General features: G+C 37.2%; 1 protein-coding gene, 1 non-coding gene and 4 pseudogenes across 3 annotated transcripts; 4 read left to right on the top strand and 2 right to left on the bottom strand.

The window, feature by feature from the left end:
- The first annotated feature begins 9,596 nt into the window (after positions 1-9,596).
- LOC111732604 lies at positions 9,597-9,715 on the top strand (annotated as a pseudogene).
- A 4,342-nt stretch (positions 9,716-14,057) lies between these two features.
- On the top strand, positions 14,058-14,632 carry LOC105307056 (annotated as a pseudogene).
- Positions 14,633-24,228: 9,596 nt separating this feature from the next.
- Positions 24,229-24,347, bottom strand: LOC111732598 (annotated as a pseudogene).
- Positions 24,348-47,811: 23,464 nt separating this feature from the next.
- RBMX (RNA binding motif protein, X-linked) lies at positions 47,812-56,261 on the top strand. 2 transcript variants are annotated; one of them, XM_023524553.1, is made up of 11 exons: positions 47,812-48,009; positions 49,108-49,238; positions 49,429-49,535; positions 50,057-50,228; positions 50,720-50,872; positions 51,128-51,242; positions 51,336-51,461; positions 51,542-51,624; positions 52,255-53,456; positions 54,344-54,428; positions 55,052-56,261. In XM_023524553.1, exons 2-9 carry the CDS (start codon positions 49,130-49,132, stop codon positions 52,563-52,565), a joined length of 1,176 nt encoding a protein of 391 aa, XP_023380321.1. In that variant the 5' UTR covers positions 47,812-48,009; positions 49,108-49,129; the 3' UTR covers positions 52,566-53,456; positions 54,344-54,428; positions 55,052-56,261. The 2 variants fall into 2 exon arrangements, with proteins under 2 accessions (XP_023380321.1, XP_023380320.1); XM_023524552.1 differs by having other exon boundaries at positions 47,827-48,009; positions 49,111-49,238.
- LOC111732609 lies at positions 49,287-49,355 on the top strand. Its single transcript, XR_002777630.1, has one exon. It is a non-coding gene; the product is annotated as a small nucleolar RNA SNORD61 (small nucleolar RNA).
- Positions 56,262-60,391: 4,130 nt separating the features above from the next.
- On the bottom strand, positions 60,392-60,509 carry LOC111732603 (annotated as a pseudogene).
- Between the last annotated feature and the right edge of the window lie 11,580 nt (positions 60,510-72,089).

Genomic DNA, 72,089 nt, shown 5'->3' with positions numbered 1-72,089 from the left:
TATATAACAGAAAACAAGAAAAACAAGAGGGAAAACCCCAAAACCCAACCAAAATAAAGTAAACAGAAACAAAAAGACAAGAAAGAAATGGAAACACCGAGCTACCAGAAAGCAAAAGATATAAAAATGGTTATAAGAAGACCTTATATTTCAATAATCTCCCTAAATGAAAATGGACTGAACTCATCAATAAAAAGGCACAGGGTTGTAGATTGGATCAAAAAACAAAACCCAACCATATGCTGCCTCCAAGAGATACATCTCAGTTCCAGAGACAAATATAGACTCAAATCAAAAGGGTGAAAAATGATATTTCAAGCAAATGGCATTCATAGAAAAGTGGAGTTGCAGTACTAATATCAGAGAAATAGACTTCAAAATCAAAAAGGTAAAGAAAGATACTGAGGGACACTTCATAATAACAAAGGGAATCGTGCACCAAGAAGACATAACACTTATTATTATCTATGCTCCCAATCAGGGAGCCCCAAAATATGTAAAGTAATTACTAACAGAACCAAATGGAGAAACAGACCAAAACGCTCTCATAGTAGGGAACCTAAATACTCTATTGTCAGATATGGCAGATAATCCAAACTGAAAATCAATAAGGAAATAACAGCCTTAAATGATACATTAGACCAACTGGACATAATTGACATTTACAGAGACTTTCATCCCAAAACAGTTGCTCATACATTCTTCTCTAGTATACATAGAACATCTCAAGGATTGACCACATACTGAGACACAGAGATAGCCTCAACAAATATAAGAGAGTTGAAATCATACCAACCATATTCTCTGATCATAATGCTTTGAAACTAAAGATCAACTGTGAAAAGAAAGAAGCAAGAACCACAAATAGATGGAGATTAAACAACATGCTACCAAAGAGTAACTGTGTCAGAGAAGAAATCAAAAGAGAGATCAAGAGATACATAGAAACGAATTATAATGATAGTACAATATATCAAACTTTTGGGATACGCCCAAAGTGGTCATAAGAGGAAAGTTCATATCATTACAAGGCCTACCTCCAAAAACAAGAATGAGCCCAAATAAACAACCTAACGCTTCATCTTAAAAAAGTAGAAAAGGAAGAACAAATGAAGCCTGTCAGCAGAAGGAAAAAAATAAACAAAATTAGAGCAGAAATAAATGAAAATGAAAACAAAAAAATAATAGAAAAAATAAATGCAATAAACAGCTGGTTCTTTGAGAAGGTTAATACAATTGACAAACCCTTGGCTAGACACACTAAAGAAAAGAGAAAGGACATCAATAAACAATACCAGGGATGAAAGAGGTGAAATTATGACAGACACTGCAAAATACAAAGGATCATACATAAATACTATGAAAAGTAAGTAACATCGAATTTAATAAACTAGAAGAAATGGACCAGTACTTAGAAAAATACAACTGTCCTAGACTGAATCAAGGAGAACTGGAAAATCTAAATAGACCGATCAGCAGTATGGAAATTGAAACAATTATTGAAAACCTACCGAAAAATAAAAGTCCGGGACCAGATGGCTTCACCAATGAATTCTACTAAACATTCAAAGAAGATTTAATACCTATTTTCCTCAAACTCTTCGGAAAAATCAAAGAGGAGGCAATACTCTCCCCATTTGATGAGGCAAATATCACCCTGATACCAAAACCTTGTAAAAATAACACAAAAAAAGAAAACTACTGACCAATATCTCGCATGAACACAGATGCAAAAATCCTAAATAAAATACTAGCGAACCGAATACAGCAACATATTATAAGGATTATACACCATGATCAAGTGGGCTTCATCCCAGAGGCACAGGGATGGTTCAACATATGCAAATTGATTAATTTGATACACCACATCAACAAATTAAAAAATAAGAATTATATGATCATATCAATAGATGCAGAAAAAGCCTTCAACAAGATACAGCACCATTTATGATCAAAACACTTAACGAAATTGGTATAGAAGGAAAGAACCTTAACATAATAAAGGCCATCTATGAAAAACCCTCAGCCAACATTATACTTAATGGTGAAAAACTAAAAACTTGCCCTCTAAGATCAGGAACAAGACATGGCTGTCCACTATCTCCACTGTTATTCAATGTAACATTGGAGGTCCTAGCGAGTGCAATCAAGCAAGAGGAAGAGATAAAAGGCATCCAAATAGGAAACAAAGAAGTCAAATTGTCATTATTTGTGGATGACGTGAATCTCTATATAGAAAACTCTAAAGACTCCACAAGAACACTACTAGAAACAATAAGCAAGTACAGTAAAGTTTCTGGATATAAAATCAGTGTTTAAAAATCCATAGCATTGCTATACTCTAATAATGAAATGTCAGAAAAAGAAGTGGAAAAATAGTTCTCTTTTTGCAATTACAACAAAAATAATAAAATACCTAGGGAAAAAAAAATTTAACAAAACATGTGAAGGACCTATATAATGAAAACTATAAGACCCTGTCAAAAGAAATTTAAGAAGATACAAAGTAATGGGAAGATATTCCGTGTTCTTGGATTGGAAGAATCAACATAATTTAAATGACCATATTACCTAAAGCATTATACAGATTTAATGCAATCCCCATCAAAACCCCATTGGAATTTTTTAAAGAAATAGAACAAAAAATCATAAGATTTGTATGGAAGCACAAAAGACCCTAAATTGTCAAGGCCATCCTGAGGAAAAAAAAAAAAAAACGAGGCTAGAGGCATCACTCTGTCCGACTTCAAATTATAACACAAAGCAGCAGTAATCAAAATGGCATGATATTGGCAGAAAAACAGACACACGGGCCAGTGTGGAACAGAATCAAGAGTTCAGAAGTAAACCCATATTTATATGGGCAAATAATTCTCAACAAAGAAGCCAAAAACATACAGTGAAGAAAGGAAAACCTCTTCAATAAATGGTGCTGGGAAAACAGGAAAGCCACCTGCAAAAGAAGGAAACTATTCTGTTGTATATCACCACACACCAAAATTAACTCAAAATGGATTAAGGACCTGAATATAAGACCTGAAACAATAAAATGCATAGAAGAAAACATAGGAAATAAACTAAAGGGCGTTGTACTTAAAGAGGATTTTATGAATTTGATTTCAAAGGCAAGGGAAGTAAAAGCAAAAATAAATGAATGGGACTACATCAAACTAAAAAGCTTATGCTCAGCAAAAGAAACTGTCAACAAGATACAGAGACAACCCTCTGAAAGGGATAATATATTTGCAAGATAAGGGCCTAATATCCAAAACATACGAAGAATTCATACAACTTAATAACAACAAAGAAACAAATGATCCAATCAAAAAATGGGCAGAGGACCTAAACAAACACTTCTCCCTAGAGGTCATACAAAGGCCAACAAACATATGAAAAGATACTCAACATCACTAGCTATTAGGGAAATGCACATGAAAACCACAATGAGATACCATCTCACACCTCTTAGAATAGTTATAATCAACAGGACAAGTGATAACAAATGTTGGAGAGGATGCAGAGAAATAGGAACCCTCATACACTGCTGGTGGGACTGCAACTTGGTACAGCCACTAAGGAAAACAGTATGGAGTCTCCTCAGAAAACTAAGAATTGATCTACCATTTGATCCAGCAGTCCCTCTGCTGGATATTTACCCCCAAAGACTTGAAAATCCATATCCAAAAAGATATTTGCACACTGATGTTCATAGCAGCATTATTCACAGTGGCCAGGACATGGAAACAACTGATGTGTCCTACAATAGATGATTGGCTAAAAAAGCTGTGGTACATATATATAATGGAATATTACTCAGCCATAAGAAGAGATGAAATACTGCCATTTGCAGCAACATGGATGGACCTCGAAATAATCATACTAAGCGAAATAAGCCAGACAGAAAAAGTTGAAAATCACATGATATCTCTTATATGTGGGATATAAACCTAAAAGCAAGGAATGAACAAGACAAACAAACAGAGACTTGTGGACGTGAGCAATGAACTAGTGGTTACCAAAGGATGGGGAGAGGGGGGAGTTTGACGGGGGGGGAATTTTAAATCATTTCTTCAATTAAAAAATAAATAAATAAATAAATAGGAAATAATAACTGTTAAGTCTATGGATCAAATCAACACTAAAGAGAAAAATTAAATTATTGCATGGTAATGGATATCAAGGTTTACTGTTTAAATATGGCCCTTGAATCCAGTACAGTAAATATCTGCATTTCCTATGAAAGAAATTATGCAGCAAAAATTGTGTTATGATCTCTAATCGATATGGAAGCCCTATTTTAAACCACTGTCCTTATATTTGAGTTTTATAAGATCTTATAAGCCATTGTCAGAACTTTGGCTTTTACTCCAAGTGAGATGGGAAATCACTGTAAGTTCTGAGAAGAGGATTGACATGAGATGACATTTTAAAAGGAATATTTTGAATGTTGCATTGAGAACAAACTGCTAGAAGACAAGGGTGGCAGCAGGGAGACAAGCTACATTTTTGCAATAATCCAAACGATAGTATAATGATACCTTGGACCAGGTGATAGTAGTAGTGGAGATTATGAGAATTAACGGATTCTGAATATATTGTGAAAATAAAGCCACATGATCTGCCAAAGGATTAGATTGAATATAGGCTATGAGTGAAGAATGATAAAGAGGCATCAAGAGTGATACCATGGTTCTGAGCCTGAGCGACTGGAAGGATGCAGTTGTCATTTGCTGAGATGGAGAAGACAATAGGAGAAGCAGATTTGGAAGGAAGAGTAGAAGACATGTTAAGTTTGAAATGCCTATTAAACATCCAAGTAGACATGTCAAGTAGATAACTAGATATACAAGTCTAGAGATCTAAGAGTCATTACGTATCTAACACCATGAGACAGAATAAGATCACCAAGGTGTCAGTATAAATAAGGATAAAAAGTTCAAAGACTGAGTCCTGGTACCCTCCAACATTAAGAGTTTAGAGAAATGAGAAGACCGATATGCAACCAGTGAGACAGGGGTAAACCAGGAAAGTACGATAACCCAAAAGCCAAATGAAGCAAGTGTTTTAAAGAAAAATAGATGATCACGACACCAGAAAAATAAATAACCTAATTAAAAAATGGACATAGGATCTGAAGTGACATTTCTCCAAAGAAGACATACAGATGGCCAACAGACATGGAAAGATGCTTAGCATCACTAATCATCAGATAAATGTAAGTGTAAATCAAAAGCACAGTGAGAGAGAGGGAGGGAGAGGGGGAAGTGTAGCAAAAAAAAAAAAACCAGTGAGATATCACGTCACACTTGTCAGTATGTTTATTATCAAAAAGACAACAAACAACAACTGTTAGAGAGAATGTAGAGAGACGGGAACCCTCGTGTGCTGTTGGTGAGATTGCAAATAGGTGCAGCTGCTATGGAAAACAGCATGAAGATTCGTCAAAAAATTAAAAATAGAACTACCATATGACCCAACAATATCACTTCTGGGTTTTTGTCCAAAGAAAAATGAAAACATTAACTTGAAAAGATATATCCCCTGCATGTTCATTGCAGCATTATATACAACAGCCAAGATATAGAAGCAACCTAAGTGCCCATCTATGGATGAATAGATAAAGAAGATGTGATAACAATTAAAGAAGAGAGTTAGGATACCCTCAATAAGTCTATTCTCTTTCAGATTGGCCAGTTCTTCCTCACATTACATGGTATTCAGATGCTTACTATAGATTAAAGAGAATAAAACTGCCTATTTGATTTTTTAAAATGTATATTAAGGTTATATCGCATGTGCATCCTAAAAATAAAAATTCCAGTCGAGAACTTCTACATTTTAATTTTTTTTTTTAATTTAATGAAGCTAATTAAAAAGATATTCTGTAATTACCTTTTGGGTTCAACTCCAGCAGTAACCAATCTTGCAAATACCCCAATCTGTTTCACTATCCCCGTGGTATGTAATAGTAATAGCAACATGACTGAAGAGGTAGAAAGTATTACTTTTGTTGAATTCAGACTGCAACAAGATAAAGAAATTTTAAAGAAGTTTGAACTTTTCCTGGAAACTAAATAATATAAAATTTAATCATGGAATAAAAATGAGATACACTAGTTCTTTAAAAATTGAGCTTTAAATTAAGCATAGTGAAGAGTAAATGTGTTTTTATAAGATTAAAACTACAGCCATGAGCATTTGGCCTAAAATTAAGATGTCAGTTAATTCTAGTCTTAAACAGTTGTTACCTCTATGGTTTTAAACAATTGTTACAAAAGAATAATCTTGCAAAACTGTAAAATTCATAAATGCATGTATCTCTTTGGATTTTTAATCACACAAAACTCTGAAGTATTACAAATAAACTAATAAAATGTTATCAATATATAAAGTTTAAGTATATCAAACATTTGGGCTTTATTTATGGTAAAAGTAATGAAGTAAGAAAAAAATAGCAGGATGTGTTTCAGAATGTTAAGAATGGTGCCTCTGGGTAGTGAGATTATAGGCAATAATTTTCCTACTGTTTCTTTATACTTTTCTGTACTTTCTAAGTTTTCTATAATGAGGGTATATTTACATTTATAATCAGAAGCATCAAACAAACAAAAAGTGAATTAAACTCTCTCTACTGGCCAAGTATTCATTAGTTCATTCATTAGTAGCAACTCTATATCTGAAGATAATTATATGAACTTCCTAGATGAATGCTTCATAAACCCGAAAGTTTATACAAATCACCCAGGGATCTTGTTAAAATTCGGATTATGATTCACTAGGTCTATGGTAAGACCTGAGATTCTGTATGTCTAACAAACACCCAGGGAACACTAATGCTCCTGGTCCTGGAACACATTTTGAGAACAACCACTCTAATACAGAAGAAAGAAAATGTTTGACTGTTCTTTTCTGGTAGAAGTGGCTGAGGAAGCCTGAACGACTATTTTTCCCTGGAGATTTGGGGCAATTTTTGTATAAGACTTGTTATGAGTTGGATTGTGTTCCCCAAGAAGATATGTTGAAGCCCTAACCCCTAGTACCTATAAATGGGACTTTATTTGGAAATGTAGTCTTTGCAGACAAAATCAAGTTAAGATGAGGCCATTAGGTTGGGCTCTAATCCAATATGACTTATGTCTTTATAAGATGAGAAAAAGGCCTTGTGAAGACAGAGACACACAGGGAGAATGCCATATAATGACAGAAGCAGAGATTGGAGTGATATAGCTGCAAGCCACAGAATGCCAAGAATTGGTGCCCATTACCAGAAGCTAGGAGAGAGGTATGGAACAGAGTCTCCCCCACTCAGCCATCAGAAGAAACCAACATTTTCCACACCATGATCTCCGACTTCTAGCCTCCAGACTGAGACAATAAATTTCTGTTGTAAGCTACCCATTCTGTGGCACTTTGTTAAGGCAGCCCTAACAAAGACAAGGATTAACAATACGAGCTTTGCAATCAGCCATTTACTAGCTATATTACCATAAACAAGTCATCTCACCTCTTTGAACCTTACTATTGCCTCCCAAGTGAGAAGATTAATATGACATCCTTTCCACATTAAGGTGAGATCACCCATCCCTCACAAAAGCAACACCCTACAAGTAAAGGTAAGCAAGAATTAAACCTGCTCCACACTCCCAATGGACTATAGAAAAGATGTTAAACAGATGCTTGATGCTAAACAGAACAAAGAGTGGCAGGAGATGAAAATTGTCCCTGAAAAGTTGTGGCTACTTGCCAGCCCTAACATAGATTTGTATCACCTAGGTAACCCCAGGAAGTTCAAGATGTGAATTTGTTTTAAGGTGGTCCCAGACTGATATTTCCCAAAAACACCTTGCAGAAGTAAATGAAAATCCTTCCTGAAGGAAAGTACTTTGACCCTAGGACTCAAAGAAATTCCACAAATGATTTTTGAGAACAATGAGTATGTAGCCAAAATAACAAAGCACACAAGGAAAAATGGGCATCAGAAACAAAACTGCAAAGATTTCAGATACAGGAATGATCAGAGGCACATTTAAAATGAATTAAATTTAATATATTTAAAAGAAATAATATACAAGCATGAAAGCACATGCATGAAATAGAAAAGTACAAAATATAAAATAATGACATAGCAGATTTGAAAAGAACAAAATAAAACTTATATAAATTAGAAAGATGATTGTTAAAATTAAAAATGCAATGCCTATGTTTAAGAGAAGAAACAACTGAAGAAATCAAAGACAAAATGTAGGCCAGAAGAACAGAACACAGAAACAAAGTGGAGGGAGGTTAAGAAACATGGAGGAGAAAACGGGAATATTAAATGTAGCTTTAACTTATGTCTGAAAAAGAAAGAAGAAAATATCTGACGATGGCTGAGAATTCTAGAGCTGAAAAAGGCATCAGTCCAGGAAACTCACAGAATTACAAACAGGATTAAAAACAAAGCAAAACAAAAATCCATAACGACACATAATCATGAAAATGCATGACACCTTCTAAAGAAAGATATGACTAATAAGTAGGTATAAATGGAGGAACTATAACAAAAATACAAACCTTTATTTTTATTCTTTGGTTATTTATTTTACTCAACCAATATATTAGTGAGATTCATTTATGTTGGCATGTGTAAACTTACTGTGTTCTCTTCCATTGCTAAATTGTATTTCATTGTATAAAGATAGGACAAATGATTTATTCATTCTACTCTTGAAGGACATTTGCATTTTCCCAGTTTAAGGCTATTATAAACAATGTAGTAATGAACATACAAGATACCCTAGGGTACACACTTTGTACTTCAACTGTTGAGTCAACTGTATGCAAATCTTCTATCACATAGTGACAAACTATTTCCAAAGTATTTGTACCAATTTACATTCTTCCTGGCAGTGTATGAGATTTGCCATTGCAACTCCTTGCCAACATTTGCTATTCATTTTCACCTTTAAAAACTTTTAACAATCTTATTGAAGTATAATTTACATAGCACAACATTCATTTTTTGTAAGTGTATGAATTCACAATTTTAGTAAATGTATAGTTTTGCAATTATCAGCATAATCCAGTTTTAGAACATTTCCATCACTATGAAAAGTTCCCTCATTTTCCTTTACAGTTAATCCTTACTCCCAGCTTTAGCAATACTCTTCTGCTTTCTTTTTTTAGTATTTATTTATTTGTTTATTTATTTATTTATATTTTTTATTATGGTGACATATATATATATATTACATTGTGTGTTCACTGTTCAAAGTTAATTTCTTTCTGTCACTACATATTTGAAAGAAACCTTCTTAAATGTTAGAAAAATTACAATAAAAATGCAGACTACTAACTATATTTTAATAAATAATTTTTAATCAAATTTACCATCTCAAAAAAATGCAGACCACATAAGGTCTTTTCAAATTATTTTTTATTAAATCTAAAATGCCATCAATTGTAAAACATCGTTATTTTATGTCCTGCTAAGAAAAAAACATCTCCAATTAAACTTTGACATGCCTGGAATACATGTCTTGATTTCATAAGTGAGAAAAAGTGAGTTAGACTCAATAAAATGTGGAATATGAAAATAGTAAACAAAACATAAAATCGTCTATGACCATGACACCCTGAACATGCCCAATCTCATCTGATCTTGGAAGCTAAGCAGGGTCGGGCCTGGTTAGTACTTGGGTGGGAGACCACCTAGGAAGACCAGGTGCTGTAGGCATTAAAAAAAAACATAAAATAATATAACAGAACTGAGACCAAATGTGATATCAATAAATGTAAATGGGCTTACCTCACCTATTAAGAGGAAAAGATTTTTCGGAAGATATTACAAAACAAAAGTCAACAATATATTGCATTATAAGTGACACAACTAAAACAAAGAGATTCTGAAAAATGAAAAATGAAAGTATAGGCAAAGTTACACACCAAGTAAATATATGCAACAAGAAATCAAGGGAGTTGGACTTCCTCCTCCAGACATGATGGAATGACATGAGACCAGATTTATCCTTTCACCTTCAACAACTTTAAAAAAATGGGTAAAATATATGAAACAGCAGTTTTCAGACTGAACAGCAAAGAACGTTTAGAAAATGGTCACTAAGAGAAGGGGAACAAATAAGGTGAGTCCTACTATTGCCTTAACCTTACTTCCCAGAGAGAATTTCCAGGCTGTCAAGAAGGGAAAGAGTACCCAAGCAGAGCCCTGCAGTCTTCCAGAGTTGAGAAGACAAAGTTCAATGTCCAGAGAGACCAAGGGGGCTAGATTTTGTGGGACAACAGTACCAGAGGGAAGTGAGCTGCACAGAGATTTTTGGAGATATGCAGAGGGCTCTCTTTCATCAGAGTATTGATCAGTACATGTGTGTGTCAGTTATTGATTTATTGCCTCGCATTTTCAAATTCATGCTTTTTGACCTCTACGAAAATTCTCTGGGCCTTTTAAATAGTTTAAATATTTTTCCTTTGTAAGCTGGCATAGAATGGAACTTTGTCAGTAGAGGGTGCTGGACGGCCATTGCAAGGGTAAAGGGTTGTTTGCTCTTTGATGGGAGCTCACTCCACATGCTGTTTCTCCAGTGTGCGCAGTCTCAATAAATTAATGGATCCACATAACGAAACAAAAAAGGAGACAAAAGATATCAGGTGAAGAGGAGGGATCAATAGGCAGAACATAGAAAATTTTTAGGGCAGTGAAACTATCCTATAAGATACTACCCTGTAAGATACCTTGTAAGATACAGTGGATACATGTCATTACACATTTATCCAAATCCATTAGATGTACAACACCAAGAGTGAACCCTAATGTAAACAATAAACTTTAGGTGATAATGATGTATCAGTGTAGGTTAATCAATTGTAACAAATGTCCCATTCTGGTGTGGGATGTTGATAATGGGAGAGGCTGTGCATGTGTGGGAGTAGGGGGTACATGGGAAATCTCTGTACCTGCCACACAACTTTTTCTTTTACTTGCTCTAAATAATAAATCTATTTTTTTTAAAAGAGATATCACGTGCCTCATGATGAAACTGCACACCATTACCTTGCATATCACTACTGATGAAGAGATCAAGCCTGAATCTAATCAAGCCGCTGGATTCATCTGCCAATTTTCAGGAAATAAAAGCCAGAGAAACATGCACCATTGTTTAGATGAATGACATATGGATGGGCAAATGGATAGATATGTGGTAAATCAAACATAGAAAAATGCTAACTGTAAAATCTATGTTTTGGGTATATGAGTGTCCACTATATAATTCATTCAACTTTTCTGTGTGTTTGAAAATACTCATAATAAAATAATGAAAAAAAAGATACATAAAATGGTCATACCTAAACTATAGTATCTAGGGATGTGGACTTGGGTGATAAAACTATAAAAGAAACTCAAGGAAGCGATTAGAATAAAAATTAGAATAGTGGTTACTTTAGGGGAAGGAAAGGTGTTGAAAATGGGTAGGGATACATGGATATCTTCTGAGGCGGCTGGCCAAATTCTATTTCTTGAACTAGTTGGGATATACAAAGATGCTTCCCTTATAACAATTCATTCAACTCTATGTACATTCTGTGTGGTTTTCTGTATCTGTATTTTACACCCAATTTATCCTAAGGTAATAATTAGACGAGTACACAGATGCTTGTACAATAATAAATATCATTTATTGAGCGCCTACTATATATTAGACACTGCTTCAACCACTTTACAAGTATCTTATTTATCCTCACATCAACCCTATGTAGTAATACTATTCTTATACCCATTTTACAGATGAGACTCAGAGAAATAAAAGAATGTTCACTACAGCATTCTTAATAATACAAACTGAAAACACCTAATCCTGATGAAATGGACAAAAAATTATGATCCATTCATACAATGGAATATTATGAAACTATTAAAGAAATATAAATGCTTTCTCACTCTTGTATTCTCTATCTATCTATCTATCTATCTATCTATCTATCTATCTATCTACCTATCTATCTAGGTGAGCATGCTAAGAAGTCCATTATAAACTTCTAAGTAAAGACAATCGAAGAAGCAGATTACAGAAATATATAATATATATGTATTATAATCTCATTTAGATTAAAAAATTATATATACATAAAAAGAATCTATTAAAATTGAGGAGGATTCTCAGCTATAAGATGAAATACTGCCATTTGTGACAACACGGATGGATCTTGATATTATCATGCTGAGGGAAATAAGTCGAACAGAAAAAAGTTGAGAACCGTATGCTATCACTTATATGTGGGATATAAAACTGAAAGCAACAAACAAACAAGACAGAGACTTATGGACATGGACAGCAGTTTAGTGGTTACCAGACGGAAAGGGAGAGGGGAAGGTACATAAGGATAAAATGGGTCAAATAATAATGACAAAAGGAAATCTAACTTTGGGTGGTGAACACACAATGCAATATACATATGGCGTATTATTGAATTGTACACTTGAAACCTACATAATTGTATACTTGAAATAAATAAATTTAATAAAATAAAAAATAAATGAGAATAAAATAAAAGTAAGGAGGATTATAGGGAGACTCACTTCGTACTCTTCATACATCTGTGCTGTATGAGGTTTTTACAAACATGTATTATTTTTGTAATCATGGTGATAGTGGTTGTACAATGTGAATATACTAATTCTAAAGCAAAAAAAATCTTTTTATTAATCAGACAACCATATTTGCCACTTTGATTCTAAACATCTACTTCAGCAGTTTTCAAACTTTTTTAATCTCAAGATTCCTACTCTTAAATATTAAGGACTCCAAAAAGCTTTTATTTACGTGGGTTTATCTACACATTATTGACCACATTAGAACTTAAAATGAGAAAATTTTAAAACACAAAAATATAGAAGCACACATTACATTAGTCTTCATATAGCCTCTGGAAAATTCCACTTTACACTCATGAAAGAGTGAGAGTAAAGAAGGCTAATAACATCTTAATATTATTATTATAGTTTTGACCTTGAAGACCCCCTGAAAAGTTCTCAGAAAACTCTAGACCTCACTTTGAGAAGAGTTGATATACTTATTCCCACAAATATAATCAACAACCCTATAAACACTATGAACAACTTTTCTGAAACTTAACCACAGATTTAATTTTGCAATGAAAGGGAACCTGTGTGTAAACGGGGCGGGTGGCGGGGGGAGGCATCAACATCTGTGCAAAATAAATAGCCTTAAAGTAAAAACAATTGAGAAAATTTGCTAGACAGAGTTTCTTTCTATATAAAAGGGATAATAAAAGGCAACTGCCAGTTTTACTTAACCTTGGTAATTTTAGGGTGGCAAACCACAAGTGTTGATTAGTTACTGCTACTTTGGCCAACTAGGGCTCTTTCATCCCCTTGCTCTGTTTATTCTTCCCAGACTTGATCTTCACAGACATGGTCTTCAAACGGTCCCAAAGAAATCACTTTGATATATAGTATCAAACACAGACTACATTAATCAAAATTTCTCCTGTTCATGAACTCCTCTCTTCTGCCATTCTTCCCTTACTTTAAAAGAATTATCAATTAAGCAGTTGTTTGTTGCTCCTCCTCCGGCATTTTGCACCTCGATGCTTCTTATTGTGAAGAATACACATCAGTGGGAATATATGAGATAATTTCAGGTAGTAGATAAAAAATTAGTACTTCATTTTTTTTTACCTATTTACTTGAAATTAGATAAGTAAAACATATAAGTATTATGCTAAACTTGTAATTTCTGGGCTATTATAGTTTGCTTTCTAAATAGATTTGAGTTAAATTATGGATTTTAAAAAATAGATAAATAATACTACAGGTGACTCAGATATAGCAAAAATCATCAAGATAAAGTGGTGCACGAATGAAATTTAAGGAGCACTACTCTTTTCTCTGGAAAGAAACAAGAGTACCATCCGTGGGCCCTCCCACCGCTATTGTGCTGGGGAAGATGTAGCTGCCTCTTCCCCAAGCCCCACTTTTGCCTCCGGACTTCTCTGGGGCCAGCAGCCGCCTGACCTAGGCCCTGGGGCCGCGGGCTTAGCCGACTACCATAGGCTCTGGGTCAAACCAGCAGTTTTCAGGTAGCTGCGCTAAGGCGCCAGAGGAGGCGCCCAAGGACGTAGCCCGGCGGCAGAGGAGCCCCAGCTGCTGCACGGTGCCGGTGCCGGCATCTGCAAGTGGTTCAACGTGAGCATGAGGCTCGGCTTCCTGTCCACGACCGCCCTCGCCGGGGTCGTGCTCGACCCCTCGGTGGATGTCTTCATGCACCAGAGTAATCTGCACATGGAGGGCTTCAGGAGCCTGAATGAAGGTGAGGCAGTAGAGTTCACCTTTAAGAAGTCCTCCAATGGCCTGTAATCTATAGAGTCACTGGCCCTGAAGGGGTGTGTTCTGTACTGGGAGTGAGAGGCGGCCAAAGGGAAGAACGTGCAGAAGCGTAGATCGTAGGGAGACAGGTGCTACAGCTGTGGAGGTCTAGATCATCATGCCAAGGAATGTAAGCTGCCACCCCAGCCCAAAAAGTGCCACTTCTGCCAGAGCATCAGCCATATGGTGGCCTCGTGTCCACTGAAGGCCCAGCAGGCCCCCAGCTCACAGGAAGGAAGAAGATATCCATAGCCATATCCTGTTCCCAGAGGTCCAGAATTGATCCACAGTGGGTGGGGAAAGAGGACTATCCTTTTGCCATCAGGAAGATTTAAGGAGTAGGCATCAATTGGCAGAACCGAGAAAGTAGGTTCAGGGTAAGTAGAGGGCAGCTGGCACTGCCATGTATCTCAAGCCAGAGTCCACAGCATCACATCCTATTCTCTCTTGGCAGTGGGTAAAAGGTGAAGCAAAGGAACTCCAACCATGCTCTACTCAAACGCATGTGAGGGCTTTGGAGAAAATCCCTCCCTGCCTGTTTTATCTGAGTCTCCATACCCAGAATCTTCATCTTTTGAAAGTGAACTAGATAGGGTAGTTGTTTTCTTATATATTTTTTTCTTTTTAAAGAAAGATAAGTAATAATATTTCCCACACCAGGGTGAAAAGATAAAGCATGAGACCAGATTGATGCACCCAACCCACAAATGACCATATTCCATGGAAGAGAATCTCTCAGGAGTAAGGCAGGGTTTTTTCACATTGTCTTCACATAACCCACTCTTTAGATAGGGTGCTGAGAACTCTCCCAAGCAATGGATTGTGATGATAGGCAAAAAGGGTGGTTGGGAGAACAGCTGCAGACCTGCTGCTCCTAAGTTCACTCCCGCCCCATTCTGGGCCAATACAATTTATTTATTTGGTCCCCTGGATAACTGCACCTTGGGTCCCACTTTCTCCAGGATGTCAACTGCACTAGCTGTGTGTGAATGTTGTATCTTGTGCATTTTAACTTTTTTTCGTAATATAAATATTCTTGTTTTGTATTTTTGTGTATTTTAATCTAAGGCCCTCATTCCTGCACTGTGTTCTCAGGTGCAAGAGCAATCTCAGTGATAAATGGGCAGCAGCTCTGGATCTGCACAGCAGGAATATTTTTTGTTGTTGTTGTTTTATCACCAGGGAGAACTATCTGGAGCACATAGCCTATTGAACTACTTCATTTTTGCCAATTAGAGCTGGCTTTTCTGCTATAGCATCCCCTTGAAACCCCTCCACTTTCAATGTTTCATGGAACACTAGGTTTTAACTGGGTGGCCCCATGACTTGATCTACAGGCAGATTGGAAATTGGTCTGAACAGGAATGGGTGGTACAGAAGTTAGGAGAGGCTGGGCCAGGTGAAAGGTGCAGAGGGGAAGCCAAGATTAGGTGAGGGTTGTCTATATATGTGTAATAAAGGATTACTGTTCCAGATCTCTAATCTCAGAGTTTGGAACTCACTTTACATACGAGATCCATCCTTCACTGGATTGGGCTAGGCCCATTGTGCACAACAAGGTGTATGTATGTGTGTTTATAAAAAGAAAATATGAGTTGGTAAAAACAGGTTTTAAGAACAATAACTCTGTACCCATATTCAGCTGCTCAAAGATGGATATATGAAGCAAGGACTAAATTCCTTAACCTTTAAAAATTCTGGGCTTTCCCTCTTTGGCTTCCAGAGAGACCATAAGTGATGACTTCTTTGTGGTGCCCAGAGCCAGTGTCCTGCCCTGCTGCAGCAGTGGTTAGTGTCATGGTAGCTAAAGGAGAAAAGGGGGTTTTGTTTACATGCTATGAGATCACCGAAAACCTACTTCTCTATGTTGAAACAGGGCAAATGCAATAGAACGCATTAGGTGATGTATGTCTGATCCTGGGTGCTTGTCTCCCCTAGTTGCTGCCCCCCTCTAGTTATTGTATTTGTCTAGGCTTTGTGGGACTTCAAGAGTAGCTGATTTGGTGATTGCTAGGTGGCCTAATTTGCGTAAATATAATCTGTTAGTTTTTCTCAATGTTCTTTTGGGGTTTTATTGTTTATAAACTTCTTTTTGTATTGAGAAAAATAGCCAAAGCATCTCTGACAGAAGTTTCTGCACCAAGCAAAAATGTTCTGAAACATAAGCTTGGGGGATCCATCTTGAAGTGAAGGTCTTGAACCATCCTTTCTTTTGTTTCTCCTTCCCCTAATTACTATTTTGGACCAGATCGTCTGTCCTAACAACTTGACTCCTACCCTATCTTTTATCCACCCCGCACCGAAGCCCACACACCCATACATACACGTTTAATTTGTGGGATGTCTCCCCAACTCCTAAATGATTTGTGCAAAAAATCTGAAGGAGCTAGGAATACTCCATCCCTTGTTCCCAAACTCCCATGTCAAGACCATTCCTTGATATGTGATTCATGCCAAACACTTAGATTGCATATTTAGTTAAATTGAGACTACTTTAATCTCTAATCCTAGGGTAGAGAGAAGCAACGAGGGGGCCTTCCATTTTGAAAGTGGGGTGGGGAGACCACAGAAGGGAAGGTGAATGTATACCCAAGTCACTTAGGAACTTTTATGCAGGTGCAAGAAATTTATGTCAAAGTAGCCACAAGATTGTTTAATAGGAGACGGATGAATGTAACTCCATGTTTATTGCTAGAAACCAAAGATTTGAGTGAAATTTTGAATTTATAGGGAGCGAGGGAGGAGGATAGGAAAGCATGTACCTATCTGTTCTTTCCCTGATCCCTTCCCCTCATTTCTCAACTGCAAGAGACTGAGCCCCCTTGGGCTTTGGTGACCCCCATCACTAAGGAGTTTATTTGATGATCGATTTTTACTTCCATTTGCTATCATTTTGTAACACACATGATGACCCTGTCCCTTCCCCTCTTTTCCCTAGGAAAATAAAGACGTATTCATACTGGGGGCGGGGGAGCGGCGGGGAAGAGTTCCACCACATAAACAACCAAGCCAGAAATCTGACAGTCATTCTATGTTCCTCCTTCTCCATTCCCATTCATTTCCATCATCGATCCACCTTGGGTCTCCACATATAAAACAGATTAAAAGCAGTGCTACCCTGGTTGAGCTCTTCCATGCCCATTCTGCCTTTTCCCTAGACTTCATGGCAGCCCCAAGACATTTCTATTACCCTAGGGCCCAGTAGAAGACAATTTGAGAACCACAAGACAGATTTCAAACACAGTGTGATTGGAACTCCTAACCTAAAAAGATCTGAGTTGGAGTCTTACCTCTGCCATTCACTAGCTGTATGCCTCTAGTCACATCATTGCCCTCTCTGAGATTGACTTTCATCATCTGCAAAATGGCAGAGTACATTCTAGCAAGAGGGCTGTTCTAAGGATTAAATTATTCACTGAATATAGAGTCATATAACATTGCTCCTGGCACATAATAGGCATTCAATACTATTTTTCTTACGATTACATACAAGACTTCCCTCTATGATCTGGCATCTGCCTACTCCGCATTTTTAGCTTCATTTCTAGCTGCACGTCCCAAACTCCAAACTTTATGTCATAGATATGCTTAACTACTTAGTCTCCCAATCATAGCATGCTGTTTCAGATCTCTAAGCTCTTGATCCCACTGATTTCCCTACTAGAAATGTTCATCCTCCTATTTATCTGACAAATACTTTTCCAATCCCTCTATTATATCTTCTTGTCCCTTAGTCTCCTATTATATAACATTTTATTGCATCGATTTGTTTACGTGTCTATCTCCACACTTAGGATTGTGAACTTTTAGACTACAGGAACCATGTCTACTTGTCTTTGTATCCCCAACGCCTAGGACAAAACATAGAAGATGGTAGGTTTCCCATTAATGTTTGCTAAGTGACCATAATAGAAAGCAATTTGGAAGTGAAGCAACATTCTTATCTTTTTATAATAAGTTCTCAGTACTTATGCTGATAATGTAAGCATTTTTTGATATGCCACTTTTGATAATAAAACATCCTATTGGAAATCCTGGTGTGCAGAAATTTTTTCCATCTTCTATATCATGACACCATATAACTGGCATATTATCAATAATTCTAAATATAAATATTTGAAAAAGAAAAGATTTAACAAACATTTCACATCAAGTAATACTAACACCATCTTATATATATTTAGGTTCAAATTTTTTAATGAAAGGCAAGTCACAAAAATAGTATACAATTTCAAGTATCTATTAAAACTACATCTGAAAGTCATTTTCTTTCAGATGCCAAACCTACCAATGATGTTGATAATTCAGTTGTATTCCTTTCTTCAAAAAAGCCAGCTTTTTCTTTTGGTTTTCATTTGCTACATCATAAGATTTTACACAAACTTTTATACGTTTCTGTCTTGTTAAAAGAAAACTTAAGAAATAATTTAAACTATTAAGAGATTGGACTGAATTTTATAAAGCAGATGTCACAAAATAAGCACTTGATCTTACAGATAAAACTTTTCCTCAGAGATTTCAGTATGCCACCATCCTCAACACTATCTCCTCAACTTCAATTCATACCTAAAATGATTACACTAGACACACACACACACAATGCTTTCACCACTAAACAGAATAATTTGGCTTTTTCAATAATATATAAAGTGGGATATAAAATGTACTGTAGCTTCCTAAAACTTATCCCAATATAGAACCCTTCACTTAAAAGTAATAATAATAAAAATGAAATAATAATAAATTAAAAGTGACAATAAATTGTAGTGATGGTTACACAAGTCTGTGAATATGCTAAAACCACTGAATTGGGTGAATTATTTTATATGAGAATATCTCTTGATAAAGCTGTTACCAAAAAATTGATAATAAAATATTTTATACTTTTAATATGAAACCTCTTGTTTATAAGGTCTAGCTATGGGGGATAATCAAGGCAAAGTGCCAGTGTTATTAATCAATAAATAATGGTGGCCACAGCAATAAGACAAGGAAGAGAAATAAAAAGCATCCAAATTGGAAAGGAAGAAGTAAAATTCTAGTTATTTGCCGATGACATGATATTATATATAGAGAACAATAAAGATTCCACCAAAAAAAACTGCTAGAACTGATCAATGAAATCAGTAAAGTTGCAGGTTACAAAATAAATATTCAGAAGTCAGTAGCATTTTTATACGCCAATGATGAACTTTCAGAAAGAGAAATTAAGAAAACAATACCATTTACAATTGCATTGAAAACTATAAAACACCTGGGAATCAAATTAACCAAGAAGGTAAAAGACCTGTTTTCAAAAAATTATGTCATCGAAAAAAGAAATTGAAGAAGATACAAATAAATGGAAGCATATACCGTATTCACGGGTAAGAAGAATCAACATCGATAAAATGGCCATATTACCCAAAGCAATCTATAGATTCAATGTGATCCCTATCAAAATATCAATGACATTTTTCAGAGAGCTAGAACAAATAATCCTAAAATTTATACGGAGCCACAAAAAATCCCGAATAGTCACGGCAATCTTGAGAAAGAAGAATGAAGTTAGAAGTATCACGCTACCTGATATCAAACTATACTACAAGGCTACAGTAATCAAAACAGCATAGTACTGGCATAAAAACAGATATATTGATGAATGGAACAGAATAGAGAACTCAGAAATAAATCCACGCCTATACGCTCACTTAATATATGACAAAGGAGGTAAGAATGTACAATGTGGTAAAGACAGTCTCTTCAATAAATGGTGTTGGGAAAATTGGACAGATACATGCAAAAAAAAAAGAAGCTGGACCACCTTCTTACATTGTATGCAAGAATAGACTCGAATTGGATTAAAGACTTAAATGTAAGACCCAAAACCATAAAACTTCTAGAAGAAAACATAGGCAGTAAACTCTCTGATATTACTAATAGGAATTTCTTTTTAGAGGAATTTCTTTCCTCGAGCAAGGGAAATAAAAGAAAAAATAAATAAATTGGACTACATCAAACTAAAAAGATTTGTACAGCAAAGGAAACCATCAACAAAACAAAAAGACAACCGACTGTTTGGGAGAAGATATTCACTAATGATACATCTGATAAAGGGTTAATATTCAAAATATATAAAGAACTTATACAACTCAACAATAAAAAAACAAACAACCCAATTAAAAAATGGGCAGAAGACTTGAACAGATACTTCTCCAAAAAGAAATACAGATGGCTAATAGACATGAAAAGATGCTCAAGGTCATTAATCATCAGAAAAATGCCAATTAAAACCACAATGAGATATCACCTCACACCTATCAGAATGTCTATCATCAATAAATCAAAAACAACAAGTGTTGGTGAGGATGCGGAGACAAGGGAACCCTCATACATTGTTGGTGGGATTGCAAATTGGTACAGCCACTATGGAAAGCAGTATGGAGATTTCTCAAAAAATTAAAAATGAATATACCTTTTGACGCAGCAATTTCACTTCTAGGTATTTATCCAAAGAAAACCAAAACAATAGTTCGTAAAGATCTATGCACTCCAATATTCATGGGGGCACAATTTACAATAGCCAAGATATGGAAGCAACCTAAATGCCCATCAACAGACAATTGAATAAAGAAATTATGGTTCATGTATACAATGGAATATTACTCCGCCATTAGAAAAATGAAATCCTACCATTTGCAATGACATGGATAGACTTAGAAGTTATTATGCTGCGTGAAATAAATCAGACAGAGAAAGATAGATACCATATGATTTCACTTATATGTGGAATCTAAGGAACAAAAAGAACAAACTAATCAAAAACAGACTCACAAATATAGTGGACAATTTGGTGACGGACAGAGGGGAAGGGGGTTGGTGGGCTGGGAGAATGGGGTGAAGGGTTAAAGAAGTACAAATTAGTAGTTGATACTTGGTCACAGGGATAGAGAGCATGGCAGAGGGAATGCAGTTAGCATTAATATGATGACTAAGTGGAGGGCCAGGGGAGGGAGGGAGCAATTGAGGGGATTGTTTTATGAACTATATAGATGTCTAACCAATGTACTGCATACTTGAAACTAATTTAAATAAATAATTTTTTTAAAAAAGAAATATTAGTAGGGTAACAATAATACAAAAAATTATATATATCAACAATCTCATTGTTTTCCTCCACAATGTTAGTTTTTTAAATGTGTTTTATTTGTTCCAATGGTCATATACCATTGGAATTTAAGAGGAATTTAAGAAAATTTCCCCCCAAAAGACAGACAAGGTAAAATCAAACAATATGAAATATGAATGGATATTTAGGGATATTATGATTTTAACACTCTTTAGTTATAAATATAAAATATTTGAAATTTTCTTCTCTATAAAGAGATTTTATTTAAATAAACAGCAAATTATGCACATAATAATAATTCCAGTGGCCCAAAAGTAATTAGATAAAATCAATTTATTTCTCTCAACCTGTAGTCTTACTCTCCACTAATAAAAATTCCTTGTTTAAAATCATCCCAGTTGACAAACGGGGTGGGGGGGGGAAGAAAGAAAGAATGAGCAAGAATAAACTATGAAAAGAGAGTCATATTTAGCAGCTCATATCTTACAAATATTAACCAAAAAATCCCTTATTGGCAGCAGAGTTGAACAACACTGTCATGTTTCTCCAGTCCAAGGGACAGCATTTCCTGAAAAGGTATACTTTTCTGTTAAGACAATGGTGCTCCACAGGGGTATTGTGTGCAAGTTTAATCATGGAAAAGCTAATGCCTGATACACAGACCAATGGAACAGATCAATGGAGAACCCAGAAACAAACCTACACAACTATACCCAAGTGATTTTTTTACAAAGGTGAGAAAGCAGTTCAATGGAGAAAGATAGTCTTCAACAAAAGGACATCTACAGGCAAAATAAATAAATAAATTTCAACCCAAACCCTTTACTTTATCAAAAAAAAAAAAACTAAAAATTGATCGCAGACTTAAATCTATAAAGTAAAATTATAAAACTTTTGAAAGAAAGAATGGAAGAAAATCTTCAGGACCTAAGGCTATGCAAAGTCTTCTTAGCCTTTATACCAAAAGCATAATCCATAAAAGTAAAACTTAATTATTGGACCTCATAAAAATTAAAACATTTGCTTTCTGAAAGACCCTGTTAAGAGGATGAAAACACAAGCCACAGACTGGGAGAAGCTATTTACAAACTACCACTGCAACAAAAAAAAAAATCATATCTAGAATATATAAAGAATTCTGAAAAATCAATTTTGATCAAAGTAAAAGATCAAAAAATCCAAATAGAAAATGGGCAAAAGAGTAGACATCTCACTGCAAAAGATATACAAATGGCAAACGAGAAGATATACAACATCATTAGCTATTAGGAAAATGAGAAAAAAAAACATGGTGAGACATACTTATCAGAGTGGCTGAAATAAAAAAATAACACTGCCAAATGTTGGCAAGGATGCAGAGAAATTGGATCACTCATACTTTGCTGGTGGGAATGTAAAATGGTGTAGCTCTTCTGGAAAACAGGCAACTTACAAAACTAAACATGAAACTATCGTATCACCCAGCAGTTATACTCCTGAGTGTTTATCTCAGAAAAATGAAAACCTATCTGCACCAAAAAAACCCTACACATAAATGTTCATAGTACATAGTTTTATTCATAAGTCAAAAGCTGGAAGCAATCCAAATATTCTTCAATAGGGTGAATAGTTAAACAGACTGGTACAGCCATACCGTGGGATACTACACAGCATTAAAGAAGAATGAACTATTGATACACAGAACAACCTGGATGGATCTCAAGAGAATTATGCTGAGTGAAGAAAGCTAATCCCAAAAAGGTAATACTGTATGATTTCCATAATTTGTATAACATTATCAAAATCACATTATAGAAATAGAGAAGAGACTAGTGTTTGTCAGGGGTAAGGATTGTGGAGGAGGGGTGGGGTGGCTATAAATGGGCAGCATGAGGTGATGGAACTATGTTGTGTATTGATTGTGGCAGTGGGTAGATGAATCTGCACAGGTAATAAAAGTGCAAAGAATATCTGTCTCTGTCTCTCTCTCCCTCCCCACTCTATCTCACACACATACACACACACCAAAGACTGCATGTAAAACTAGTGAAATCTGTATAAGCTCTGTGCATTATACCAATGTCAACTCCCTGGTTTGGATATTGCACTATACTTGTACAAGATGTTACCATTGGGCAAAGCTGAGTAAAGGATACATAAGACCTCTCTGTTAATTTCTTGTAGTTTCCTGTGAATCTATAATTTTTCAAACTAAAAAGTTTTAAAAGAAGCTAATGCCTAATGGTTTCACAAGCATATACATATATTAAAATTAATCAAATATATACTTTCCATATGTGCAGTTTATTGTACTTCAATTACACTCCAATGAAGTTGGGGGAAAAGAAGAAAAAGTTAATGCTTATTAAAGTATCCTTAACTCTAATCCCATATCTACTAAGAAATTGAAAGCAATATCAATAGACAGAGAGTCCAATTATATCTGCTAATATCACCCTACCCAAAATATGCAAGAAAAATAAATTAAACTTGTTTTTTCTTTATAAAGCAAGAATAAAACTTGAAAGGCAAAACCTTTATGAGGAAACACTAACTTCTGCAGATAGCTTAAATAGTATATATTAACACATTCTTCTGGCAACACCACATTCTATCCTTTCCTTTTTCTCTACCTCCTTTTATTTTTTTAATTTTTTTTTTATTTTTAATATTTATTTATTTAGGCGAGGCGACCCTTGGTTGACCTCACAGATTGCAAGGACCTTGTCAGCATACAATCCCTTATTTTTTTTATTTTTTACACCTACAGCACCTGGTCTTCCTAGGTGGTCTCTCATCCAAGTACTAACCAGGCCCAACCCTGCTTAGCTTCCAAGATCAGACGGGATCAGGCTCGTTCAGGGTGGCATGGCCTCAGCCTCTCTACCTCCTTTTAAAACAAAGACTCTGCTACGATAACTACAGACAGTACCCAACTTATAATTTCTAGAATTTATGATGGTGCAAAAGCAGTATGCATTATAAATTACATAAGATATTCAACACTTTATTATAAAATAGGTTTTCTCTTATATGATTTTACCCAACTATAGGCTAATGTAAGTGTTCTGGGCACATTTAAGGAAGGCTGGGCTCAGCTATGATGCTCAGTAGTTTAGGTGTAGTAAATTCATATTTAACTTAGAATATTTTCAACTGACAAGGGGTTTATCGGGACATAACCTCGTTGTAAGTGAAGGAGCATTTGTAGCCAGTTTTGAGAAGATTCATTTTAAAATAAGATTTAATAATAAGATCAGCTGACTAACCTTATAAGGAGATAGTGTTATTCGTTCTCCAAATAGTACTTGTCCAAGATTCTCGGAAGGGCTTTTTCAGTCTTCGCAGAAGTCAAAGCTAAAACAGGAGAGGTTCGAGTAACATTTTTTAAAATCAGCAAAGAAATCAGTCTTCGTAATTCATCTAGCCTCTCCACAGTTAATGGTAGATGCTTCTAAAAATGTGACCCAGAATGTGTCTAATTATGACTGACATACTGTTTAACCTCTGATTATTATGAAGTAATTATTTAAAATGCTCATGGTACTGCTCTTGACTTTTATAATGTAGGTAATCACAATCTTTAAAAAACTAACAGTATTTTCAGGGTTAAGCTTCAAATTACATAAAAAATAATCAAACAGTTTAAACCTGTACAAGTCTAACTCGAGACATTTAGAAACTGTAATTATTAGTTCTGATCAAAGGGGAACTTAAAATACAACCCCCTCCCAAACACATTCCTTCATAGTCTCAAATCAAATGATTAATAGGTGAATATAATTACAACTACATTTGAGGAAATTTGAATATAAAATTGCTTAAGTAGAAGGTAAAATAAATGGTAGGCCTGTGCAATAACTTAAATACTCATACTAAAGCCCTACATTTACACTTGCTATTTTAATAAAAATCAAACTTGATTTTATTTCTGCTTAATTAGTGGAAATAAAGTAATACCAAAAAGGACTACAATCATTTTTTTCTAAAAAGTTGACATCATTTGTTGTTATTCTCAAATGGCCGATCATACTTAATCTTGATTAAGTAATAACTGCTCACTATTAAACAAAGCACCTTCATCCACTAAAAACTTTAGTATGAACTACCTATTCCATGTTTTAGAAATAAGCTTTAACTCAGTAATGGTATTTAAGTTTAGAGTGTAGTAAATTTATAATTTGCTTCTCTTAGAAAGAAAATCAAGTATAGAAACTTTCTAATTTTTAAGCATTTTTCTCACTCACATCAAAAGTTCTCTATTCTAATTATTTTTTTCCTGTTACCTTTATTACAACATTACCTATACATTTCTTAATATATCCAGGGCTTTTATTCGCTATCTTTAAAAACTAAGGGCATATTTTAACACAATCACAATTATATCAGATATAATTATAATACTTATAACTTACGTATTATAAGGGAAGACAGAGCACCAAGTCCAATCTATTTACAAATAGTGCTACTGATGACTAGAAAAAGGAAAAAAATCATTAATAATACAAAGTAAAATAAGGTTGTACTTGCAAAGCACATAATAAAGTAACTGAAAGGTAATTGGGTCTATTGTTCCCATCAATTTATAACTGTATAGTTGTAAATATATAACTTAGTAGAGTTATAAATTTGTAACACAGTATAGCTATAAATTCATAACATTTCATTTATCTGATATCATTAAGTTCTCTGAACACATATATTTTCCAGATACCCCAGCTGTTCTTAACCTTTTTTAATTATAGAACCCTTTGAGAATATGAACCCTCTCCCCAGAAAAACACACATATCCACTGAATTCTCTGTTCAGTTTTAAGAGCTTCACTGAGCCTGTGGAGTCCATGGAACTTAGGTTTAGAACTTGAGATAATTAAAGCTACCTGCATAAGTGCTTTTCTTGTACTATTTAAATCATTTTTATAAGAATCATTCTAAAACACGCTTCATTCTTTCCTACCTTAAACAGAACACGATGATCACAATTTAACCGTCCTGAGGACTCAAGGTCATTTTGAACATCAATCATTGCATCTGCTTTGATTCTGTGACATCCATAGTATTAAATGATGTGAGAAGAGCTATTTCTTCCAAAACTAAATCCTGATAGAGGACTATCCACACCTCTGCTACCCACACCCCTTCACTCTTACCAAAGAATATAAACCCATTTACAAAAATTTTATGTTTCTTTTCTTTTGGCTATAAGCTATTGTTATGCCTCATCTCCCTTCTTTTTTCTTCCCTAATCTGCTAGAAAGCAAGCCCTCAATTTGTAAAATAAATAACTAGATTTGTTAAAACTATATCTAAAAGATTGTCTGAGAGCATGAGAGTTAGTACACGGACATTATGACATCTATTCTGACTCTTCACAGGACATTTTTGCTTACTTACCTGGATCTCAGCTGTGCTCTTAATAATTTTCCAGAAAAGATTTTTTTAAAACACATAAACAGCACAACTTGGGTAATAACTTTATTCTTTTTCAAAATTCCATACATTGCTTATAAAGAAATTAAATGTCTGCTATCATCTTTACCACATTAATTTATTTATTTGTTTGTTTGTTTGTTTGTTTGTTTGTTTTCCGATTACAGTTCACATATAATATACTCGTTTCAGGTATACACCGCAGTTGTTAAACATTTATATAATTTACAAAGTGGTCCCCTGATTGGTCTAGTACTACCTGGCACTACAGTTATTACCATATTATTGACTATATCCCCTATGGTGTGCTCTATATCCCCATGACTATTTTGTAACTACCAATTTTTACTTCTTAATCTCCTGCCCTTTTTCACCCATTGTCCCAACACACCTGCACCAGGCAATCATCAAAATATTCTATGTATCTATAAGTTTGTTTCTGTTTTGTTTGTTCATTTATTTTGTTTTTCAGATTCCACATATAAGTGAAATCATATGGTATTTGTCTTTCTCTGACTTACTTCACTTAGGTGACTCTCTAGGTCCATGCATGGTGTTGCAAATGAAAATTTCACTCCTTTCTATGGTTGAGTAATATTCCATTGTCTTCTCTATCCAATCATCTATTGAGGGACAGCAAGCTTATTTCGATATCTCAGCTATTGTAAATAATGCTGCAATACACATAGGGATGCATATGTCTTTTTGAATTAGTGTTTTGGGTTTCTTCAAATAAATACCCAGAAGTACTGGATACTTCTTTATCTCCCAGTATAGCTTTTGTCTTAAAGTCTATTTTTTCTGATATAAGTATTGCTATCCTAGCTTTTTTTTTAATTTCCATTTTCATTTAATATCTTCTTCTATCCCTTTATTTTCAATCTGTGTGTGTCTTTCGATCTGAAGTGAGTCTCTTGTAGGCAGCATGTTTAAGGGTCTTGTTTTCTTATCCATTCAGCCACCTTATCTTTGATTGGAGCATTTAATCTATTTATACTTAAAGTAATTGTTGATAGATATGTAGTTATTGCCATTTCATTATTTATATTTTTGATTTTTTTCTTCTTCTTAAAGAAATTGTTTTAACTTTTCTTGTAATACTGGTTTAGCTTTTTCTTGTCTGGGAAGTTATCTGTTCTTCAATTTTAAATTATAACCTTGCTGGGTAGAGCAATCTTGATTATAGGTCCTTGGTTTTCATCACTTTGAATATTTTGTGCCAATTCCTTCTGGTCTGCAAAGCTTCTGTTGAGAAACCAGCTGACAGTCTTATAGGAGCTCCCTTGTAGGTAACTAACTGCTTTTCTTCTCCTGTTTTAAAGATTCTGTCTTCATCTTTAACCTTTGGCATTTTAATTATGATGTGTCTTGGCGTGGGCCTCTTTGGGTTCATCTTGTTTGAAACTCTATGCTTCCTGGGCTTGTATGTCTATTTCCTTTGCCAAGTTAGGGAAGTTTTCCATCATTATTTTTTCAAATAAGTTTTCAAATCCTTGCTCTCTCTCTTATGTTTCTGGTATCCCTATGATGTGAATGTTGGTACGTTTTAAGTTGTCCCAGAGACCCCTTAAACTGTACTCATCATTTTTGGATTCTTTTTTCTTTTTGCTGTTCTGATTAGGTGTTTTCTGCTACCTTATATTCCAAATCACCAATTCGATCCTCTGCTTCATCTACTCTTCTGTTGATTCCCCCAATGCATTCTTCATTTCACTTACTGCATTCTTCATTTCTGACTGGTTCTTTTTTAATGTTTTCTATCTCTATTTTTACATTTTCTATCTCTCTGTGACAGTTGTCACTGAGATCACTAAGCATGCTTATAACCAATGTTTTGAACTCTGCATCTGGTCTGTTGATTCCTTCTAGTGTATTCTTCATTTCAGTTATTGTATTCTTCCTTTCTGACTGGTTCTTTTTTATGATTTCTATGTCTTTTTTTATGTTTACTATTTCTTTGTTGAAGTTCTCACTAAGTTCCTTAAGCATCCTTATAACCAGTATTCTGAATTCTATCTGGTAGATGCTTGCCTCTATTTTGTTTAGTTCGTCTCTGGAGTTTTCTTTTGTTCTTTCATTTGGAACAAGTTTTCTTTGTCTCTTCATTTTGGCTGCCTCTCTGTGTTTGTTTCTATCTGTTAGGTAGATATGCTATATCTTCCAGTCTTGATAGGGTAGCCTTATGTAGCAGGTATCCTATAGGGCCCAGTGGCACAGTCTCCCTGATCACCTAAGTAAGGTACTCCAGGACTGCCCCTTGTGTGGGTTGTGTGTGACCTCCTGCTGTAGTTAAGCCTTGACTGTTGCTGACATATCAGTGATTGACGTTGACTGTGAAGATTGGCCATGAGTTGCTGTGTGGGGGCTGACCCCACATAGCAGAATTTGCCCCAGTGAGCTTTAGTGCCTGCTGAGATTGCCTTTCAATTGTGCCAGTTGTGGAGCTAATAATATGGTGTTCTGTGTGTCTAAAGCTGGCCTCTGGGTGTGTTGCTTCTGGGGCCCCTTGAGGGGGGGTCCCATGTAGACAAAGGTCAGCCGTTGACTTTGACCAGCTGGGGCTACCTGGTAGGAACTACAAAGTGACCTGTGTTTGGCCACTGCCTATGCTGGGCCTAGAGGCATGTGGGAGAGGCCACGCTGTGAACTGAAGCCAACTGCCACCTGTACAAGGCCTGGGCTTGCTCAGCAAAAGGGAACTCTGAGGCCTGCCACTGCCTGCCAGCTGCCAGTAAGGCTGAGACACTGCAAGAGCCTCAAGTGGTCCACTAGTTGAGTGGGAAAGGGTCCCAGGAAGACACCAGGGTGGAGCAAGTGGATTTCACCAGGTCAATGAAGATTCAGATTGGGCCATGTGGAAGGAGAGCTCAACACAGGAAAGATGGCATCTGCCCACCAGCTACACAGAAGGAGGGCTCAACACAGGGACAACGGCGGCTGTCTCTCCAGCCCATGCCTTGAAGCCACACGAGTCGGTCTCTCCCTGTATGTTTCTGGCACCTCCCAAGCTACCATCCCTCCGCCTGAGCACAAGGTGAGTGCCTCAAATGTAGACAGTCTATGTGGAGGCCCTTTAAGTGGACATATGGGTTTCCAGCAGCCTTCTGTCTCACCCAGATGGGCAAAATCCAGGCTGATTTTCACGGCCAACTGTTATGGGGACTCCTCTTCCGGGCACTGGTGTTCCGAGCTGGGGTGTGGGGCTGAGAGCCCTCACTCCTCAAGGGGGACCTCCGCAGCTGAGATATTCTTTCTGATTCTCAATCACCACACGTAGGTGCGGGGCCATGATTAGAGTTTTTAAAGAGGATGCAAAAATCATCAAGTTTGGTACCAAAAAATAAAAAAAAACTTACTATAACTTTGTAAAACAAGAGAATTGTATCTGCATTCAATGAAATCTAATCAGAATTTTTTCAATAGTAACATATAACAATTATAGTTTTGTCAAGGTGAATAGGCAAAAGTTTCTAAAAAGACAGCAGATAATTAAGGATAATAGTTCTTATCTTCATTCCCAATATTGACAAAGTACATAAAATTTGAACTATATTTTAAAATACATATTTGGAACTTATTTTTTTAAATGAAATTTGATTTCTCAAATGAAGCGGAGAAAAGATAGATTATTCAATACATGATGTTAAGACAACTGGTCAGCAATCTGGGGTAAAACTAGTTAAGTTGGCTCTTTATCTTATATATTATTACACCAGAAAATATTAATTGTATTTAAATGTTAAAATTTAAAACATAAAAGTAATGGAAGAAAGCATGGGAAAGACCTTTCAAAATAGGAAACAAAACTCAAGAGCTATAAAAAAAAATTGATAAATTAGAATAAAAGCCGATTTTTCTAAATGGAAAAAACTTCAACAAGCAAAACTAAAAGACAATTAACAAACTTGAAAAAAGATGTCATAGACAAGGTACTAGTTTCCTGATTTACGAATTTCCACAAATCAATTTTTTAAAAGTTCAACTTTATAGAAAAATGAGCAAAGGATATACAGCTAGTTCACACAAAAAAAGAAAATTTAAGTGGCTTTTAATTATATGAAAAGATTCTCAATAAAAGATTTCTAATAAAAGAAATGCAAATTAAAACCACAACATACAAGTTTTAAACTATGAGATTGTCAAAGATCTCAAAGTCTGATAACACATTGTTGTCAAGCTGTGGAGAAACAGGCACTCTCACACACTGTTGGTGAAAGTATAAATTAATACAACCTCTTTTGAGAGCAATTTGGCAGTATCAAAATTGTTAAGTGCATATATTTTTGGACGCAGCAATTCCATTCCTAGGAATTTATTCTACAGATATATTCCCACATGCAGCAATGTTTGGTCAGATCAAGTGAATGGAAACAAGCTAAATATATAAATAAGGTACTGTGTAAATTAATTAGAGCACATCCATGGGAATGCTATGCAACCATTTAAAAAGAATGAATATGTGCTTTATGCAATGATGTAAAACAATTTCCAAGCTATATTGTTAAATGAATAAAGGTTCATGAAGTTTAGAACAGTATGCTACCATTTCTGTAAAAAAATAAATAAATAAAAGAGGAAAAAGAATGCAAATGCATACTTGTTTGCACATTCATAAAATCCCTAGAAGGATAGATAAGAAACTAATGATATCGGTGCCCTCCAGGTAGATAAGATAATCAGAGAAAACTTCTCATCTGCCTGTGTTCTTGCATATTATTCTAAGAAATGGAATCATTATAATCATGGGAGGGTGGCCGTTTTTGTAGACTTGGATACGTATTTCAAATTACTTCCCAAAGGGTTCAAGTTTAACCATTTAAACTAAGCTAAATATCATTATAAGGCAGCAAACAGACAAATCCAGAAGAAGGGATATTCCACAGGAAAAACGACTGGTCCTTTTTATAAATCAGTGTTATGAAAAGGTGGGGTGGCACTGTGCTTGGTTAAAAGAACCAAAAATACATAACAAATAGATACAATTTGGATTTGGATATTTGGGGGCTAGCTGGGGAAATCTGACTATAAACTGGGTAATAGATGAGATAAAAATATATTGATATGGAAAGATGGAGTCGTTACCAGAAAAGTGAACGTTACAAAATACCATGGATACTATGATTTTATTTTTGTTAAAAAAAAAAAAATGCACGTGGACTCTTACTCATTGGTGGCAGGAATACAAAATGGTACAGCCACTTTGGAAGACAGTTTGGCAGTTTCTTACAAAACTAAACATATTCTTATCATATGATTCAAAAATCACACTTCTTGGTATTTTACCCAAAAGAGCTGAAGACTTATGACACATAAAACCTGCACATGGAAGTTTATAGCAGCTTTATGCATAATTGCCAAAACTTGGAAGCAGCCAAGATATCTTTCAGTAGGTGAATGGTTAAATAAATTTTGGTACACCCAGACAATGGACTGTTATTCGGCACTAAAATGAAATGAGCTATAACAAGACATGTAGGAAATTTCAATGCATAATGATAAGTGAAAGAGGCTAAACTGAAAAGGCTACACTACATACTGTAGGGTTTCAACAGTATGACACTGTAGAAAAGGCAAAACTATGGAGACACTAGGTAGATCAGTGATTGCCAGGAGTTAAAGGAAGAGAGGGATGAACAGGCAGAGAGAACAGAGGATTTTTAAGGCAATGAAATTACTCTGTATAATATTATAAAGATAGATATATAGATACACTTGTCAAAACTCATGAGATGTAAAACACCAAGAACGAACCCTAATGTAAACTATAAACTTACATCAACTGTAACAAATGTTCCACTTTCTCATGGGAAAGCTGATGGGGATGTATCTTAGAAATACCACAGTGTGTGAGTCTTGAAAGGGAAACTGTGTAAGGGGAATAATAAGGAAGGGAAGAAAGGAGGAGAGGGGAGAGGATGCTGAGAGAGAATGGAAGGAGCTGTGGAGGAGGAAGAGCTAAGAAGTGAAAGAGCAGCCAATAGGGAGGGGAGATAGGGAGGAACAGAGAGGGAGGAGGAGGAGCTAATGAGGAGCTAATGAGGGGCCTGAGAAGGAGCTGAAAGGTGAAGAAGCCGCAAAGATGGGGGAAAGGGAGGAACCAAGATAAGGGAAGAGGGAGGGGCACCTATGTGAAGGGGCGGAGCCGAGAGGGAGGGGAAGAGGAGTAGCAGTAACCGAAGGGAAGGAGCCGGGGAAAAAAAAGGAGAAAAAGAGAAAAGGAGGAGCTGAGAAAGAGTTGGAGGAACTGCAAGGAAGTGGGAAGAGCCTAGAGCGAGGGAAGGAGGATCAGGAGAAAAGAGGGATCGGGATCCACCAAGCGCGAGGCTCAGAATCTTGAGACTTTGAGACACACCCACAGAGAGGGCTCCAGCATACCCTGTCCGAGGCAAAGAGCCACCGACCCTGGTCTGCCCCGATGTGTCCCGTGCCCCTGGCCTGAAGCCTTCCCTTCACATTCATCTGACAGCCTCCCTCTGGTCCTCACCTTGCAGGTTGCAGTCTCTCGGTTCGCCTTACAGACTAGAGCCAACCCAGAGAGGTAAAAAGCGGGGCAGTGGGCACCTGAAGTCCCAGGAGCAGCCCCAGCAGCCACCTCAGCCCAGGGAGGGGAGGCCAGATGTTGATTCCCACGCGGAAACCACGAGAACTCATTTTAGGTGCCGGCTCAGCGCTCAGGGACACACATCATGAGCGAGAGAGGAACCAGTGGAGGGAAGAATCGGAAATTATAAGGAAGAGAACCGTAGACAGGGAGGAGCCGAGATCAACTAGTAAGACTAGAACTCCCGGGAAGGTCACTTATTTGGGACGACACACTGGATTGGAACCCCGTCGCTAGGTGCCTAGCTGAGTTTGCATGCGCGCGCAGTACGCATGCGTGCGGGTCCCCATCGCCCCTTCCACGCACCTTCCCCCGCCACCCCGCCCCAGCCTGGCACTTTCCCTCAGTTCAGCCTGTTCTTCACTCTCTGCTTTCATTGCTGCCTCGCGGACCTGGGAGATGGGGGCGAGGGGGCTGGAGAGGCTGTCTGACAGGTCTCAACATCTCAACATCACAGGGTCTCCCATCCTCCGGAATTTGCCTTTTCTGTCTCAAAGTAGCAGTGTTACCGCCCCTGCCATCTTCATTTCTTGCTGCCGAGCTTGGGAGTGGTGGGGCCCGGGAGGGAGAACAAGGGGAATTCCAGGGCTTTGCTGCCCAATGTTGTGACCATAAGGCGCTTGAAATGCAGCTAGTCCGAAACTGATGTTCTGTAAGTGTTAACTGCACACCGGATTTCAAAGAATTTGCACGGTAAAAAGAATGCAAAAGTCTCCATTTTTATGTTGATTATGTATTGAAATAATATTTTGGGTCTATTAAGTAAAAAGAAATTTAAAATTGATTTAATCTGTTACTTTTTATTTTTCAAGTGTGGCTACTGGGACATTTAAAATTACTTATGTGGCCTGCATTATATTTCTTAATGCATAGCGCAGGTCTGGGGAAGGAGAATGGAAGGGGAAAGACTAAAGAGGGAGAGGGAGAAGGAGAAAGTGGCTTGCTCTTTGATTTTGAAAGAAAGTTTATCTTAGTGGCAGGGATCTTATTTTGCAACCTCTGTAAGGATTATTGTTCCCCTTACCTTCTGCTCCTTGTGCTGTCCTATAATTTAGAGTGTTTGTATTAGGACCTAGAGAGTATTGTCGATATCATAGGACAAAGATAGTAAGAGCTTATTATTTTTCCACCTTGTATCTCAGGAACTATGGAAAGTAAATCACTTGTTTACGCAGAAATGTGTGTGTGCTCGCCTAGTGTCTTTCTGCCCAAGTTCCCTCCCTCCAAGAGGTCTGCGTCTTCTGCTGATTGGAAGCTGGGATTCCAGACAGGACAAAGGTAGCAAGCAAGTGTTTAGAAGAGGCATGTAGAAATTTAGGGAGTTAAGGCTTGGGCTAGAGAGGTCGAAGAAGTTGTAGGAGAAATGAAATGAGAAAATGTATGAACAATCAGAATTAAGGGAGTTGTGAGGGTGAAAAGACAACTTTACCAAGAGAATTAGAAGCCCATGTAAAGATTTAGTGAACAGGATAACATGATCAGAAGGGGCCCCATCTTTGTAATGAGGAACAGGAAAAGGGAGCCAGGAAACACAAGAGTGGTCACGGTTGGAAGTAACCAGAGCTTGAAAATAAATCTTCTCTAGTCTACCTTTGGATGAAAAAGTGTACATGTTAAAATAAATGGCACACTGGCAGCCTTCCAGGCCTGGGCCCAGGCACCTAGGGGCTATGCTAGGACTGGGCAAGCCAGGACTGCTGTGGGACTGGGTGGCTGCAGAGCAGGGGTCCTCTCGCCAAGTGAAGGACCATGGTTCTTGGGCACTTCCTGGGAAGGGGTGCCACCCAGGTCACCTACAGGATGCTAGCCCCCGCCCCTCTGAAGATGTCAGAGAGAGATGAGAAACAGGAAAGAGCAGCAGTCAACATGTTCATGATCCTTTTGACCTTCATCACCATCCGTCTGCTACAACTCCAACACTGCCATTGTGGTCATCTGTTAAAGCTCCCAGTGGGGCTGTGTCTGGCAATCTCAAGAGAAGCATCACCAAAGGCTACATCTTCATTTTCAGCAACAAGACACAGCCCTCCTGGTGTCACCAGTATGTGATTTTCACCAGCTCCAGCCACCTACTGGGCCTGGAGATCAACATGACCCTAGGAGTTTGTCTTCTGATTTCCCAGCCCACCCACAAGATGCTGAAGCCCCACGGAGGCCTTGTGCAAATCACCCACTAGGCAGACCTGGTTTCTTTCAACACAAAGGCCTCCCCTCCCCCATGCACCAATTTGAAGACCTCTTCTGGAGTGAAGCCTACCAGCCACCTCTGGCCAGTCCTGTAAACCTTCTCATGTTGTATGCAAATAGAGACTGTTTTATTTTTTCTTTTCCAATGTATATGTTTTTTTTCTTTTCTTTTTTTTTTATTTTTATTTTATTATTTTTTTGCCTTGTTGTGCCAGCTAGGAATGCCAATATGATGTTGCATAGAAGTAGTGAGAGTGGACACCCTTGCCTTGTTCTCCATCTTAAGGGGAACACATTCAGTTTTTCACCATCAAGTATGACATTAGCTATGGGCTTTTTTTAGCTGCCCTTTATCAGGTTAAAGAAGTTCCCTTCTCTACTTAGTTTGCTGAGAGTTTTTATCATGATTGGATATTGAATTTTAATCTGATTTGGGGGCATCAACTGATATGATGTGTATTTCGTCTTAAGATTATTCGTAGAGTGCACTACATTGATTTTTGAATATTGAATCAACCTTCTGTTTCCAGAATAAACCCCACTTGGTTGGTTGCTGTGTAAAAAAAGCAAAAACAAAACAAATAGAGCTATATTGTTTTTAATTTTTTGCAAGGCTTTTGAAATTTTTATCTTTTAAAAGATAAAATTCAAAGAAATTAATTTCTTAATGTAGGCTTTGTTCCAAACTCCAGAGAGACACAGGTTTTCTCTCCTGTGCTATTGGCTGTATTTTGGTGGAAAAGTGAAGAACATTTTATTCATTTTATTTGCTTACTTGTCTCTCTCCCTCTACTGAAAGTAAATTTATTGGGGGCATAGAACCATTTCTTCCTTATCTTCATATCCCTAGCTCAGACCTGGGCACATAGTAAGAGCAAAGTAAGATTCAGAATAAGTGAAAAGATAGATAAATGAATACCATATAGCTTACACTGTTGTAGGCATTTTTATATATTTTAATTCATTCAGAAATCAAAAAAAAGATGCAACCAAAAGATGAGAGTAAGTGTAGATAACAAAGATAATGCCCCTTTTGTTTACTTAACAGTAGAGTTTGCAAAGTCCTTGCTAATTCATTATTTCACATGATCCTCCCAGTGAGCATGTGAGGTAGGCAAGGTAGTTATTTTATATGAGGTAACAGAGGTCAGGAGAAGTTAATTTGCTTGTCGAAAGTCACACAGCTAATCAATGAGCAGGTTGAGGCTAGGAAGCAGGTCTTTGATGTCTAATATAGTTCTCAAATATAATGGTATTAAAAGGATGTGATAAATTGTGGTAATAAAAAATAAACTCATCTTATGATGTAGCTATTAAATTCTCAGCTAGATCAACTATGAATGTTTCAGAAACAAGCAAATAAAAGATTGAGGAAAGCGCATGAATCTCAAGTTAGGAGCTATCTTTGACAAAAATGCATGGAAATTTGTGATATGCAGTGTCACTCCAACAATTTTGTAAAAGAAGAGAAACTCAAAGAATGGCACTTCACAAAAATTGGTGCTTCAGGCCACATTAAAGAAAATGTATAAAACACACTAATGTAATTACTAGGTTTTTAATAGGTGATTTTCCCCCACATTTCTGACCATTTGGAGTTGAAGATATCCAAGCCACAGTTCCCATCCTCTTTCCAGGTCACTTCAACGGGTACATACCAAAATTAAGCAGTAGAACAAAGGAATACTGTGATGCAGTGGAATCATGCTCTATTTAAGCCACATTCCTAAATCAGCATATTAGAACATCAAAAAGGGAACTAATGTGTCCTGGTAGGCCAGTCGGTGTGTGAGCTCCAAAGGACACATCGTACCTTTCACAATGTTCCAATATGGCCAGACTAGCTTATCTCTTGGGTTTCCTGTCTTGACTCATTTTTTCCTTCCTAGATCCCCCAAAATCTAAATATGCTTCTCTCAAATAGATAGTGCAAGCCTAATTGCATCACACTCTTCTTTAAAATCCTTTGCTGGACAGTTCAATGCAATGTAAGGTCCGGAATTAGATCCTGGCACAGAGAAAGGACAGTAGTGGGAAAACTGGTACAATCTAAACGAAGTCTATAGTTTAGTTAATAGTAGTGTACCATCGTTGATTTCTTAGTTTGATCATTATACCATGGTTAGGTAAGATGTTCACATTAAATGAAGCTCAGTAAAAGGTATACCAGACCTCTCTGTACTAATTTTTTTCTCTGTACTATTTTTGAAATGCTTCTGTAAATCTAAAATTATCTCAAAACGAAAAATTGAAAAAATCTTTTACACATATACCTCTCCAGCATCAAACTTCAGTGAGGAAGCAGGAAAGAGTAGGCACTCCACTCCCGCAGTCACTCTACTTTCTGATCCTGCTCCAGTAAACTACTTTCATTTACACTGAGGCCATTCTCTCTAGCCTCTGAATAAATTGATCTTTGCTATTCCTTGGTGTAGTATGCTCTGGTGACTCTACGACCCCATCTTTTACCTTTTGCTTGGCTGAAATCTTGCTTGTATATTTCAGCTCTTAATTTGGATGTTACTTTTCGCTGCAGATCTTTCTTGATAACTCCCCCCACTCCATATATATATCACTGCTTCCGCACACACAGCATTGGATTAAGTGCCCTTTGTATGTGCTCCCACTGTACCCTCTGATTTGTCACTTTCACACTATATTAGAGTCCTGTCTGCCTCCCCTATAAGTCAGTTGTTAACACTGGATCTTCTTCTATCCACACCTACCACTTTCATATAGCAAGGCAGCCATTCAAATACCTTGATTTCACAGGTTTAACACTTTGAGGGTTAAGCTTTCCATTTGAGCAATTATTCTTGTAATTTATATACTCTGTGATATGCTGTGAGTAGAGAGTTTTAGTTTTCCCTTGGTACTATAGTTTCTAAGAATCATATTTCTGTACCGATATCAACTTATTATCAAAAGGGTACATGTATAACCCTGCATTACAGGAATCATTACAAAATGATCACAGTAAGTCTAGTCAACATCCATCACCATATTGAAAATTGCTCAATGTCACTAATCCTCAGGAAAATGCAAATTAAAAACCACAGTCAATGAAATATCACCTCATACCTATCAGAATGGCTATCGTCAATAAATCAACAAACAGCAGGTGTTGGCGAGGATGTGGAGAAAAAGGAATCCTCGTGCATTGTTGGTGGGATTGCAAATTGGTGCAGCCACTATGGAAAACAGTATGGAGATTCCTCAAAAAATTAAAAATAGAACTATCTTATGACCTAGCAATTCCATCGCTGGGTATTTATATGAAGAAATCCAAATCGCTAATTTGAAAAGATATATATGCCTCTATGTTCACTTCAGTGCTATTTACAATAGCCAAGATATCAAAGCAACTTAAGTCCCCATCAATAGATGATTGAATAAGGAAGTGGTACATATATACAATGGAACCCTACTTGGCCATAAAAAGGAAATGAGGAATTCACTTTTATGTAGGATCTAAAAAAGAAAATGAACAAAGCAGAAACAGACTCATAGATACAGAGAACATTTTGATGGTTGCTAGATGGAAGGAGGGTTGGAGGCCTGGGTGGAGAAGGAGAAGGAATTAAGAAATATAAATTGGTGGTTACGATGTAGTCACGGGGATGTGAAGTACAGCTGTAGGGAATATAGTCGATAATACTGTAATAATTATATATAGTGTCAGGTGGGTACTAGGTTAATCGGGGGGATGACTGTAAATCTCATAAATGTCTAATCACTGTATTAACTGTAGTCACCATGCTGTACATTACTTTCCCATGACTTATTTTACAGCTAGAAGTTTGTACTTTCTAACCCCTTTCACCCACTTCACCTCCCTCCCCCGACCTCTGGTAACCACCAATCTGTTCTCTATAATCGATGAGTTCAGTTTATTTTTGTTGTGCATTTTGGTGGGGGGTTATTTGGGGAGGGTTGTGTTTTCTTAGATTCCACATAGAAGTGAGATCATACAGTATTTATCTTTCTCTCTGTGTCTTATTTTGCTTAGCATAATGCCCTCAAGGTATATCCATGTCGTTCCAAATGACAAGATTTCCTTTTTATACCTGAATTTTGTGTGTGTATGTGTGTGTGTATACATGTACATATACATATACACATATATATCACATTTTCTTTATTCATCCATCGATGGACACTTAGGTTGCTTCCATTTCATATCTTATATCTTGACTATCGTATATAATGCTGCAATGAACACAGCAGTGCATACCTCTTTTCAAGTTAATGTTTTCATTTCCTTTGGATAAATACCCAGGAGTAGAATTGCTGGATTATATAGCAGTTCTAGTTTTAACTTTTTGAAGACCCTCTATACTGTTTTCCGTAGTGGCTGTACCAATTTATTTTCTCACCAACAGTGTACAAATGTTCTCTTTTCTCTATATCCTTGCCAACACTTGTTATTTCTTGTCTTTTTTGATGATAGCCATTCTGAGAAGTGTGAGATGATATCTTATTTGATTTGCATTTTCCTGATGATTGGTGATATTGAGCACCTTTTCATGTACATTATAGGATGTATAAGATGAACTACATTATTTTAACATGTATTACAGATATTACATACTATGAGTATATCGTAATTTATTTGACATTCTTCTATTGGTAGTCATTTAAGTCTTTTCCATTTTTTCCTCAGTCACTAACAGTTCTGCAAAACAAACGACCAAACAAACAAACAAAAACTGCCTTATATGCAGTGGCCTGGGCAGAGAGGGTATGCACATTATTTAACTTGTGCATCTGAATTCCCTAGAGAGCTTGTTAAAACACAGATTGCTGCCCTTCATCTGAGTTTGTGATTCTGTAGGTCTGGAGGTGGGGTCTGCAAATTTCCATTTCTACCAAGTTCCCAGGCAGAGCCTATGTTGCTGTTCTAAGGAATTAACTACATTTTGGAAACCATTATGCTATGTAAGAGGAGGACAGGAAGATACAATGGGTGCAGAGATGGGTAGATATGTGTGTTTGGTAACCAGAAGATAAGGGAGTTCCTACCTAATGGCTTCTATTTTCTCTACGAAATAAGAGATGGGGTCAAGTATTAAAAGTGTGGGGTGGGAGGAAGGTAGTTCTGGGGTAGGAGGTTACAGAATAGTGAAGAAGATTTTTAAAAACTATTGCAGAAGGTAGGCGAGTGACTAGACCAAAGGATATGTAGTCAAATAACTGGGCAATATTGAAGTCTCATTTGAGGTCCATGATCACAAATTTTATAATACTCAATCTGCTCAACCATGTGACTTTTTCCAACAGACATGGAGAAAGTAAATTATTGGTTTCACCCAAGATTGAGGTTTTCCTTTCCTAGTGTCTCAAAAAGACATCCAGCAGCTTTAGCCAGAAATCTGGCATCACCATTGATTCCTCCCTCACTTTCTATAGCCCATTTATTATCAATATTAATAGCTGACACTTAATATAATTCTCACTATGCTCTAAGAAATGTTATAAATGTGCCATGTTGTATATCTTAGTTCATTTAATCCTGATGCTCCCTGTAAGTATCATTATTACCTTCATTTTACAAGTGAGAACAATGAGGCATAGAGAAATTATGGATTTTCCCAAATTCACATATCTAGGAAGTAGCAGAGATGGGCTTCAAATCAGGCATGCCAACACCAAGGTCCAGTTCTTAGGTAGGCTATTCTGTATTGTTTCAACTTCCTAACTATCTTTCTGATCTATCCACTTTCCTCCATCTCCATAACTACTGCCCTAGTCCAAACCATGTCATATCTCACTCAGAATACTACCTTAAACTCCTGAGTAGTTTTCCAGTTTTCATGTCTGCTCCTTTATAACTCATTCTCCATTACAGTTGCCAGAGTGATCTTTCACAAATACAAATTAGCTCAAGTTTTTCTCCTGGATTAAAACCCTTTCAGTGATTTCCCATTGTTCTTAGCATAACCAGCCCCTACCCTCAAAAACCTAGCCATGACTTACAAGGTCCTAGATGATGTGACACCTTAATTTTTCAACTAGATCACTTGTCATTATTTTCCCTAAGTCACTATGTTCCAGCCACAGTGGCTTCATTTAAGTTCTTAAAATACATCAAATCCTTTTCTTCAGCAGGGCCTTTGCACATGCTATTACTATGATCTATAATGTTCTGCCCACAGTTCTTTCCATGAGAAGAGCTCTCATTCTTGAACCTTTCGTTCCCATGTCACTTCCTCAGAGAAATCTTCCCTATTGTAAGTAGATTTCTTCCACTTGCGCACACATAGTTTTTGTTATTCTGTTACTGAAACTTGTTTTCTTCATAGAGATTTTCACTATTTTTAAAATTTGTTTTCTTGTTTATTTTCTCATACAGCCCTCCCACTAAAATGTCAGTGTCATGAAGGCAGTGACCAAGTCCATTTTATTCCACCACTGTTGAATCTGGCAAGGGAAGGAGTTAATGAATTTGAGGCAGCCAAGTGGTAATGTTAGACAGGAATTTCAATGTGCATGTTGAAGAGCTCAAGCTCAAGGGAGAGATTTGACGTAGAAGTAATAGGGATATTTATTGTAGTGAACACCCTGGGAATGGGTGAGATTTACCTGAAATAAGGATAGAATGAGAAGACAAGAGAGTCTAGCAACAAGACTAGAGAAACTCTAGTATTTAAAGATCCACTAAAAAAAAAATGAGCTATCAAAGCAGTTTAAAAATGAATAATTGCTTTTATAGTCAAATAAATCAGTGTTTTTTCACTTATGCTATCTGAAATTTTTGTCAGAAAGTCCTTTTGACTCCGCCTTCAAAATATGTCCACCATATTCTGGTAGGTGGTGAGAAGAATCTGACAATTTCTCAACACCTACCTCCACTGCTATAGCCTCCATCCAAGGCACTATTACTGTTGTCTTCTGATTGGTCTCCCTGCTTTCACCCTTGCTGCATACAATGTATCCTGGACACAGCACCCAATGTGATCCTGTTACGAGGTAAGACAGATATGTGACTCCTCCACTCAAGGCCCTCCAGTGGCTCCTGATTTCGATCACTGTAAAAGTTGAAGGGGAGCTGAATTTGCCACTCCAAAATATACCTCTTTGACGTAAGGATTATTTTGAGCTGATTGTTTTTAAGAAACCAGGCACAGGAGGAAAATTTCTGAAACCTGAGTAGAAACTACCCTTTTGTTAGAGACATTTACAAGGGAAATCTCCATTTGTAAGGTTGTCTCCCTCTCTGTAGCAAGAAGGGGAAGATCACCAAATCTCTGGAAACTGTCATTACTAGAGAAGGCAAGTACCTAGATTTGCATAACAACCATGCCCTCTTCACTGATAACCTCCCATAACTGGCTTCCTCACTCCACTCCCCATTTTCTTTTGTCTTTAGCTGGAGATAGTATTTAAGTTGATGGCTTGAGTCATTTTGGGAAATTACTCAGTTTTCCTGGGTGCCTGCTATGTCTACAGGAGGTATGCTTGTCTTTAAACTTGTTTTTCTCATGTTAATCTGTCTTTTGTTACAGGGGAGTCTCAGTCAGGAACCTAGAAAGGGGGAAAATTACTTTTCCTCCTTGACAAAGACAAAATCTTTACCATAGTATACAAAGACCTATATGATCTGGTCCCTCTGCTACTTAACAGCCTTTATCTCTTACTATTCCTGTTTTTCCTCACTCAATTTCAGCCATACTGCCTTACTTGCTGTTCTTAGAATGTGAGAGGTAGCAGATACACTTCAGTCTTCCTGGCGTGCTCTTCCCCCAGGTATCCACATGGCTTACTCCCCTCCCCTACCTTTGCTTCAGTGTCACCTCTTTAGTGAGGCCAACTCTGATCAACCCTTTTAATTTTGTACTCTTCCACTTCTGTTTTCCTAACCCCGCTCTTTAGTATGCTCTATTTCTTTCATAGCACTCTTCATCCTCAAACATAATTTGTTTAATCGGCGTATTGTTTATTGCCTATTCCCTCTCACTAAAATGTTAGCTCCAGGCAGGGAGGGACTTTTGTGTTTTTATTCACTAAAGTATTTATTCCCAGCACCTAAAACTGCTGGTGCATAATAGGCACTGAATAAATATTTGGTAAACAAATGAATGGATGGATGGTCCTCCTGACAAGGTTATAAAAGCACCTATCCATTTTTCTTCTAATACTTAAATGGCTCTACCTTTTACATTTAAATCTTTGAGCTGGAATTTATTTTGGAGTAAAAAGTGTAGTACGAATCCAGATTTTTTTCCCTTTAAATGGCTCTCTAATTGTCTTGACACAATTTATTGAAAAGAAAAATACATCATTCCCCACATTCACCCTGCATTATAAATATTTCTTTGGCCGCGAAGGTGGTAAGAAGAAGCCCCTGAAACAGTCTAAGATGCAGGCCAAGGAGATGGACGAGGAACATAAGGTGTTCAAGCAGAAGCAGAAAGAAGAGCAGAAGAAACTCCAGGAGTCAAAAGCGAAGGCCACAGGTGGAATTAAGATATCTTGCAAAAAGTGAGCTGTTCCTTGTGCCTGGGGCAATGTTGATACTTAATTCCATTCCTGTTTTAACATCTAGATTCCCTGCCTTATCATCTGTGGCCACTTATAGCTAGAATGAAGTTGTTTTGGAGACTGTTGTACATTTAAGAATAAACTTTTGTAAAAAATAATATATATATATATATATATTTCTGAAGGCATACTTAGTTTCCTTTTAATAAAGTATTAAGTTTGGTTAAAACACATCATCTCCTTCATTATGGAAAAATATACAGTATCTTCATTCATTCAGCCAGCTCCTATATAAATATCAGAACCACATTAAAAAGTTTTAATTCCTTGATTGTAGTTAAGTAGGCTATCTTCTGGACAGTGGCTACTTAAAGTGGTTTGGAAAGTTTCCCATTCTTTAATCGCATAATGTTACTTCCTCCCTTCCTCCTCCTTGCTCCATACCAGATAACGGACGATTTTAGAACAAGTGGCAGGATATCTTTTTGTAGTCTGGAAAACAGGCATTAATTGGATGGATGCAGAGCAACCTTACATCTGCTCTTCATGTAAAAATGCAAAGCTGACAGGAGAGCTTTGCATTTTACTTATTTCAGAGTGATCCCTAGTTGATGACTGAACGTTATTTCTTAATCATTTAACTGGTTGAAGCTTTTAAAACTATGGACTGTTTTTGTTTTATTTCATTGTATTTTGTTTTAGTAAAAAAAAAAAAAGGTGAGCCCTTTGCAGAGAAACTGAGAGTAAAGACAATACCAATATTCAATATTCAATTTACTATGAATCCATCTCATACTAAGTATCAGGGAGGATAAAAAGAGCTTGCAAGACATTCAGCCAACATTTGTTAAGCACTAATTACATTCCAAGGATACCTAGTGGCAAAGTAATATTGCTTGACTCAGTCTATTAGTTAATCATTGAGATGGAATCAGGAGAGAAAAAATGTGTCATGGGAAAAATTATAGTAAAGATAAAATATAGAAACATGTTTAATGATAATCCAAGGAAAGAAGTAAAGGGAAAAATCTAGAAGATCCATGAGGAGGAGGGATGGGATTCGAGATTAGTTTTGGGCAGTGTGAGATCTGCTTATCCAACTGTTGGTTGGCCAGAGTCCCCTCGTTCCTGGATTACATTAGCTATACTCTGCTTCTTGCCCCTCCTTCACCCAATACAGTCTCGGGACTGCAGCCATCATAATCCCTTTAAGATGAAATCTGATTACATTGTTCCACCTCTTAAAAAGTCTCCCCTCTCCATTGCCCACTGATCTAATCAGTAAGTCCTCCGCCTCTCTCTCCAGATTCTTCCTTTGTCCTCTCTGTCCTGACTCTATGCCATAGTCATAAAGAGCCTCTTTGACAATTCCAACTAGCCATCCCTCTGCTCCCTCGCTTTCCTGATCCTTGGAAGTGCTGTCCCCCAGTCTAGAACACTCCACTCTCCCCTACCCCACATCCCTGGGTACTAACTGCAAAAACTAGAGTGATCTGGTCTAGAGGATGCATATTTCCTTCTTGAGACCCAGAGGGACAGGGACATCTATTGTAGTGTCAGCTCTGTTCTGCCCTAGACAGGGGAAGGCCTGGCTTAGACTCAGAGCTTAGGGAAGGTCCTTGTGTCTGGATCTGAGACAGAAAGAGAGTACCAGCCAGCCTATGGGGAGAGACTTCTCCTGGTTCTGCCTGGGGATGCAGATTCTACTGGCTGAGCCTGGCATTAAGTGGTTTTTGCTAACCTGGGCAACTTCCAACTATTGGCAGAGCCTGTCTTAACATAACTCATTCTGAAGGCAAGTAGACATGACTTTTGCTTTACTTTTCATTATTTGGCTGGGGGAAAAAAAGAACAAATATTCTTGTCCTGCTAAGTACTATTCCCTTTATTGATGTTAATAATTCAGAGCTGGTTCCAAAGCTCCTTGGGGGCTTTTATCCATGACCTGAGCATCATTTACTACCACCTGCCTGGCATATACCATAATTCACCATTGGCAGAGTAATTATTAGCTGTGAATAAGAAAAGTAACAATTGTCCATAAATTCACCACTCCCGCAAGATAAACAAATAACACTATAGCATGTCTCCACACATACTCTTAGTTTCTATTGTGTGATCTTGGGCCTTCTTTTTGCATTGCGTTCTCTTTTGGTAATCTCATTCATTCTGATGAGTTTTACCATTTCCAAAGTGACTATTTCGCCCTGATCTCTGCTCTGAGCATCAGATTTCCCTACCCCCCATCCCAAACTGGCTCATCTGAAACCATTTTGGTAAATGGCCATCACCTACTAATGCCAGATACTTAGAGTCATTCATAATGACTTCCTGTCTCCTCAATTCCACCCCGTTTCTTTCCCATCTGATTCATTAGCAAATCCTGTCCATGCTACCTGCCATATATACTCAGCAATTGTTCCTTCCTCACCATGTCCACGACCACAACCCTAATTCAGGTCTGTTCACACAACCCTTTTGGTATCCCTGCTTCCACACTTAACTCCTGTAATTTTTTTAATGGGGTCGAAAGTTCTGCCTACCTTGGTTCTCTCATTTTATGCCCCTTAAATTCCTATTACGCTGGATCTCTTTCTGTCCCTTGATATGTGCAAGCTCTTAAGCTCACTTTGTGGTTAGTGCTCTCTTCTTTTCCTGAAAAGTTTTCTCCCAGTTTTCCCATGGCTGATGATTTTTTTTCTCCCTTCATATCTAATCTCCAAAGTCATCTCTTCAGATAGACCTTCCCTGCCGTCTAAATCAAATTTCATCTCCCAAATATTGTCCATCTTCTTCTCTGGCACTAATCGTAACATACGATTCTTTCATTTAATTGTATTTAATTTTTTTTTTAGTTTTTAAATAAATTAGAAAAATTAATTTTTGTCATCCCCCCATGAGTAGGATTGACAGATAACATACAGAATGCCCAGTTAAATTTGAATTTCAGATAAACAACAAATACGGTTTTTGTATATGACGCCGGTACATACGCACACTGAAAAAATTATCTGAACTTCAAACTTAACTAGGAATCTTGTATTTTTATTTACTAAATCTGGCAGCCTTAACCATGAAGCGCCTTGCCCTTGTCTCGCTTGTTCTGGGTTGCATCCTTGCAGCCAAACCCAGAGCCTGCCATTTAGGTGTTCAGTAATTGTTCTATGTGAAGGAACTGTCTGTCGTTTTGTATGATTTTTTTCTCACGTAACATCTATTTATCAGAATTGTACCCATTCACTAAAAATTCTTGTTAAAAGTATTTTGGGAAAATGTTTTATTATCTAAACTTCTTTGTTTTTCACTTCTGCAAAATTGGCATAATAGAAGTAGCTGCCCTCATCACGGTGTTTTGAGAATTAAATGCGTTAATGGGTGCAAAGTTTAGCACCGTGCACGGCTCACTAGAACACGCAATAAACTTCAGTTCTTTATTAAATACAGCCCGTGAGCCATCTTAGCGGAAACCAAAAACGCGGGTTTGAGAAGCGCGGATGGGGGCTGGGAAAACGGTTAGAAATGGGCGAGGGCCAGAAAACAGAAGGCCTGGGGAAAGGGGAGGAGTGGAGAGCGAATGACAGAGTTGACAGCCAATGGAGAGACTGGGAACTGCTTCCCCCTCCCTTTGCGTTTCAAATTCTAAGCTCCGTTTCCATCCGGGTCCTTCAGCCTCGTTCCCGGGCAGTATAAAGTTTGCTGTCTCCTTTGTTCGCCCTCGTTGCGCAGTAGTGCTAGCGGGTTCTGTCTTCCGTCTTCCGAGCCGGCCGCCCTCCCGCGTGCTGAAAGGCTAGGAAGCCTTTGTCTGCGAGCTCGTAGGAGCTTGAAACCGTTGTCACCCCTCCGGTACGTGCATCCTTTCCTTAGCCCTTGTTTCGGGCGCTCTCGCCACGTTAGAATTTGGGATTATCTCCCTGGAGATGGGGGGAGGCGGGCGCCATTTTAAGAGCCCAAGGTGCCGACCTAGTTAGATAAAGCGGAGAGTGTCGGAGGGAAACAAATGTAGCGAGTCTGTTTCATTCTGTCCTTCTTGAAAGTTTGTCGCCGGCGGGGCGGGTAGTGGCGGAGGTCGGGGCTGGAGCGGGACGTAAGAGCTCGCACCACCGCGGTACCTGCATTGGGAGTGGGATGGCGCTGGCGCTGTGGATGGGCACGTGCACTTTTACGCGGGGTCCTTGTTCATTGGCGGCCTTGGAGGGGAAGCCCTTTGAATTTTCCAAGCCACAGCTGGTGGTAAAAGTTACTCCCCTGACTGGTGTCGGTTGTTCTGGGCTGAGTCCAAGTGTCGCCATTTTGTGTTTTCCACGAGGTTTTTAATGAAGGGTTTTAATTGGGTTCTGCTGCAGTCATGGAGTGTCGAGAGTTACAGTGCATGTTTCCACGTTCCGTTATTTAATATGAGGTGGTATTGACACTTTAAAAATGTGAGGCCTTTTAGATAGGGCTGGTGAATAAGGGAAGGCATAACTTGGCTCAAACTTTAAATGTATACTAAGATTTAGTAGAGAATAATAATGAAGAAAGGCAAAGTTCTTAGAAGAGAGAGAGGGCTTGATGTTAAGGACCCGCGTCTGGCCCATGACCTTGAATGAGTCGATAGTTTTTAAAAACCATTAGGGTAATTGGGATGTAATTGTGTCTTAAAAAGCTACAAATCTAGGATTAAAACTTTTTCGAATGGTGAGTAGCTCATACTTGATTAAAACTGCCAAGGAGAAGAGGAAGGATAAAGATAAGTTCGCTTGGCCCTTTTAACCAGTTTAATGTAAACCGCGCTATGGTTTAACTACTTAATTTGGGTTTCCTTCTGAGGTTTTTAGGTCGCTTTTGGAGTCTTTAGTTATTAAAGAATAATTTTTAGTAAAACAAAAATACCACAGTAAATACATGTTTTGATGAACTTGAGAAGGAACTTTTTCCAGGATGGTATACTTATCTTTTCAGCAGACTCTCAACCAAGGAAAAAATGGTTGAAGCAGATCGCCCAGGAAAGCTCTTCATTGGTGGCCTCAATACAGAAACAAATGAGAAAGCCCTTGAAGCAGTATTTGGCAAATATGGACGAATAGTGGAAGGTGAGTTTATCTGAAAGTATATGCAGGGCTGTTGTAATTAAAATGTAAGCTATGATGAATTTGATTGCATTGATCATCTGAAATGATGTAGTTTGTCCTCTAAGAAGTTCTGAGCTTTCTTTTTCAAGATTCACTTTTGTTATTTCATTCGAACTAGAGTAACACTTTCCCCTCCTGAAAACTTTTTTAGTGCTCTTGATGAAAGATCGCGAAACCAACAAATCGAGAGGATTTGCTTTTGTCACCTTTGAAAGCCCAGCAGATGCTAAGGATGCAGCCAGAGACATGAATGGAAAGGTGAGATTGTTTGCACGATGGCAGTGTTTCCTAGTACATGTATAGCACAACGTTATCCAAGTCGTCTAGGGAAGCTCTTGAATTTTATTTTATTTTGAGAGTATAGCTTTCCAAGGCCCCGTTATATCTAGGCCTTGGTTAATTTTTATAACCCTGTGTTATAGCAAAGTTACAGATTATATTCTTAACAAGAGTCAGTTCAAATATTATGTGGTGTTATATTTTATCTGGGATCCATAAACTGATTTAATAACTTGGCTTTTTTTACTTGTCAGTTTTAATAAGTCGATAACTGACCTTGTTTTTAAAGAGGTGCGGTGGATCCACCTTATGTTTGGTTCAGATCATTTTTTAAAGACTGAATAATCATTTTAAGTAAATGGAAAAATAATATAGTGTTTTTTCTTAGCTTAATTGGGTCAAATTTACCTATAGCGATTTTGAAGGATATCGGTGTCAGTGAATAGTGGATCTGAAAGTTCTTTTTAAATGTTGTTGTAATTAACCATTTTGATATTTAGTCCTTAGATGGAAAAGCCATCAAAGTAGAACAAGCCACTAAACCATCATTTGAAAGTGGTAGACGTGGACCACCTCCACCTCCAAGAAGCAGAGGCCCTCCAAGAGGCCTTAGAGGTGGAAGAGGAGGAAGTGGAGGAGCCAGGGGACCTCCCTCACGTGGAGGGCACATGGGTAATGACTTCAGTCTACCTCAGACTTGGTGTATATGTAGTTAGAAACTGCAAACCCACACCAGCATATGCTTTGGTTAAGTCTTTAAGGTTCCAGTTTTTAAAATTGAACAGTGGCTCATCTACCAAAGTGATAATGACTTAAAAAGAAAACATAGAAGGCATTCTAAGTTAAATTACATGCAGTGTTTTTAAATGATAGACAATATACTCTTCCTTATCTAGGTAGTTCAGTCTGTAGGAAAAAAATACTTGAAAATTTTGCATAGATGTTCGAGCATATGAAAATGAAACTATTTGTTTTTCTTAGACATAATTGGAGACTAGTTTTAGTTTACTAGTCAATATAGACTTACATATGCTCAGTTTTGTACAGGTGAAAACTAAAAATTCCCCAACTAAGTAGAAATGGCCATATTCTTGATTAAAGAACTTTTATAGTCTTTTTTTGATTCTTGTATTAACATGTTTTTATTTTCTATTCTAATGTAGATGATGGTGGCTATTCCATGAATTTTAACATGAGTTCTTCTAGGGGACCACTTCCAGTAAAAAGAGGACCACCACCACGAAGTGGGGGTCCTCCCCCTAAAAGATCTGCTCCTTCAGGACCAGTACGCAGCAGTAGTGGAATGGGAGGAAGAGGTAAAATGAATGTTCCATTTTTAACAATCCACCATAACAATAGGTGGAGAGGTGAATCCTAAAAAATTGCTTAAAACTGACTTGTGGACTGCAGGTGATCTAAGTACATGCAGTTAATGAGCACTGAAAAGAATTTAGGTTTAAATAGGAAATTTTAGAGTGAAATTTCATTGAATCTCTTCATTACCTGACTGTAAGTTCACATATTAAGCTTTCTCTTTGGGTATATTTTTAAAATGATTGTTTTTTTTTAAGCTCCTGTATCACGTGGGAGAGATAGTTATGGAGGCCCACCTCGAAGGGAACCTTTGCCTTCTCGTAGAGATGTTTATTTGTCCCCAAGAGATGATGGATATTCTACTAAAGACAGGTAATGAAAATGTAATAGCTTTTGCCTCGATAATTTGGGTTGAAGCGGGGGCTCATCAAAAGCATATAAACCCAGTTACTTTTGCTTTTGTAGCTATTCAAGCAGAGATTACCCAAGCTCTCGTGATACAAGAGATTATGCACCACCACCAAGAGATTACACTTACCGTGATTATGGTCATTCCAGTTCACGTGATGACTATCCATCAAGAGGCTATAGGTATATATGTGACTTTGCTGCCACAGCTTGCTGTAAAAAAGTTGATGTCCTGTAGCTTATAAATTTTCTCTTTAATTTAGTGATAGAGATGGCTATGGTCGTGATCGTGACTATTCAGATCATCCAAGTGGAGGTTCCTACAGGGATTCATATGACAGCTATGGTAAGATATTGGTTGAGTGTCTTTGAATATTACCAGCTTGAGCCTTTAGGTTCATGAGCCAGTTTATTAGGCTGTGTGGTGCTTGCTTTTAAAGGGATGTTTGCTTGCTTTTAAGGGGGTAACTATCAGCTGGGCTTTTCCTAGTTTTGTGAGGGGCTTTTGTTCTAAGTTTTTTTTTTTTTTTTTGAGGCTGTTTGCTTGCTTTGGAGGGGATTTTGCTTGCTTAAATTGGCAGCCTTATGTGTTTTCCCCCAACAGTGAAAATACAATTTAAAAATTTTATTAACATCATCAAATGTTTACCATTCCAATATGAAGGAAAGTCTACAGTTCAAAATTGCAACTTATCACTGGAAAGTGGCTGAGTGTCTACTATAAAATAACAAGCTGTCTGGAATATCCTCTTGAAATACACACCGTCTTCAGTCTTGTCAAACAAACATTAAAACCCATCCATTTCCATATCTCAGCAGATGAGCAAATCCCTGTTAATGGCCAGCAATGGCAGAGTTTAAAACCTCCCAGTTGAGAAAGTAAACGTTTAATACAAGAATTCTGTAAATTCAAATTTAAATGTTGTATATATACAATTTATAGTGTTGCCATATTACCTGACCATTGACCCTGCAGGTAACTCACGTAGTGCTCCACCTACACGAGGGCCCCCGCCATCTTATGGTGGAAGCAGTCGCTATGATGATTACAGCAGCTCACGTGACGGATATGGTGGAAGTCGAGACAGTTACTCAAGCAGCCGAAGTGATCTCTACTCAAGTGGTCGTGATCGGGTTGGCAGACAAGAAAGAGGGCTTCCCCCTTCTATGGAAAGGGGGTACCCTCCTCCACGTGATTCCTACAGCAGTTCAAGCCGCGGAGCACCAAGGGGTGGTGGCCGTGGAGGAAGCCGATCTGATAGAGGGGGAGGCAGAAGCAGATATTAAAAACAAAACTTTGGACCAAAATCCCTATTCAAAGAAACAAAAAGGAACCTATTCTGTCATAACTACCCAAGGACTACTAAAAGAAAAAATTGTTACCTTTTTTAAATTTCCTGTTAAGTTCCCCTTCCATAATTTTTATGTTCTTGTGAGGAAAATAGTAAAACATGTTTAATCTTTTGATCTTGACATTGCTTTCAACAAGCAAATGTTACATGTATTAAGACTTGACTTGTGTATTAGTGTTGTAATTTTCCAAGTTAAAAGTGTCCCTAAAGGCCACTTCATTTTTTTCCCAGTAAATGAGGCAAGCAATTCTAAGATCTTCCACAAACATCTAGCCATCTAAAATGGAGAGATGAATCCCTCTGCTTATACAAACAAGCTAGTTATATTAGAGGGTGGTTGGGGTATACTACTCTTAGGATCTCACACTGTCTTCAAACTGAAATCTCAAATGTTCTCAGTATGAAAAACCTGAGATCAGGTGCTTATGTAAGGAAAGTGCTATTCACCCAGTAAACCCAAAACAAATGGATAGTGCTGGCCATATTTTGCCTTTCTGACATTTCCTTGGGAATCTACAAGAACACCTCCCCTTTTCCCCTCCCCCAATAAGACCATTAAGTGTGTGTTAAGCAACTACAGAATACTAAATAAAAAGTTTGGCCAAAACCAACCATGAAGCTGCAAACGATGCTTGCTCTTACTGTTTCAAATTTTTGCAACTCTGTAGTGTCTCACTTTTAAGGAACAGCTTGATTGCAAAGGAGAAAATAGATAAGCAATGAAGTTATCTCCAACTTCTCAAAGGCTTATGACTTCTAAAAAGTGAATCTATCAGCATTCCACATCAGATTTAAAGCATCAAATGCCTGTGAAACCGCAAAGATGGTAAGCAAAGCAAACTAGTTTTTCCGTCTAAGTCGAAATTGAACACTTAAACCTTCCTCATAGTACAGTGAAACATACTGTACTTCATGGCAGTGGAAATGCTTTCTAGATTAAGAAAAAACCTTTTGGAAAAGCAAAGTGTTCTATAGCATATTAGAAGTCCTCCAAATTCAACACTTGGATTTTTTTTTAAAGCATGTACGGCACTTTAAAGGCCTTAATACAGCTGTTTACCAATAGCCATCTGGGGCTTGGGAGGGGGTAACTTTTTTTTTAAGTCTTTTCGATGAAGACCTTTAAACATGCTTCATATATTTTAACATTTTTCAAATTAGTCTTTTAGTCAATATAGGAAATGGCTTAAGTTTGGGGTCCCCCTCTCTACCCCTGTAAGCCATTGCAAACTTGACATTTAGTTGGATGCCTGACTTGTTTTTAGTTCTGTGAAACTACACTGTATGGAGAAAGTCTATTGCAAGTGGTCTTTAAAAAGCAAAACCTGAGGCAGCATGACCCAGGTCCAGCCACGAAGTTGAAAAAGATGCTCTTGAATATAGTAAACTTGAAGACCTCCAACTAAAAATCCTTATACTGCACTTATTCCTTCAAATAAGTTTTGTTCGTTCAACTTATGGATTTAACATGGCAGTGCACCATTGGAACAGAATGAGAATCCATAAGCCATGGAACTTAACCATTTAAGCCATTCCAGTCCATCCCAAGCCAGTGAAACTTCCACCACTTAAGAAACGTAGTAGACCATGAAATACGTTAAGCTGCAAGTCTGAACTTGCCTTTTCTTTCTGGAAAAGAGGGCAGTAAGTTATAGGCAAGTTTTGAAGAATTTCCTTAAGAGAGATAACTAGTTACCTATTTAATTTTTACAGGTTGAGGATTTTGGTCATTATGGTCATGGAGTGCTGATTTATTCACACTAGATAAAGCTGGCAGCAAGAGAAATCAAATGCTACGGTAAGTTCAAAAGCAGTGGCTGTTATAGGTTGAAATACTGTAGGTTTGCCACTTCGTATGGCTGGGGATATTGGCAAGTTATCTACATAAGGGATAATCTTAACTCATGGGTCGCAAGGTAAATGGTGTCATGTATAACAGCTGGCATATTTATAGGATGAAGTTATTTTAAATTTGTATTTTCTCATCAGTCCTGCAGAGTGCTTAGCTATTCTGGAATGTATCAAGCTTGCTAGTACTCTTCATAAATAGTTGACTGGAGCTCTACAATTTGTGTTCTGGCACTTCAGTAAACCTTTGTATGAGGTTCAAACTTGGTTCCTGCACATTTTCTGATAATTATCAGTGCCTGATCCTTTGCAGAGCCACAGTACGAATCCACTAAAAGAATAGATGTAGCTGCTACTAAGTTCCCAGTTGATCAGTTTTATTGATGTAATGACATATACAGTCTTGATATTACCAAAGTGAGGCTGACAAGAATTATAGTGGGTATATATAGTTGCTTTTTAGCTCCTGGAATTAAAGCAAATGTTTTGTTGCTAGTTGTGTAGGTAAGGGGGCAGTCATTTTCTGTTTGAAATAGTGTCTTGTGACCTGATCACATGCTTTTCATTTTACAGAGTTGTTGAAGCAGAAGAATGCCGATTGTGGATAAGGCACAAGTTGCATAAGCAGTACTCATCAGAATTGGTTTGGTGCAGGCAATAGATTTTTGCCTTCGAGGGTTCATGTGGGTCTGAGGAAGGCATCAGTGTTGGTTAGCACTCTTGACTAAAGAAGTGGTAGCTACTTAAGTAATTGACTAGATGGAGAAAGGGGAGCAATTAAGGAAATTGGTAAGTGGAGGTAGCCAGGAAGTTCTTGTTCTTTATGTGGATTCTGTAGCTTTGGCTATCATTTTGTTGAGCTAAAGTCATAGGGACAACTCTAATTTAGAACTTCCCTAATTATCACTGTCAGTTGAATTAGGAAAATGAAAGGCATAAGTGGTAGCTCTATCCAGTAAAGTGTCTTATTTTCAGCAGGTGAAACACTTTACTGTTTATCCAGAAGGGAGATTTAGTTGTAAAACTGAAGGGAAGAATATTTTTCTGGAAACATGGCTAAAATGATCTAAAGCACACTTTAAAAAATGGAAACAAAATTGGGCCACTTGGCTTTTTCTTTTTAATTGTTTTGTAAGCCTACTTTACCCCCCACCTCCTGTCTTGGAAACAAATCAAGATACACCTTAATTGTGTTGGAAACTAGAGCCAATAGTGTAAAAGCTAATGTTCTTAAGCAGGTTTGAGTCATTGGGTTAGAAGAACCAACTCAACTTGTGAGAATTTTGCATAGTAAATAGCAATACTATCATGTTCAACATTTGTGATTGTGGGAAATAATCCAAAAAATGTAACCCTCATTTGACAGGCTCTTTTAATCATATTGACCAAATTTGAACGGCTGTTGCACTTACATAGATGTCTTCCTCAATCTTATAATTGAAATAACTTGGATTTATGCTTCTTTTGGCTCTTGAGATATTATTTAGATATTTTGAAGATGGTACAGAACATTGAGATCAATCATAGTAAACATGAATACTAAATTCAAATTAGGTAGTATGCTTAAATGACCAGACAGCTGTTTGGCAAATAGTTTACTGACCCAGCAGACTTAATTCTGCTCTCGTTGGAAAAGAATTGGTCTTGATTCTTCTGGCTTTATAGTGGTTGTAAAAGAAACAGAATGAGTGTTTTCTTTGTTAAGTTGAATATAGAACATAGGTATTATAGATAACTCTTTTTGGAATGTTTTGTATTTGGAACTAATAAAACTTAAAATGCATTTTTTTTTTGTGGCTCTGGGTTCTTTTTTCACTTTATTGCAATACGGAATTTATTTAGACCTTTAAGTATGACTTAACTCATGTGTCCTGTCCCCCAAAGTAGTTGTGATGCACTGTTGGCACTTGAGCAGTTTCCAGGGAACAGTCACTGAGGTGGCTTGTTGGTTTGACTAGGCCTCTTAGTAGAGTGAGCTTCAGGTAGGCATTAGGTGTAATTTAGATGGTTTATTTAACCTTTACCCTAAAATTAACTGGCAGTGACACTAAAAAAGTAGAAGCTAAAATACCAAAGATGTGCTATAGTGCTTTTACTGTTTTTGGCTTAACTCTTGGGGAAAATTGGTCAGTTAATTAAGTTTGGCAGTGAATCTCTCCTTTGGATCAAGTCCTTCAGCATTGCTGTTAAGACCACCAGGTGATTGATATGCTGCTTGGCAGCTTTCTTGGCTGCCTGCTTATATACATGTGATCCCTGGTGTTCATTTGCACTGTGGTGCCAAAACAATTAGCATTTCTCATTCAAGGGAAAGCCATAGACTGGGGGAGTATGATGCCTCAAGCAGTAGAGCGGTGTTACCAAAATCTATAGTGTTAGAAGAGGCAACGCAGAAAAGGTGTGATTGGCTACAGGTCCAGTCTAGGGTAAGGAGAGCTAGCTAAAGTTGAGTTGAAGGGTTGTATATGTCAGGTTTCCTTTACAGGTGTTTACTGTAAATGCAAGCTGACTCAGACTTAGATTTGTGATACGTGCCAGGAGCAGCCTCTTTTGTGGGGCCCAATATATGTATTAACTTTATCAGTACCTAAGACAGTATTGCTTTTGGCGTATGTAGCCAGTTGAATAAAACTTACCTCATGGAGAAGGGATGTTAGCTGAGCATTAGGATGGCAGAAAAAGCCCTAAGTATTCTGTAAATAACCTCAGTGCCATAACCGGTTCCAGAAACTTCATCCCAGTCAATAGCTCATCTCCCATCCCCAGAGAAACAATGTAGACCTGGTTTCTATCACTGTAAGATGTTTATACTTCATTAAAAATTAAATCTTAACATGAATGTATCTTTTGTGTCTTGCTTTCAGCATGTTTTTGAGATTCAGCCATGTAGTCGGTGCGTAGTTCATTTTTGTGTTGCATAGTAGAATTCTAGAGTATAGTTTATGCATTCTATTGATACATCTGGGCTGTTTCTAGTTTGGGTCTATTATGTTTGAATATACTAGTCTTGGACATGTTTTCATTTCTTTTCGATAAATTTCTTGGAATTGGTGGGGTAGATAGAGTAGATGTTAAGTTTTAGTTATACAATATATTAGTGTCAGGCGTACAACAGTGATAAGACATTATACTTTATAAGTATGATCACATTAAGTCTAGAAATCGTGTTGTGCAAACTTAACAGTATTAATGACTTCCCCTTCATCTTTCACTCATCCCCTTCACCATCTCCCCACTGGTAACCATCAATTTGATTTTTGTTCCCTGAGGTTTCTTTTTTTAGATTCCACATATAAGTGAAACCATGTGGTATTTGTCTTTCTATTGTGATTTTCATTTGAATTCCCCTGATGACTAATGACGCTATGCACTTCTTAAACAGCAAGTTGGAGCTGATTTTAAACTACAGAAAAGTTCCTAGACTTTCACTCAGTTTGCCCTAATTTCAATATCTTACATAACTGGTATGTTTATCAATTAAGATTAACATTGGTGTATTACTATTAACTAAATTCCACACTTTATTCAAGTTTCACAAATTTTTCTTTACTATCTGTTCCAAGATCCAATCCTGTATTACATTGCATTTCATATTGGACTGTTTCTCATTTTATAGTTATTGTCCATCTTTCACAAACTGTCCAAGTCTTGTCCATTTCAAAAATTGAATTCTCTTAAATATTACAGAAATTTTTTATATACCCTGGATACAAGTCTTGTCAGATAAGTGCGTTGCGAATATTTTCTCCTAGTCTGTCTGACCTGTTATTCTTGAGCAATTAAATCTGATTCATCAAAAATTTTATGGTTATTGCTTCCAGTGACCTATTGAAACTTTGCCTACTTTGAGGTCGAAGATTTTTTCTACAAGCCCGGTAGTTTTTGTGTTGGGTCTGTAATCCATTTTGAATTTTTTTTTTATGGTGAAGTAGGAATTGAAACTTATTTTTTAAAATATGAATATTTATCCTAGCGTCTTTCGTTGAGAATTCCATTGAATAACCTCAGTATTTCTGTAAAAACCATATACACCTAGGTCCATTGCTGTACTTTTTTGTTAATGTCTATCTCTATTAGCTTTATAGTAAGGTCTATAAAGATACTAATTTTTTAAAAGTTTTTTTCTTCAGTGTTACTTTATCCTTGAAGTTAATTGTTGCTTTTTTTTCCCTCCTTCAAACTCCATCTTCCATGCTAGAGCCTTGCCTAAAATGAGTGAGACTTTATGGTTTTGTTTTCATGACTATATGTAGGGAATTAACATGTTTGTAAACCCAGAGCTTTTTGACTTTTGAGCTTGAGGGGGAGGCTTGTTGGGAAATGCCTAATGCCACTGCTAGTCAGATTCCTCAAGAAAATCTTGGCCGAATACCTGCCTTGATGTTATTTACTAGCTCAAGATACAGGCTTGAGATTTCAGTGTGTGCGTGATGGGAGTGGGAGATGACACGGCCTGTACATGTAATAAGCTCCCACTCCAGCAGTGCCGTTGCTGCCTTAATGTATCCCACCTGTAGCTGGCTGGGGTCAGCTATGCTCTGTCGCTATGGTGATGAGATAGAGGATGATCTTCCAGAGCAGTGTTGAAGGGAAAAAAAGGTACGATTAGAAATTTCTCCTGGCATATCTGCCCAAGGTGCCTGCCGCTCTTCCATTTTTAGGCCTCTCTCCCCTGACCTCCATCCCCACCCCAGACTCGCCCTTCAGTCTCTCTCTAGGTGTTAGAGGAAATCTGAGTTCAAATTTCAGCCTCAGCATTACCAGGTGTATGACCTTGGGACAAGCTACTTGTTTCCTCATCTGTAAAATGGGGATGATCTTATCTAATTGCATCATCTGATTAGATTAAATGAGTTAATCGTGCTTGGCACATGGTAAATGCTGAATAAATAGTACATTTCATCATCTGTCAATTTTCCTCTTCTATATCATCTTGAGGGCTGGAATTGGAAGAGAGCCAGCACCTTATGTTAGATCAACATCTTGTCAAGGACTGAAAATCCCTACTGCAAGCCAAGGTTTTTCCTTTTTCTCCTGAGTAATAGTTCTCAATTATTTTTGTACATTATTGTGATTAGCCCACACAAGGTCTTTCTCATTTTATTTTCACTTTTTATTCCCATTTCCATTTCCCAGCCCCGCTGTGGTAACCATTCTAATGCATTTAGTATGTTTCCTTTGTATGTGTTTTTATTGAATGTATATTGATGTCTTATACACACACATCATGCACATATTTACTTAAATGGTATGGTGTTATATATCTCATTCTAATTTGTCACTATGTTTTAAGATTTACTGATGTTGCAAAATATACATATAGTAAACCGTTTGTAACTATGGCATAGTATTTGGTATGCATCCCCCATCATTTACCCATCCACCCTCCCAGTTTGGCGTGTAAGTTATTTATTTCTTGATTGTAGTATATTACCTGGCTGCCTGGAGCATGCCGAGATTTGACCTAGTTGTGGGTCTAGTGCCAGTTGGAGGTGGTTGTGGTTGATCTTAAGAATAGCATTGTCTTTAAAGAAACCTGTCGCAGGCAAGGTCATCCCAGGAATTTTAAGCAGAGGAAGGCTCATTAAGACCCTGCCATGCAAAGCTGCTTTAACTGGTAAGGGAGGTTCCGAATGACTTGAGGGGTTCAAGATTGCCAGTTTTCAACTGGGTTCAAACAGATGTCTCTATTCCAAGTTTCAGGGTCCTCTTATCAATGCTGTTTCATGTGAGAAACTTGATGAGACTGAATTCAACTGTCACTGTAAATCAGCATCCTGTACAGTTGATTTTCAGGAATATCAGGCTTGCAACTATAAGATAGTTTTTTTAGGGTTATGGAAGCTCTCATTCTCAGGCCGTGAGGAGCTGAGAGTGGACTTGAGCTTGTAATTTTTTTCTTTTCTTTTTAAACGCCTGCAGCACCTGGTATTCCTAGGTGATCTCCCATCCAAGTACTAACCACGCCCGACCCTGTTTAGCTTCCGAGATCAAATGGCATCGGCATGTTCAGGGTGGCATGGCTGTATTCTTGTAATTTTTCTCTTTGTAGGCCCTCAAGTGAACTCCAGAATCTACCCAATGCCTGCCTCTATGATCATTGTTACTGGTACCGTGGTTAAGTGCAGCAGCCACTTGGGCTCCCTAAGCACATGTTTCACGTCTTGATTCATTGTGATGCCCCTGCATGCCATGAATTACTGTCATCCAATTTCTCATTTGTAAAGAGCACTGATCTCAAACCCAGAGGCATGAGCAAACCACCCCCCAAATCCTGTTTTTGTGGGTCTGTCTCCAGTTGCTACTCTCCAAGGTCTATCTTCAAGGCAATTCAGTATTTGGATCCAATCAGGAGAGAGAAACCACACATAAGGTTTGAATCGAATTATTTAACATGGATAGGAATAATTTAGGGATAGTAAGAAGAGGACTCAAGAATATAGGGGGCCAAGATGGAGTACTCAAGGAAGACACCCCACCCTAAGGCTGTGATAAGAGGACCCAAAGAAGATCCCCACCCCAACTCCAGTGCCTAAATCTAGACGGAGAGGCATGGATGTAGCCTGTTGAATGGTAAGAGAAGTCACCGTGGTGCCATTCCCACAGAACCTGCTAGAAATGTATCCTCTAGGGCAAGGGTCCCCAACCCTGGGGCTGTGGACCAGTACTTGCCTGTGGCCTGTTGGGAAACAGGCCACACAGCAGGAGGTGAGCAATGGTCGAGTGAGCAAAACATCTGTATTTGCAGCTGCTCCCCAGCACTAGCATCACCCTCTCAGCTCCACTTAAGATCATCAGGCATTAGATTCTCATAGGAGCACTGGTCCCTGGCGCCAAAAAGGTTGGGGACCGCTGCTCTAGGATTACTGGAGAAGGCTGTTCACAGGGAGGTGTGTCACCACAGGTACTCAGCTATAAAACTGCTTCAGAGCAGGAGGGGGTTTCTGGGGAATCTGCTGCCCATCGTGCACTGCAGGAGCCAGGCACTGGAGAGGCTGTGAACACTGTGAGGGCCTGAGGCCAGAGACAACCCCCACTGCAGGAGCCAGACATAGGGAAGTTGACCATGCTGGAGAAGCAGATGCTGCAAGAGCCAGCCAAGCAAGCATATCAGAACCAGGAAGCAAAACCTTTTCTTTTTTTCTGCCTGTACTGCCAAAACCTACACTGATATTGCGATACAGTAAATAATATATTTTGGTCTTCATCCTCAGCTCTTGAAACAGCTCTGGAATTATAAGTGAAAGGAGCATCTTTTGTAATATTAGGGTTTTGTCCCCAGTTTTTGAAATAACACCAGAATACTAAAAATGAAAAGCATGTCTTTTGTTAATTCATAAAACCCTAAGGATGGGGAGGCTGGTTGCTAGAGGATCCCAAGGACCATGTAATTAGAGGATTGGAACTTTCAGCTTCACCCCCTGACGTCAGGGAAGTGAGAGGCATGGAGGTCAAGTTAATCACCAGTGGCCAGTGATCTAATCAATCATACCTATGTAATGAAGCCTTCATAAAACCCTAACTGAAAGGGTTTGGAGAACTTCCCAGTTGGTGAACATATGGAGTTGCTGGGAGGGTGGTGTATCCAGAGAGGGTATGGAAGCTCTGCGCCCCTTTCTGTACCTTGCCCTATGTGTCTCTGATTTGGCTGTTCCTGAGTTGTATTCTTTATAATAAATGAGTAATAGTAAAGCACTTTGCTGAGTTCTGTGAGCTGTTCTAGCAAATTGAACCTGAGGAGGGGGTGGTGGAACCCCTGATTTATAGCAGGTCAGTCAGAAACATAAGAGGCCTAGACTTGTGGCATCTAAAGTGGAGGAAGTCTTGTAGACTGAGCCCTTAACTTGAATCTGATGCTAACTCCAGATAGAATTGCAGACCATCCAACTTTGATCAGAGAATGGGTCAATGTGGGGAGGAAAAGTAACCCACACATTTGGTGGCCAGAAGTATTGAAAGGGGTAGTACAGGGGAAACAATTTTTTTTTTTCCAAATATGCCTGCTAGCAAAGTAAAAATCTTGAAAGGGCTCAGATTCATTTCCATACAGAAAGCAAAAAGAGTGAATTTGGTATTGTCTTTTCCTTAGATGTCTGATAGAAATCACAAATGAAATAATCTGCACCTAGAATTTTTATGGGAAGAGTTTTTTTATTGCAGATTTAATTTCTTAAGTAGATATAGGTCTATTCAGGTTTTCTATTTTTGTGTCTTTGTCAGGTAAGATTCCAAAATGGCCCCCCAAATTTCCCTCCCAAATCCCCAGGACCGAATATATGTCAGTCATGATTATATTGTGTTGCATGGTAAAAGGGATTTTGCAGATATAATTAAAGTTACTAATTAGTTGCCCTTGAGTTAATCAAAACGGAGAATATCTGGGAAGGCCCAATATAATCACTGGAGCTCTTTGAGAGCAGAGATTTTTCTTTGGCTGGTAGCAAAAGAGGAAGCCAGAGATTTGAGCATGAGAATTTCATGTGCCATTGCTTGCATGAAGATGGAGGGGGCTACATGTCAAGGAATAAGGGTAACCTGTGAAGCTGAGAGCAGCCACAGGCTGACAGCTAGGTCAACGAACTAAATGCCATCGAGTCAAATGAGTTTGGAAACAGATTCTTCCCGAGAACCTCCAGAGAACAGCCCAGCCCAACCAACACCTTGGTTTTAGCCTTATGTGACTCTAAGCCAAGAACACAGAAGGCCCCACTTGGACTTCTGACCCTCGCTTCTCCCCTCCCCAGATAACCACCTAAATAACTCCCTCACCTCCCTCAAGTTCTTTGCTCACATCTCACTCCTCAATGAGGCCTACCCTGACTGTCCTATTTAAAAACTGCAATCTCTTCATTCCATGTCACCCCATGCTCAGCATTCCTAAACTCTATTACCCTGCTCTAGTTTCCCTCCACCATAACTTATTTCTTACATACTATATAATTTGCCTATATATTATATCCATTCTTTTCTGTCTTCCCCTGTTAGAATATAATCTTCATGAGATTGGGGAACTTTATCTAATGCCTAAAGTACCTGGCACAGTAGGAGTTCAAAAAATATGTGTTGAATGAGTTAATATGCTTTTATCTCCATACTATTCTTCCAAAAATGTCTCTGCCTAACACTATTTTGCGTATATCCCTAAATGTACTGTACCATGGCCACCCCAAAGAAAGACAAGCCAGTTTCGTGAATAATTGCATTCAACTCCAAGTGCAACATCTCTAGGATCTTATCTCCATTTTCTCTAATATGTGGACTAAAATGTTAAATTTATCCCCAAACATTCTATATAAAGTATTGAGAGGAAACAATAGTATGATAGAATGGTAACTGGTCACAAGGTCACAGTTGATATTTATAGTGTTTTGTCTAAAATCTCCATTTTATATTCCCTTTATCTCAGTTAATGGTGATATTTTACTTGGTGGTATTACCCAAAACTTAATTTCTGAGGGATGTAAGCCCTTGGCGAGTCTACCTGTGTGTTGTAGTAATCTTCCTTGAACCTTTAAAAAATATTTTTTTTAAAAAAAAGTGCAACAAAAGTAAACAAAGCAACTTCCACTTATGATGATGATGGAGTAATTGGTACTGAACCTGCTTGCCCTCTATAAACAATGGTAAAACTGTACAAAATATAATGAGAACTATTTTCAGGCATTGCACAATAAGCATTACAGAAGTATAATTCCTGAGAAAAGGGAAACACATGAGGGGAGCCCCATATTCACTCCAGTTCTCTGCCTGGGGACAATTCTGACTGCAACACAGGGAGGTAGCGTCCCAGTCTCATCAGGTTTAAAATCAAGGTGTTAGAATACCTGCATTCATCTCTGGATGATCTAGGAGAGAGTCTATTTCCTCGCTCATTTGGGTTGTTGGCAGATTTCCTTTCCTTGTGGTTATAGGACTGAGGTCCATGTTTACTTGCACACTGTAAAGTAAGGGATGTTCCCAGCTTCTAAGGGCTAACAGATTCCTTAGCTTGCATCCCCCTTCTGCCATCTTCAAAGGCAGCAATGGCAGATTGAGTCCTTGACATGTTCCATCTCTCTGACCTGCTTCCCTTTTCTACTTTTAAGGACTCATGTGATTAGACTTGTCCCACATAGATAATCTAGAATAATCTCCCTATTTTATGTAAACTGATTAGCAACTTAAACTTCATCTGCAACCTTAATTCTTCTTCTCCATGTAACATAACATATTCACAGGTTCTGGGGATTAAGACATGGACATCTTTGCAGAGGTCATTATTCTGCCTACCACACAGTTCTCTAACTGTAATGGAGCCAAACTAGAAATCAATAACAAAAATGCAACAGGAAAATCAATGAACACTTGGAAATAAAACTTTAGCACTGCTAAATTATCCATGCATCAAAAAGAAAGTCTCAAAGAAAAATTTTAAGAATACATAGACTTGAATGAAAATGAAAATACGACATATCCAAATATGTGGGACTCATCTAAAGCAGTGCTGAAAGGGAAATGTTTTTTTATATAGTAGCTTCATTGACAAATGATTTACCCTTTTAAAGTACAATTCAATGGTTTTTAGTATATTCACAGAATTGTGCAACCATCACCACTATCTAAGAACATTTTTATCACCCCCCAAAGACACTCCATACCTCTTTGCGGTTACTTCTTCCTCCCTGCCCCCAGGGCCTAGAAAACTAATCTACTTTCTATTTCTATGGATTTGCCTATTTTTTATTTGCACTTAGAGGGAATCATAAAATATGTAGCCTTTTGTGATTAGCTTCTTTCACTTAACATAATGTTTACAAGGTTCATCCATGTTGTAGCATATATCAGTACTTCATTCCAACTGTTGTCAAATAATATTCCATTGTATGGATATAACACATTTTGTTTATCCAACAACTGGTGGACATTTGGGTAATTTACACTTTTTTTGATTAGGAATAATGCTGCTTATGAACATTCCTGTGCAGGTTTTTGTGTGAACATGGTTTCAGTTCTGGGTACAAACCTCAGGGTGGAACTGCTGGATCATATGGTAACTTATTGTTGACCATTTTAAGTATGTACAAAATTATTTTTCAAAGTGGCTACAACATTTTATAATCCCATGAAAGAGAAATTTATAACACAAAATACTGTTTACATTAGAAAAAAGGAAAGATCTTAAATCAATCGCCTAAGTTCTTCCTTCAAGCAACTAGAAAACAAAAAGCAAAATGAAACCAAAGAAAGCGGAAGGAAGGAAATAATAAAAAATAAGAACAGAAATGAACAGAAATTGCTGAAATTCAAAACAGGAAAACAATAGAGAAATCAATGAAATAAAAAGTTCTAAAAAATCAATAAATTGATAAACTTCTAGCAAGATTAACAAAGATAAAAAGAAGATATAATTACCAATATCTGGAATCAGACAAGGGATATAACTACAGATCCTACAGACACTGAAAGGATATAAAAGGGAATGTTAGGAACAATTCAACACTCATAAATTTGAAAACTTAAAATTATACCAGTTCTTCCAAAACCAAAAGGTACCCGTGATGGTTAATTTTATGTGTCAACTTGACTGGACTAAGGGATGCCAAGATAACTGGTAAAACATTATTTCTGGGTATGTCTGTGAGGGTGTTTCTTGAATAGATTAGCATTTGAATTGGTAGGCTGAGTAAAGAAGATTTCCCTTACGAATGTAGCTGGATATCATAGATTCAGGGCCCGAACTGAACAAAAAAGCAGAGGAAGGGTGAATTTGCTCTCTGTTTGAATTGGGACATCCATATTCTCTTGTCCTTGGACATCAATGCTCCTGGTTCTCAGGCCTTTGGACTTGAACTGGGATTTACAGCATTGGCTCCCCTGGTTCTTAGGCCTTCAGGTTTGGACTGGAATTATGCCATCAGCTTTCCTGGGCCTCCAGCTTACAGATGGAGATCATGGGAAGTCTCAGCCTCCATAACCACGTGAGCCTGTTCCTCATAATAAATTTCTTTCTGTAGATCTCTCTATATATGTATCCTATTGGTTCTATTTCTCTGGAGAATACTAATACAGTACTAAAACTAAACAAAAATAAATTGGATCACCCCAATAATTTTAAATAAAAAAATAGATCATCCGAATAGCCCTTTTTTACCATGAAAGAAGTTGAATTTACAACTAAAAAAGCTTCTGAAAAAGAAATCTTCATGCTCGTATTGTTTCACTGGAGAATTCTCATACACATTTAAAGAATCAATATCAATATTATACAATCTCCTCAAGAAAATAGAAGAGGAGGGAACACTTCTCAGCTCATTTTACGAGGTCATTATTAATGTGATACAAAAACCAGACAAAGACAGCATAAAAGAAAAAACTATATCTCTCATGAAGTTAGACACAAAATACTCAATAAAATATTAGTAAACCAAATCCATCAATATACAAAATGAATTACACACCACAACCAAGTTGGATTTATTCCAATAATGCAAGACTGGTTCAATATTCAAGAATCAATTAATGTAATCCACTATATCAACAGACTACGGAATAAAATCATATGATCATATCAATTGACACAGAAGACATACAAGCTTATTCCAAAATTTGCATGGAAAGGCATAGGTTCTAAATAACTTAAAACAAATTTTAAAAAGTAAAATGGGAGGAATCACTTTAATTGATGTTAAGGCTTAATATATAGTTACTATAATCAAGACAATGTGGTATTGGTGGAGGAATAGCCACATAGACCAACAGAAGGGAATAGAGAACCCAGAAATAGACCCAAACAAATGTGCCCAAATGATTTTTGACAATGGCATAAAAGTAATTCAGTAGAGGAAAAATAGCCTTTTCAACAAATGGTGCTGGAGCCATCAGACATCAATGAGCAAAAATATTAACCTTGACCTAAATCTTACACCTTATACAAAAATTAATTCCAAATGAAACTCAAACTTAAATACAAAATGCAAAACTATCAAACTTTTAGATAAAACATGACAAAACCTTTGGGACCTAAGGCTAAGTGAAGAGGTTTTTTGACTTGATACTAAAGCACAATCCATAAAGGAAAAAATGGATAAGTTGGACCTCATCAAAATAAAAAGTTTTTGCTCTGAAAAAGACTGTTTAGTGGATGAAAAGACCAGCTAAAGACTGGGAGAAAATATTTTCAAGCCACATATCTGACAAAGGCTTTGTATCTAGAATATATAAGGAACTCTCAAAATTCAACAGTAAAAAATATCTAATTAGAAATTGGACAAAATATGTGAACAGATAGTTCACTGAAAATAACAACAGATGGTAAGTAAGCACGTGATAAGATGGCCAACATCATTAGCCATTAGAGAAATGGCTAACATAAAAAAGTGTTATAACACCAAATACTGGTGTGGATATACCAATACTGGACCACTCACATTTTTAGTGGTAATGTAAAATGGTATAGCCACTCTAGAAAGAATTTTGATAGTTTCTTTAAAAATTATACTTACACATCATATAATGCCGCAAGTGCAATCTAGGCCACTTACCAAGAGAAATTAAAACTTTTGTTCACAGTGTTCACAGAAAAACCTATATATGAATGTTTAAAGCAGTTTTATTCATTGTTGCCCCAAACTGTCAATAATCCAAATGCACTTCAATGGTGAACGGTTAAACAAAATATGCTACATCCATACCATGGAATACTATGTAGCAATAAAGAAGAATTAATTATCCATACATGCCACAATGTAGATAAATATCCAGAGCATTATACAGAGTGAAAAAGGTAAATCTCCAAAGGTTACATAATATATGATTTATTTCATTCATATAACATTCTTAAAATCACAAAATTATAGAGATGGGAAACAGTCTAGTTGCCAAGGGTTAGGGACTGGGGAAAGTATAGAATCCATGGCTGTAAGAGATTGCATGAATGAGCCTTGTGATGATGAAACAGTTCTACATTTTGATTGTGGTGATGGTTCTGTTAATCTACATATGTAATAAACATGTGGATTAATATCTGACTTTAAATCAGAAGCAATGGAGAAAAGATAGCGGTGAGATGAGACTCAAAGTATTAAAAGAAAAATCTGTTGACCAAAAGTCCTATATCCAGAAAAACTATTCTTCAAAACTGAAGACAGTTGCTAAGGAATAGATGTTTTTTTTCCCAATTATATTTGACATGCAAAATTATTTTATATTTCAGCTGAATAGCACAGTGATTAGACATTTATACGATTTGCAAAGTCATCCCCCCGATTAACCTAGTACCCACCTGACACTATATATAATTATTACAGTATTATCAACTATATTCCCTACAGCTGTACTTCACATCCCCGTGACTACATTGTAACCACCAATTTATATTTCTTAATTCCTTCTCCTTCTCCACCCAGGCCTCCAACCCTCCTTCCATCTAGCAACCATCAAAATGTTCTCTGTATCTATGAGTCTGTTTCTGCTTTGTTCATTTTCTTTTTTAGATCCTACATAAAAGTGAATTCCTCATTTCCTTTTTATGGCCAAGTAGGGTTCCATTGTATATATGTACCACTTCCTTATTCAATCATCTATTGATGGGGACTTAAGTTGCTTTGATATCTTGGCTATTGTAAATAGCACTGAAGTGAACATAGAGGCATATATATCTTTTCAAATTAGCGATTTGGATTTCTTCATATAAATACCCAGCGATGGAATTGCTAGGCCATAAGGTAGTTCTATTTTTAATTTTTTGAGGAATCTCCATACTGTTTTCCATAGTGGCTGCACCAATTTGCAATCCCACCAACAGTGCACGAGGACTCCCTTTTCTCCACATCCTCACCAACACCTGGTGTTAGTTGATTTATTGATGATAGCCATTCTGATAGGTATGAGGTGATATTTCATTGACTGTGGTTTTAATTTGCATTTTCCTGATGATCAGTGACTTTGAGCAATTTTCAATATGTCTATTGACCATCTGTACGTCCTCATTTGAGAAATGTCTATTCAAGTCCTCTGCCCATTTTTTAATTAGATTTTGTGTGTGTGTGTGTGTGTGTGTGTGTGTGTGTGTGTGTGTGTTGAGTTGTATGAGTTCTTTATAAATTTTGGATGTTGACCCCTTATTGGATGTATCATTGACAAATATCTTCTCCCACTCAGTAGGTCGTCTTTTTGTTTTGTTGATGGTTTCCCTTGCTGTGCAAAAACTTTTTAGTTCGATGTAGCCCCATTTGTTTATTTTTTGTTTGTTTTCCCTGCCTGAAGAGATATATCGGAAAAAATATTACTAAGAGCAGTATGAGAGAGTTTACTGCCTATGTTTTCTTCTAGGAGTTTTACGGCTTCAGGTCTTAATTTAAGTTTTAAAGCTATTTTGAGTTTATTCTTGTATATGGTGTAAGAAGGTGGTCCAGTTTCATTTTTTTTTTTTTTGCATATACCTGTCCAGTTTTCTCACACTATTTATTGAAGAGAATATCTTTACCCCATGGTATATTTTTTTCCTCCTTTTTATACATTAAATGACCATTTAGGCATGGCTTTATTTCTGGGCTCTCTATTCTGTTCTATCGATCTCTATGTCTGTTTTTATGCCAGTACCAGAATGTTTTCATTACTATAGCCTTGTAGTATAGTTTGATATCAGGTAGTGTGACACCTCCAACTTCGTTCTTCTTTCTCAAGATTACTGTGGCTATTCAGGCTCTTTGTTGACTCCATCTGAATTTTAGGATTATTTGTTCTAGTTCTGAGAAAAATACCATTGATATTTTAATAGGGATTGCATTGAATCTGTAGATTGCCTTGGGCAGTATGGACATGTTAACAATGTTAATTCTTCCTGTCCAAGGTATATTTTTCCTGTGCAAACTATATGCTTTCATTTATTTGTATCTTCTATTTCTTTCTTCAATGTCTTATAATTTTCTGAGTACAAGTCTTTTACCTCCTTGGTTAAATTTATTCCTAGGTGTTTTCTTTTCTTTGATGCAACTGTAAATGGAATTGTTTTATTAATTTCTGATAGTTTATTATTGGTATGTAAAAATGCAACTGATTTCTGAATATTAATTTTGTATCCTGTTACTTTACTGAATTCATTTATCCATTCTAATATGTTTTTGCTAGATTTTGTCCAATGCTTTTTCTACATCTATGGATATAATCATATAATTTTTATCCTTCATTTTCTTTATGTGATTTATCACATTAATTGCTTTGCGGATATTGAAACAACTTGCATCCCAGGAATCAATCTCACTTGATCATGGTGTATGATCTTTTTAATGTATTGCTAAATTTGATTTGCTAATATTTTGTTGAGGATTTTTGCATCTATGTTCATTAGGCTATCAATCTATAATTTTCTTTTTTTGTAATGTCTTTGTCTGGTTTTGGAATCAGGGTAATGGTGGTCTTATAAAATGAGCTTGGGAGGCTTCCTTCCTATTGAATATTTTGGAATAGTTTGAGAAGGATAGGTATTAATTCTTCTTGACTATATGTTAAAATTCACCTGTGAAATCATATGGTCCATTACTTTAATTTGTAGGGAATTTATGATTACTGGTTCAATTTTGTTAGTAGTAATTGGTCTTTTCAGATTTTTGTTTCTTTTTGATTCAGTCTTGGAAGAGTGCATATTTCTTGGAATTTATCCATTTCTTCCAGATTGTCCTTTTTTTTTTTTTTTTGGTATATAATTGTTCATAGTATTTTCTTATAATCCTTTGTATTTCGGTGGTGTCAGTTGTCACTTCTCCACTTTCATTTTTGATTTTATTTATTTGAGTCCTCTTTTTTTTCTTGTTGAGTCTAGTTAAAGTTTTTATCAGTTTTGTTTATCTTCCCAAAGAACCACCTCTTAATTTTATTGATCTTTTGAACTGTTTTTCTTTTAGACTCTATTTTGTTTATTCCCACTCTGCTCTTTATTATTCCCTTCCTTCTACTCACTTCAGACTTTGTTTGCTTGCTGTTCTTTTTTAGTTCCTTTAGGTATAAGGTTAGATTGTTTGAGATTTTTCTTGTTTCTTTTTTTTTTAAATATCAAGTAAAAAATAAATTTGTGTGTGACATTGGTTAACGAAATCCAGTAAGTTTCAGGTGTACAATTTAACAGTAAGGCATATATATATTTACACTGTGTGTTCCCCTCCCATAGTTAGATTTCTTTCTGTTACCACATATTTGACCTCCTTAACCCTGTGTACCTCCCCCCTCCCCCTACCCCCCACCCTCTGGTAACTACTAGTCTATTTCCCATGTCCATGAGTCTCTGTTTGTCCTGTTTGTTTGTTACTTTTAGGTTTATATCCCACATATAAGTGATATCATGTGGTTTTTAACTTTTTCTGTCCGTCTTATTTCCCTTAGCATGATTATCTCAAGGTTGATCCATGTTGTTGCAAATGGCAGTATTTCATCTCTTCTTATGGCTGAATAATATTCCATTGTATATATGTACCAGAGCTTCTTTAGCCAATCATCTCTTGTAGGACACTTCAGTTGCTTCCATGTCCTGGCCACTGTGAATAATGCTGCTATGAATATCGATGTGCAAATATCTTTTCGGATATGAGTTTTCAAGTCTTTGGGGTAAATACCCAGTAGAGGGATTGCTGCTTCATAT

This window comes from Pteropus vampyrus, unplaced genomic scaffold, assembly GCF_000151845.1.
Source record: "Pteropus vampyrus isolate Shadow unplaced genomic scaffold, Pvam_2.0 Scaffold472, whole genome shotgun sequence".
Lineage (NCBI taxonomy): Eukaryota > Metazoa > Chordata > Mammalia > Chiroptera > Pteropodidae > Pteropus > Pteropus vampyrus.
The sequence above is the reverse complement of the archived record's forward strand: the minus strand, read 5'-3'. Positions and strand labels throughout refer to the sequence as shown.

Coding starts and splice junctions, on each gene's coding strand:
- RBMX (XM_023524553.1), top strand. CDS start 49,130: ATGGTTGAAGCAGATCGCCCAGGAAAGCTCTTCATTGGTGGCCTCAAT. Junction 50,229..50,719: donor CTCACGTGGAGGGCACATGG/GTAATGACTTCA, acceptor ATTCTAATGTAG/ATGATGGTGGCTATTCCATG. Junction 50,873..51,127: donor TAGTGGAATGGGAGGAAGAG/GTAAAATGAATG, acceptor TTTTTTTTTAAG/CTCCTGTATCACGTGGGAGA.